Source organism: Pinus tabuliformis, chromosome J (genome assembly GCF_031772625.1).
Source record: "Pinus tabuliformis cultivar Carrire ecotype Pingquan chromosome J, CPIR1, whole genome shotgun sequence".
NCBI classification, from domain to species: Eukaryota; Viridiplantae; Streptophyta; class Pinopsida; order Pinales; family Pinaceae; genus Pinus; species Pinus tabuliformis.
The window spans coordinates 1,135,145,113-1,135,217,201 of record NC_142295.1 but is presented as its reverse complement, the minus strand read 5'-3'; the positions used below and the strand labels follow the sequence as shown (position 1 = coordinate 1,135,217,201).

Genomic DNA, 72,089 nt, shown 5'->3' with positions numbered 1-72,089 from the left:
TATCCTTTGACATCTTCAGAATATCCAACAAAAATACATTTTTCACTCTTAGGTTCTAAGGCTTTCTATTTCTCATCGGGAATATGGGCCCATGCTTCACTTCCAAAAACATGAAAGTGACTTACATCTGGTTTAATTGAGCTCCATGCTTCTTCTAGAGTGATGTTCTTTAAAACCTTAGTAGGAGTGCGATTTACTACGTAATTTTCACAGTTAATTGCTTCTACCAAAAATTTAAGACTAATTCCTTTAGATTGAAGCATGCAATTATTCATTTCCTTTAAGGTGTGATTCTTCCTTTCAGCTACACCATTTTGTTGTGGAGTATATGGAACAGTATGTTGCATTTGAATTCCATGCTCAGTGCAAAAGTTGATGAATTTTTTTTTAACATATTCTCCACCATTATCAGATCTTAGCTTAAGAATTTGATGTCCAGATTGTTTCTCAAAAAAGGCCTTAAAGGCCAAGAACATGTTAAATACTTCACTCTTGAGTTTTAAGAAGTATACCCAAGTGCGTTTGGAGAAATCATCAATGAAAGTTAAGAAATAATTGTAGCCAGAGAATGAAACAACTGGAAGTGGACCACATAAATCACTATGCACAATTTGTAAAGGGGTTGAGGCATGCCAAGAGGCACGTTTTTCAAAACTATCCCGATGATGTTGTCCGAGCACACATCTATAACAAACACCATCTCTGAAAGATACCATAGGAAGACCTGCCACCATATTTTCTTTACATAGATTTTGAAGGGAGTGATAGTTTAAGTGACCAAATCTCTCATGTCAAAGTTTGTTCACTTCATCATTATGAGCAAAAAATACTGAGGGAAGAGTTGATGACCCAAAGTTGTTAAACTTATACAACCTTGTAGAATCATCAACAATGCCAGTAGCTAAAATTTGTCTAGGATCAAGGTTACTCCACAAGCTATACAGCTAAATAGCATGTGGGTCCATGGGGCTTTCTCATCAACCCAACCCAGAAGGTTAGGGCAGAAGGCACTGGCTTTCCAAGTGATAGATGACTCCACACCTCTAATGAGGATAAGAGATGTGGGTCCATGGGGCCAGCTCATCAACCCAACCAATGACCAAGCCACTGATTGTCCCTTCGGGACTATCCCGCCCAATGGGCAGAGTAAGACTCGAATATGATTTGGATAGAAGGAAAAATCTCATTCATAGAATCTAGAATGTTCATCCAAATGGTTTCTTTGGCTTGGGCCAAGGTCTGACCAATCGAGGTATCCTTTTCTACCTTCTGAAACTTTTCCAACAATCTTTGTGATTTCTGCATTTTAGTAACATGATAAACCTCAGCTTTGCCTTTTGTACTTCTAAATCTTTGAGTTCATCCTGCAAAGTCTTGATTTATTTTGACTGGATGGACATGTTCTCCAATGTCTTGGTCACCTGTTCAGCACTTGCAGTATGAGTGGAAGAAGTAGTTTCAGAGGTTGTTTCAGTTGTTGGAAGATGAGAAATGGGTATGGCATCCAGGGGGACAATACCCATATTCTTACTCTATTCTTTCTCCTTTATCATATTCTCCATTTCGGCCTCCATCTTTCTAATTTGTATGTTCTACTCTATAATCAGCTTCATCATGTTTACTTTCTGCGCTTCATTTTCTTCAATGTCCTTGGTCAAAGGGCCCTCTGCGACTGGCAGCTTGAGCTGCTTTCTCAAGGCTGCAATGTCCAGATTCTTATTTTTGATAACCTCTTCTGCAACATTGACATATTTAGGTTCATACCCTATATTTACCACCAAATCCTCCAAATACTTGATCATGTTATCCTTTTCCAAGGATGACACCTTCTCCATTTTCAATTGAGATTGAACATTAGCAAATGAAACCTGCAACTTGGATAATGACATAGCAGTGTTAGTCAGTGTAGAATATATCATCTCACCAGTTTTCTTGTGCATTTCCATCTGATCAATGGGATGAATGCCTTTGGTGCTAAAATCAAAGGTAGTGTTCTTGTAGTCTGTTGTTAATTTTAGCTGTGGAATTTGGGCCTCAAGAAAGTCCATCTACATTTTTCCAGGCTCCATGTCAAAAACTGACAACAACCTGCTTTGTGAGCTAGAGGTCTACTTCCAAAATTGATTATAGGTACTATTTTTAGGAATCTCATTCTTAAGCTTAATCTACCTGTACCTATCAAAAATTGTCTTCTCTTTCTCTCCTTGGACACTCTGGGCTTCTAAATTTGTTTCCTTCTAGCCCTGTGAGGATGAAGGTCCAGTACGAGATGTTACAAATTTGTTGCTTGCAGGTGGTGAGTCTGTAATTATGATAGCAGCCTGCTCTTATGTCTCTTTGTCCACATCTACTATAGGATTCAATTTTTTCCTCTTCCTGTAACTGATCCTAAACTCTTTGACCTCACTTACTGCTATTTATGAAGATCCCTCCTCCCTCTGTCTTTTACTTGATTTCTCCTAAGGAGTGGGGGTCTGCAAACTGGAAGTAGAAAAGAGTTGTTCCTCAGCTTCTTGCAAGGTGTTTTCTGTCCATTTCAATTGATTAGCATACTTCTCTATTTCAGGCCTTGAAGTATGGATGTAAGGAGTACTTTTATTCTCCACTCTGAGCTTTGAAATAATGACACAAGGGTCATAAGACCATGTAAAACTTAGAATGAACGTCATTTCTTTAAGAATATTGTTAGCTTCTTCACCTGTTATCCTGGTATTACATACAAATGGGCCCACCCGTGTCTTTATTCGGAACTGTGATTTCTTCTTGGCCACTACAAAATGAATGTCATCAAAATTCAACATTTGTCTAATATACTCCAGGGAAAAAATACTCATTGGGAGATATTTGGGGAGTTTGTATGGTGCCAATTCACAACCATAAACCCTGATCTTTGTGTAGTTTTGGTATAATCACCAATCTCCAGTTTTGGCCTCATCTGTTAGGTGCAAAATTCTCTTGATTTCTTCACTAATTATGGGTTATATGGAATTGTTAAGGATGTTCATTGTTGGATGAAAAAATCCTCAATGAGCTGCTTGTAAGAGAACTCTTGTTGTTCTTTCATGCCCAATGATGTCCAAAATATCATTAGCTGTTGATTTCCTGCATCATCAAGCTTCTGCATTGAAAAATTGAATTTATCTGCCTGATAGTAAAGGAACATATAGATTAAAATGGAGGTATAATTGAACACTTATTCTGTGGGAAACTTTATAAATTGCGCATGAATGTTAACAGCCAAGAATTGACTGAAATTGAACACAATGGAAGGCTTACTGTCTATGGAAAATATGGAGAGGAAACCTAAAATGGGCTCATCTACCCACTGATTAGAACAATAATCCAAAATATAGGAAATCATGGATATAGTTTGTTTGGCCTGATCAGGGAAGATGGACGAAGGATATGGAAGATTCTTCTTGGGTAACTAGGAATTCTTGGGCATGAAGATCTCAAAAATTTTAGCTCTGGTAGTGAAATCCAACTTCTGTAAAGTTGGGTGAGGGCTTCTAGGGAGAAACGAGCAGTACTTTCCATAGGTGATGCAAGCATCATTTGGTCAATGGACTGGGCAGTTATGGCAAAAAGGATGTCCCCTGATGGGGCCATGATAGCTCTTTGGTCAGGGACATAGCATGCTTGACACTTTCTAGTAAACTCAAGAGCCTGGAATGTCAAAGGGAAGATGTAATGGGGAAGATTGGACTCCCAGAGCTCAATTTCATAAGTTTTATCTGCATGTTTGTCTTCCAACCAGCAGTATAACTCCAAAAAATCAAAATCACATTGGGTTTCACTAATCCTATAATTCTTGTCAGCTAGAGGGATGTGACCTAAATCTACAAAGGGATGGATTAAGGGATTAACAAGTTTCTCTTGGGTTTTTCTCTTGGGAGGCATGACTGTATCAATAAAAGCGAAAGTAAGAGAAATTTACAGAGAGCTTACTGGGAAAACTGTTTGGGTAACAAATTTACAGGTGAAGGAGACAGAGGAATGTCAATGTCTGTCTGGTTCTAGTCGAGAAAAATATCTGAGAAGGGTCATTGGAAAAAAATGTTAATAACAAAAAATAAATAGGGGAAGGGATGAAAATGATAGCTTCAAAAGCTTTTAAACGGTATGAAAGTTCTGTTGGAAATGGCACAGGACCATTAATTTTGAACGGTTACCGAGAAGTATGAAATTAATGTTGAACGGTTGTTTTGTCGAGAGGGCATTCAATTGGCTAACAGTCAAGAGACGTGGCAGAAGGAGAGTGGTAGAGGAGTCATGGTGTTGATATGATAAAGCGAGGGAAAGGATAGGCATTTTCATAGGGGGTAGTGAATGGTAAGTGGGATTGTGATGGGGGGGTGCTAAATCGTGAGAATATGCCAGGTAAGCGATGGGGTCTGGTGAGGAAATAGGATTTTCGGAACCCCCCCCCCCGGGCAGCGGTAAAGGCTAGATGGAGAGGGGGGGTTGTAGGAAAACATGGGCCGTGTGATGAGTAGGAACAAATCTTGATGCCTCTGACCGTGTTGTGGATTAACTGCATATGACAAAAGAGATTTGTCGTCATGTGCTTTATTCTTTGTGTTTCAGACTTAGGATAAAATTCTAGGAATAAGACATGGAAAGCTTTTTATCCCATCGCGCATATTTTCCTTTTAGCATATGATTAAAACTTTGGATAAAAATGACATAGAAAAATATTTGTCAAACCATCTAATCTACCTACTCATAACTAAACTAACATTTATTTTTTCTAAAGGGTGCACTTAGACTAGCAAACCCACCTTATTTTCTTTTATACAAAATGAAAAACTATCTAACCTATCCCTTATTTCTCCTATTGATTCAGATTAAGCAGTTGAATCAATGCCATTTTCTACCTAACTACTGATTTACCTAGATTAAACTGTTGGGCAAATCTTTATTCTCTAATCTAACTTGAAAAAGTTTAAAGAAATTTAATCATGATCACAGTGTATGATTAAACAAAAAGCTAGACATTGTGGCATTTTGAACAAGCTACACACAATCTTTATTTTACAATAATGAAGAAAATTGTATATTAGTAGTGGCATTTAGACTTGCAACACTTTTAGTGTTATTCCCTTTTTTGTATTTCTTTTGATGGGGTTCTATTTTCATTCTTTATTAATATCTTTATCTTTTTCTATTTTTGTTATTTATAACCTCTTCTCTTTTTTTATTCTATTTTTTCTTTTATTTGGAAATCATTTGCAGATTGACAAATATTTACAATATATGATTCCTGAGATACAATAATCAAATACCTTGAGATCCTATAAATTATAGGACCCTAACATTCATGACAGTGCTCTGGAGCCTCGCATCCTGGCCGGAGATTTGCTTTGCACAGTTCCAGTGCCTTGTCCCTCTCCCGGTCACCTGCACCGAAGCAGGAAACAAGGCTTCATGTTAGGCTATGATATTTTTGGATTTGATGTCATCTTGTCATGAGTGACTCAAATAGGAATAGGTACATTGATGAAACATGGTGCGACAACGAACGGGATGGAGAAGGAGTGCATGCTAGAAGAATTTATTGTGGTCGAATGAGTGCATGAAGAACATCGAGTAGCGAGTGAAAGGGACACATATACATGCACCATCAAGAAAATACCAAGACCATCGAAGACACGCACTTTTCCATGTGGAGGTGAAGACGTGTTACACTGAGATCATATCATCACTCAACAGCACAGTAGCTCAACACAACATCATAGTCAACCAGTACATGTCAATAGTGTCATGTCAAGTTGTGTCATGAGTTGTCTCGGCCACATCACTACTATGGGCCATACTTGTTGTAATCAATGTAATGTAAAGTGGAATTCCAAGAGACCCACATATGAAGTTGAAGATTCATGTAAAGTTAAAAATTCATAGGAAGTCAAACAATCATGAGGGAAGTCGAAGAGTCACAAGGGTCAGTTATACCCCCTTGGCTATATATACCCCCACATTGTATGAGTAAAGAACTTTTCACCTTGGCTTCTCCCACACATGGGGGCTTCACTAAATGAACCTCAAATATAACACGTGCGTTCATGGAATACTAAAAAATACCCTTAATTTAACTAAATATTGGAAAATACCTCTAAAAATCACATTATTTAACCCCATACCAATACAAACCCAATACACCTTCACAATTTAAAAACCCCCTAATTTCACTATATATTGTAGGAATCCATTTTTTCATTGTCATGTTTATACCCTTTTATATTTTTTCATTAATTTTGAGCTCCATTTATTATATCTACAAATATAAAAACCCTTTACCCCCTATTGTATTCTCAATATATTATGTCATTTTTCCCTCAATATATATCCCCAAATATGAATGCAAGTGGTATGGTAATGCTCCTCCGATGAAGCCCCCGTGCTCCCACGTAGCCTTGAGAGTCTGTAGTTTGTTCTTTGAGGAGCTAGGAGTGGCTCCAATGTCCCGCTATTAGGACTAGTGATGTATGGTGTACATATGTGGCTTGGATCTTTTTCTTAATTCAGAAGCATGTTTTGTATCTATTTGTAAGACTATTCTTTAAACATTTGTCATGCATGTTTTCTTAACCTATACTAAGATAGTTGAACTAGTTTGGTTATTTTAGTACTCATATTGTTGAAGATGTGTTGTATTGTTTATTGATGTTGTCCCATCCATGTGGGCTACTCTAGACAAACCATATTTGTGTTGTCTTGATTTTAACGATTGTCACCCCCGTGTGGACTACTCCGCTGGATGGTGTACGTGTTTTCCCTTGAAATTTGGTTTTCACGACTACTGCATCCACTTTGGACTATTCTGTTGGATTTGGACATACCCTTGTTGTTGTTCACATGTGTTTCTTCCTCGGTTGGGACTATTCCCTTTCATCAAGAGGCTCACTTTATTTCCCCCTTTTGATAGTAAGATAACTCGAACGCAGAATTACACTATGCACTCACCAGGCATACTCACCTCGCTTTCTTGAAGTTACAAGCATAACACTCTCATGTGTTGAACAGCAAGAGCTAAGGCAAATCTCTAAGATAATGGAAACTGGGCCATCATACTAGATGGGACTCCTACACCAAATGGTGTGAAGTCTAGTTGGAACTTCATACCAGGGAGCTCCCCTTTGTTGGCGGGTCCAGCACCGTCAACAAGACCGTAATGAGAAGAGTGTGGGTTTACGTCACATAAATTGCAGTGAACACTGAGGTTGTGGATGACGCATGGTGTCCCAACTGTTTCCATCTACCACGTAGAGCACTCATATCATGATAACTCTCTCGTATTAGCACCCAATGTGGGGACTAGTATGGTTAAATTTATATAATTTGTAAATGCAAATAGATATCAACACTAAAATTAAAACAACCATAAAAATTAATTAAATAATAACATATTTATTATTATTAATTATAAAAATAATTAATATATATAACTTAAATTTATGTACATTTAAAAAAAAACATGTAGAAATATCCCATATATTATATATTAAGATAAAAAGTTTTAAAATAATTTTAAAATAATTTTAAATTTAATATAATATTATATTATATTAGATACTGCATGAATATTAAGTTTCAAAATTATGGATATTAATATCATATTATATAATAAAGAGAGAGATAGAGAGAAAAGTGGAGAGAGAGTGAGGGGGAGAAGAGAGCCGGAGGGAAGAGAGAGAGAAGGAGAGAGAGGGAGAGAAGGGGAAGAGAGGGAGAAGGAGAGAAAGAGGGAAGGAGAGGGAGAGATAGAAATAGATAGATAGATTGGAGAGGGATTGTGTTTGGGGGGTGAGATAAGGGAGATAGAGATATATATGGAGGGCCGAAGGAGGGGAGAAGAGAGAGAAAGACAGAGGGAGGGATGGAGACACATATATATGTGGAGAGAGAGAGAGTGTGTGTGTTTAGAGGGTTGAGATAAAGAGAAAAAAAAGGAGAGATGGATATATATATATATATATATATATATATATATATATATATATATATATATATATATATATATATATATATATATATATATATATATATATATATATATATATATACATATATGATGGGGGGAAGAGAAGGAAGAAGAGAGAGATAGATAGAGGGAGGGAGACAAACTCTTTCATCTTATGAATATTTTGGTTTTTCACTAAAGTAGATGCATTAATTTTAGTGTAGATGTTGATTCCTAATCCTATTCGATTAGAGATGGAGGGAGGGAAAAAGAAAGGCATAGAGAGAGAGAGGGAGTTACAAGGGAGAGATGGAGAGAGAGTAAGGAAGAGAAGGGAGCAGGAGGGAAGAGAGAGAGAAGGGGAGAGAGATCGAGAGAAGTGGAAGAGAAAGAGAAAAGGGGAAAAGAGAGAGGGAGAGGAAGATGGAGGGAGAGAGAGTGTATATGTTTGGGGGGTGAGATAGAGTGACAAAGATGGATAGATGAAGGGAGATAATGATATAGATGGGGGGGAGATAGGGAAGAAGACATATACAAAGAGAGGGAGCAAGGGAGAGATAGACAGATAGATAGTTATGGAGAGAGAGTGTGTGTATATGTTTTGGGGGGTGAGATAGAGAGACAAATAAAGATAGATAGAGGGAGATATACATATAGATGGTGGGGTACAAGACATAGAAAGGGAGAGGGTGGGGGACATACTCTTTCATCTTATGAATATTTTGGTTTTTCACTGAAATAGATGCATTGATTGCAATGTTGATGTTGATTCCTAATCCTATTTGGTAGGTGAGGGGGGGAGGGAAGAAGAAACACATAAAGAGATAAAGGTGGAGAGAGAGAGAGAGGGAGTTACAAGTTATATATGGAGAGAGATTGAGAAAGAGAGGAGAGTGGGAGTCAAAAGAGAGAGAAAGAGAGAGAGTATGATTTGGGGATGAGATAGAGATATAAAGAAGGAGAGACGAAGGGAGATAGAGATATAGATGGAGGGGGAAGAACAGAGAGAGAGAGGTAGATAGATATGGAGAGAGAGAGAGATAGATAGATATGGAGAGAGAGCGTGTGTGTGTTTTTTGGGGGGTGATATAGAGAGACAAAGAAAGAGGGATAGAGGAAGATATCTATATAAACAGTGGGGGGAGAAAGAGATAGAGAGAGGGAGGGAGACAAACTCTTCCATCTTATGAATATTTTGGTTTTCCACTGAAATAGATGCATTGTTTTCAATATAGATGTTAATTATTAATCCTATTTGATTGATTATACATCTTAATGCATTGATTTCAATGTAGTTTTTGATTTCTAATCCTATTAGATTTCTTGCACTAGATGCATTGATTTCAGTGCAATTGTTTATTTCTAATCCTATTTGATTGCTTGCACTAGATGTATTGATTTTAGTGTAGTTGTTGATTTCTAATCCTATTTTATTGATTTCACTAGATGCATTGATTTCAGTGTAGATGTTGATTTCTAATCCTATTTGATTTCTTGCATTAGATGCATTGATTTCAATGTAGATGTTGATATCAGTTTTGATGTAACTAGATGTATGATGTACATTAATTTCAAAGAAATTAAATGGAGGGGGGGAGGGAAGAAGAGAGAGACAGAGAGAGGAAGGGAGGGAGGGATAGATAAATATGGAGAAAGATTGTGTGTATGTTTTACGGGGTGAGATAGAGAGATAAATAAGGAGATATGTTGGGAGATATAGATATATATGATAGGGGGGAGAGAGAGACGGAGAGAGGGAGGGAGACAAACTCTTTCATCTTATGAATATTTTGGTTTTCCATTGAAATAGATGCATTGATTTCAATGTAGATGTGGATTCCTACTCCTATTTGATTGATTGTACATGAGACAAAGAATGAGAGATGGAGGGATTTATAGATATAAATGGTGGGGGGAGAGAGAGACAGAGAGAGGGAGGGAGATAGACTCTTTCATTTTATGAATATTTTCGTTTTCCACTGAAACAGATGCATTGATTTCACTATATTTTTTTATTCTTAATATTATCTATAATTCATTGTACAGGATGTGTTGATTTCAGTGTATTTTTTTACTTCTAATCCTATTTGATTATTTGCACTAGATGCATTGATTTCAATGCAGTTGTTGATTTCTAATCCGATTTGATTGCTTGCACTAGATGCGTTGATTTCAGTGTTATTGTTGATTTCTAATCCTATTTGATTGCTTTCACTAGATGCATTGATTCCAGTGCAGTTATTGGTTTTTAATCCTTCTTTGTTGATTTAAATACATGCATTGATCTCAGTGTAGATGTTGATATCTAATTTGATGTAATTAGATGTATGTGTACATTAATTTCAATGTAATTAGATTAATAATGTGCATTGATTTCAATGTAAGCACCAAAAAAAATTGACAACGTGCATTGATCTATGTGTTACAATAATTCAACCATAAATAAAATACTTGAATGTTTATCTGACCTAGAATATTTACTTCTTGAAACGGTAAACTATTAGTAATTCACTATATTCTTATTATTCTCATTTTCCATCATTCAACATTGTTAGTCACTTTTCATTCAAACGAGGTAAAAGAAAACAACCACCATTGAAAATTACTTGGGGTTTACACCCATAAGTCACAATGATTAACTTTGGAGAAATCTATTATTAATACTAGAGAGAAAGAGAGGCAAGATATAACATTTACTACAATAGCTCGAGTTAAATATTTGAATGTTCTACGATTTCAACTTACCTTTTCATGATTGATATGAAAGGATGACAAAACTAATAGGTGTGACAATAATAACAACAAAAGAAAATAGTTTGGCTACATTCTTATTATTCACATTTTCTATCATTCAATGTTGTGACATTCTCACTTTGCATTCAAAATAACATTAAAGAAAGAGGTAAAATCAAAATTGTGTGTTATCGCACAAGATTGAAAGAAACATAGATTCATACTAACCCCAAATATATCAAGTGTCCAGAGGGATCAAATATTTTGAGTTGCAAACATTTCCTCAAGTTTTGCACTCAAAAAAGAGGTTTTCACCTCTAGATATTTGATCCCTTTTGGCGCTTGATAGATCTGGGGTTAAGATGGATCTATGTTGGTAACTTAAATAGATATCATGTTTTTTATTCATTAATCCTTCATAGTTTAATTAATCAACATAGATCCATCTTAACTCTTGATTAGCAAGCCTGAAGAATGATCATGCCTCTCAATATTCAAGGTTTTGTTTTAGTGCAAAACTTGAGAAAATGTTTTCACCTCGAGAGATTTGATTCCTCTTTCCACTTGGTAAATCCTTAGTTAAAATGGATCTATGCTGGTCCTTAATAATATTATTTATATTATATAAAGTTCACATCTCTATTTATAATAGTATTCTCATTTGAATTTTTATTAAAACCTTGATTTAATCTCTATGGAATATCTACAAAATATTTTTAGTAGTAGTGAGATAGAGGGTTTAAATATATCTCAAAAGTAATTATAGTCTTTCCGCATTTATATTTAATTAAAAAATGTTATAAAATTAGATTAAAATAAGATATTTATATAATATTTTGATTTTGAAATGAGTTATGGTTTTTGGGCATGTGGTATTGATAAGCCATGGTATTGGCTCATGGTATTGTAACAAAGTCTATTTACAAGATTATAATATCCAGGTAAAGTCGGGATGATTATGCATGATTAAGAATCTTGTTATATTGTAAGTATTAAGTTTTTAAGTGCTTATTATTTATATTTAAATATGGTTACAAAATCATTATTTTAATTGATGTGGTAAAAATGATATTAATTTATGACTTCTATTTATATGTTATATATTTTAATGTGATATATATTATGATTTCCTTTTATTTTAAAAAAATGTTTGTAATTTTATTAGTTAAAACAAAATTACAATATAACAAATTAAATTTTATTATTTTTATTACTTTTAACTTTTTATTATTAATTGAACCAAAATTTAAATGTTTAAACTCATTTGTGAATACTATAATATCTCACTTTTAACCTTTTATTAGTTTTTAATTAACATGTAAATGTTTACAAATATTTACATCACTAGAACATAGCCCCCCTACTGGGTTGTAGAGTGCCTATCCGCTCAACTAGTGCATCCATATAAATTAAATGGCTAGTATATGTTGACATCAATTCATAATAAACATTAAAGCACTTTTCACAACTAGTGCATCCATATAAATTAAATGACTAGTATATGTTGACATCAATTCATAATAAACATCAAAGAACTTGTCACATTGTTAAAATTTAAAAAATAATAACATTATTATTTTTATTAATTATAAAAATAATTAATATACAAGTTAAACATTAAATATGGAACAACATTCAAATATAGAACAAGATTCTTATCCATGGATATTTACCTCCACTTTAAAATGTAGATTCTTAATTTGTTAAAGAGTTTTGTTACAATCCTATGTGTCAATACCATGGTTTATCAATACTACATGCCCAAAAAACCATAAGTCATTTCATACGACATTTGTTCATATGAAATCTTTTTTAATTAATCAATTTAATCAAAAACACAAAAAAGACATAACTTTAAAATGTAGATTCTTAATTTGTTAAAAAGTTTTGTTATAATCCTATGTGTCAATACCATGGTTTATCAATACTACATGCCCAAAAAACCATATGCCATTTTATATGACATTTGTTCATATGAAATATTTTTTGATTAATCAATTTAATAAAAAACACAAAAAAGATATAACTACTTTGAAAATAAATATTAATATTTGATTTGTGTATACTACTCAAAATATTTTAAAATATTCTATAAAAATTAAATCCATACTATCCCCTTAATAATTATTAATAATTAAATTAAAATTATAAAAATCTTATTAAAAATAAAAATAACATAATTATATTTTATTTAATGCGTACATAAATATAAAATTTTAAAATAAATTTTAAATTATTTTATTGGTGACTTATCTAAACTTAAAATACTATAAATAATTTTTTAAAAATATCTTATTAAAAATTAACAAACCCATTACATTCTTCACCATTAATAAGTTTAAACAAATGAAAATTAATTATATATATATATATAGTTATTAAAATGGGAATACTATTATAGGTCACTTATTGCAGTTTAGAAGTGCAAGTAGTTTAACATATTTGTGTTGACATTAAAGGATAACATTTTTATAAACAGATTCGGTTTCCATATTAATAGATATAACTGGTATATTTTTTATTTATAAATGTGGAGAATCTTTATAATTTTTATCAATAGATGTATCTCTAAGTTAATGAATAGAATTTCTATAATTTTTGTTAAATATATATGACCCCACAGTAATGGATAAAATTTCTATAATTTTTATTAATGATTAATATACTTCATAAAGGAATATTTACACCATACACATATTAACATGGAACCTAACAAATTCCCAACAGTCTCAAGATTCAACTCGTCTCATCCCTAAGACTCTATCTATAATTTAAATGTCTATTTTTTTGTCGCATTATCTTTGAGAAATATTGTACATCTTTATTAATAAAGGACGATTGGACTTAAATAAAATAGTAAAATAATATTATCTTAATTGGTCAAACAAGCTATCAACACATTTTTATTAAATAAAAAATTAGACTTAAATAAAATAGTAAAATAATATTATCTTAATTTGTTTGAGTTATCAAAATATTTTTATTGAAAAAAAATTAACAATAATGTAGAGGTGAATGTATGTATGTATTGGGATGTACGGTTGTAAAAATAAATTAACATAAATAAAACAAAATTAACAATAATGTGGAGGTGAATGTAATGGGATGTACTACTGCAAAAACAAATTAATATAAGTCACGTTATACATTTAAATTAACATAAATAAAACAAAATTAACAATAATATGAGGTGAATGTAATGGGATGTACTACTGCAAAAACAAATTAATATAAGTCACGTTATACATTTATTAGAATATCTTTCAAATTTTATATCATATATATATATAGCGAAAACAAATTAATATAAGTCACTTATACATTTATTAGAATATCTTTCAAATTTTATATCTTATATATTGGGGTTATAAAAATGTATAGAGTTGTTTTATTTTAATTAAAATTTTATTAATAATATTATTATTATTATTATATATTACAATCAAAGGTATTAATATGCATCGTTGTTTGTTTTAGTGTGTTATTTGAGAAAACAAATCAGTAACTTAAACACAAATTTCTTGATGGTTCATATTATTTTTTCTTTAAGATTTTAATAACCAAAAAATAAATAGAATATTGTATTGAAAATCAAAAAAATTAAAAAAAACTATTAAAAATTAAAGTGTTGCTTCAAAAAAGTATTTTATTGATTTTCATTTTGTGGAGGTGTCATTTGGCTCATGTGATTATTGTTCTTTGTATTCTAAGCTTGGCTAAGAGTCCACATTTGTTGTTTGAAATAGGTTCTTATGATGAGTTGAATTTTCTCCTTTGGTATATCTGCTTAATCATGGTTTTTCTATTCTTCAACTAGGGCTAGTAAATCAATGCCTTGCAACCCCATTTCTTCTAACTCTTCTGGATCATTCTTCTTCCATTTCTTCATCTTTTTTGTTTCCCTTGTTGGTTGGTATTTCTTTTTTGATTTCCATATGATGGGGATGCTCATTTTATGTCATTTTTGACCTCTTCCCTCCATCTGTTATTTCATTGTTTGTTGTTATTGAAGCACTGTGTACCTATTTTTGTTATTGTCAACGACAGAGGTGAAATTCCAAGAGCTTTTTTTTGCTATTATCCTTCTCTAGTTATTCCGGAAAATCCATCTTGGTTCAGAGCTTGATTTTCTTGAGTAAGTTGTTGAACTTGGTTGGTAGGAAAATCCCTAGATAGATGACCATATTAATAATATTTGTGACATCTGAATGAGATTTTCTGGTAATCTATTAGTTGCTCCCAGATTTCATCTTCAATACTTAGTTGGATGTTAGCATGTATATGAAGTGTAACAACCATGATTAGTGATGTTTGAGATCATGATAAAGTGTCTAATGATATGACCAATACTCTTTATCATTTATGGATCCCAAAATTCCCGAAAAAAATATAGGCAAATCCAAACCTAAGCTATATTTAAATAAAAAACCTAAATAAAAATAAATAAATAAATAAATAAAATTAATTAAAAAATTTAAAAAATAATATATCATTAAAAAAAAAAGCAAGAATGAAAGCATTATCCATTGTAAATATTCAAGTAAGAAAGAAATAAACACACCCATGGTTGGAGTTCTAGGTGAGGATCAATATTGCATTGTATGATAAGATATCCATGGTGAGGGGATAATCTAAGAGGGCCCTTTAATGCAGAACTGACATCTTTGAAAACCATAGTATTTATGGGTAGAACCCGAAGATGTTTTGTTATCATTGAAGTGAGTTAAAGAATTGGTAAAATTATTAAGTTAACATTGAAGCAAACTAAAGAAAGGGTGTGAAGTGATCTTTTGGTGGCCTAAAGCAAACTAAAGAAAGGGTGTGAAGTGATTTTTTTGGTGCCCTAATGAAATTTGAAGATGAAAAGCTCTTGTAACAATTTATACGATTAATATAATGAAAGAACGAATTAATTCGAATGAAGGCAATCAATAGAGATAGTTGGTTGACTATCTATTTCTTTTTAATGGTTAACAACATGTGTTTCCTCTTAAGAGGCTATAGGTTCAAAACTAGAAGGGTAGAGTATGTATGCCTTGGTAGACTTAGCAGTCAAATGGTTGCCCCGAAGTGGGTCCCTTGTCCCACAGACAAGGGGGTCTGCCCTGAAGTGGGTCCCTTGTCCCACAGACAAGGGGGTCTCATACACCAATTTGATGTCTGACTTGAGTGTAACCTTAAAAATAAATAATAATAATAATAAATATTGTTAGTTGAATATCTATTTAAATGTTTGTAATAAAAAAATATGTAATTCTCATAAATTTAATTAATAATTTAATTATATAAATTAAATAATTAATAAATATATATAAATATATAAACATTCATGAAAAAATAACTATAAATAATAATTGATATATGAAATTATTGAAAACATACCAACTATTTTTAATTAAAATATGACAATATTAAAACAAATTGCTTGAATTAAAAACCATAAATAAAATATTAAATATTAAATTTATTAAGATATTATAAAAATAGGAAAAGTTGACATTTGAGTTTAATTTGATGGTAGATTTTTTAAATATTATGAGTATTTGAAAGATATTAATTTCAAGTTTATCTTTCTAAACTTCAAAATATTTTGAAATCTTAATAATCTATACTCTTTATTTATATATAAGTTAGAATATGTTTTATAAAGGAAAAGCAAAAACTACATTAAGAATTAATTATTATCTAAATAATTTGCATATGTGTGGTACCTGTGATAAGTTTTTTCCTCATCTTCCTTTACCATTTCATCTTCTCTTTTGTGAATCTAAAAAGGATTAGGTATACCAACATGATGTTGAGATTAATGTCGAATTGTTTTAATGGAGTAAGATTTTGTTTCTAATTTCTAGAAAGTGTGTCAATTGTAAATATTTCTGATGTAATCAATTGTAAGACATAGCGAGTTCTGTAGAATTGTTTTAATGGAGTAAGATTTTGTTTCTAATTTCTAAAAAGTGTGTCAATTGTAAATATTTCTGATGTAATCAATTGTAAGACAGAGCGAGTTCTGTAGTCGCGGTCTTACAGGAAATGTGGATCTGATGTAATCAATTGTAAGACAGAGCTTGTTCTGTAGTGACAGCATTATAAGTGGTGTTCCACACCTGTAAACCATAGTTACCAACTGCCAAAAAAAATTCGAAAATTCGCTGGTTGGATTTGATTTGGGAATTAATACGACAATTCAGGTTCGGTAAGGTGCACTGAATATAAAAGGTTCACGTCTTAATATATTAAGACTTGCAATTTACTGTTCAAAACCCCTCTCCTATTTAGGAAATGGAAATGGCATAATATTAGTAAATGATAATGTTGCGTGTCAATTTATGCAATAAGAAATTTATGCTAAATTTTTGAACAAGTTTTTAATTTAATATTTAAAGATTTATGATTTATGATTTATGTGATAATTATGTGTTTATAGAGTAAAGTAAAAAATATATATAATGTATTTAATTTGTAAATTTGTAATTTATAGATTTATTAAATTTAAACAAATATATTTTAAAAGTAAAAATATTACATGAATTATTTTAGTAAAGGTGGATTTTCTTGATTAGGATTTTGAATAAATATTAAATTATATATATTAACATTTTGTATTATTTTGAGTAAGTATTAAGTATTAAATTAACATTTTGTATTATACAAAATAATAGATGTTGTTATTCTACCGTATAAATTAGAGGTGAATTTGGTTTGAAAAATAAATAATAAACCATTGATAATATGAGTGTATATTTTTAAAGAATATTTGCACACACTTAAGATACCATTTTATTATGAACATAAAATATTCAATAATGTGGAATTTATGTGGTTGATCGTAATATATAATTTTTTGGAAATTCACTCTATATTAAGTATCATAATTTATGGTGCAAGTGCAAGTGAGTTAATGAATCAATATAAAAATTCTAAAAACTTATTATTGTAATTGTTGTTATTCACTAAATTAATTGGTCCAATATATAATTTTATTTGCAATATTTATAATTGAAACAATTTTAAAAGAGTTTTTGTTGTTTTCAATGTTATAATTATACATTTAAATGATTTAAAATATTGGAATAAGAGATATAGTGCTGAATTTTTTTTTAAGTAACCAAATTAAATCAAATTTGAATTCGAACTTGGTAACTATGCTATAAACTACTCAAATAATTTAGTAAAATTTTATTAGTATTTTGACACATCACAGGAAGAAATAAAGTCCTTCAACTGTAATGGAAATTGAGTTACTGAATCCTGCAGAGACTCTATTGAAAAGATTTATTGTTTATAAAACCAAGGTCACACGGGGTTAACAAATTGATCACATAATAAAAGATTGGAAAATAGAGACAAATACGTAGGTATTCACATTATGTACACCATTCCATCCTGGTGTTGTTAATTGTTGTGCGTGTGCTTATTCTGCCTTATTATTGCGCTGGTTTTGAAGTTCGAATTTAGTTGAATAATTTTAAACGCTAAGAAACATTTGTCTATAATTCTTTCGAAAGCAAGTTAGATGTTTGACTTTGTAGTAGGTAAAACCATTGATAATTATTAAACTCAATGATTTAATATTAATTATTATGGGTATATTATAAGTATAGTAATTCTATGTATTTTATAAGTATAGTAATTGTATGTTCATGCACTAGGTCCTATGTGTTAATCATAGGAGTCTTATTATCATGAGATTGACATTCATATAATACAATTATATTTTGATATCAATACAAAAAAACTCCACATGTTATTAGTTAAAAACCATAAACTGTTTAGTGCACTATTATTTTTGAAGTGAAAAATTCCTTCATGATGATTGTGTTGTGACATATTTTTCTAAGTAATGAACATGCAGAGACTATTGCTTATATTTGTGTTATATTTTTTAACTCACCAACTGTATATTTTTAATGAGTTTGTGTTATTACCTTCTTTATTTTTTCGTAGTATAAGAAATTAAGTTTCAATGCATATTTATCTTCCATTCATTTTCATTTTTCATTTTGTGCAATTTCAAATAACTGTTTACCAATTCAACATTATTAGAATTGCCAATTGTAGAATAAAGTGCAACAACTACTACAATAGTTATGATCCGAAAAGTAGGTGAAAAACCTACATATGACAGGGAAGCACCATATTTTAAAGTCATTGGTTTATTTGAACTCGAGGAATTGGAGAAGAATCTACCTTTTAGAAAAGTTATGTATGAGAAAACAAAAGAATTTGATGTAAATATTCATGATTTTGATATAGTTGTCCATAGATCTTATTTTCATATGAGGCCTATAGAATATGAATTACATAGAATACAACTGAGTTATCTAAATGCATCAATACGAAGTTTGAGCAAAATAATTTCTTTCGTTCAACATCACACGTCTTTGAGAGTGCCTGTCCAACTAGTTTCTCCTTGGGATGTGATAAGACATTTTTGGTAAAACATGCAAAAAGATTTGCAATAGCGTATAATAAGAACCTAAAGCAACATTACTCGTGATTTTGCTTTTCCAAAACATGGAAAATTAGTATATTATAATTTAACTAGATATTTTTCTTATTATTATATATGATCTTATACATTATCAAGGAATCACCAATATTTTACAATGTTTTCAAATTTTTTAGAAGATTAGCCAAGAATTTGCAATACTTTATACCCTAGTGAAAAAATTGCCAAGATTTAACAAAACTTTATAATTTAGTGAAAGATTCACCAAATAATTATATATGTATATTATATTAATAAAAAAATAGCCTATACATTTTTCTATATACCACGGGAATTCACCCATTTATTATACATATAAATTTGGGGGGTTTATTTAAATTTTTCCCTAAAGAAGACTTAGTCACTTTTTGAGGGCGCAATTCGGAACGGGTAAGGAGCTTCATGCTTTTGGAGTGTGCCCAATTCTATGAGAGGGCACAGGGCGCACTTCTAAACAACGAAGGGTCACCAATCAAGGCTTTAAAGAGCGCTCATGAGCTTTTGGCCTTGATGGGGTCATTTTGCAACCGAAATTTGTCTAATTCTAGATGATTGGTCAAGGGATGAGCAAGATGATTTCTAGACATAAAACCATGTGTGGCGCATATTAACTTGTCAATAAAATTTAGAAAATCTTGATCAACAACGAATATACATCAAAACGCCACTTTATGCACATTCCTCGAGTACAAACAGTGAAGTGCATGTGACTGCGACCCAAAAGTGTCATTTTACAACAAGAAATGTGTTGTGACCATGAAATGCATATAAGGATATTCAATTCAATGCTGCGACACTTAAGAACACTCAAAACATATGAAACAACACAAAATGACACTTGACGACCAAGACGACACTTGACACGGCAATGAAGCAGGGTCCAAAATTAGAATGTAGAGAAATATTTTATGGTGTTGTAGCGGCGGTGGCGACAACAACGATGACGACCTTAAATAACAATAAAACAATATATCTTAATTACATGAAAGAAAAAGAAATAATGAAAACATCATCCATTGTAAATATTCAAGCAAGAAAGAAATAAACACACCCATTGTTGGAGTTCTAGGTGAGATTCAATGTTGCAAGATATGAAAAGACATCCATGGTGAGGGGATAATCTAAGAGAGCTCTTCACTGCACAACATTGAAAACCGATGTTATTATGGGTAGAACCTGAAGGCGTTTTGTTATCATTGAAGTATGCTAAAGAATCGGTAAAAATATTGAGTTATCATCGAAGAAAACTAAAGAAAGGGTGTGAAGTGATCTTTTAGTGGCCTTACGAAATTTGAAGACTAGAGGCTCTTGTAACAACTTATACCGTTAATGCAATGAAAGAATGAATTAACTCACAATTAAGAGAGATGATCGGTTGATCATCTATTTAAATGTGAAAGATGTGTATTCTTCATGAATTTATATATATATATATAGATATTTATTCAAGAAAATAAATATAAAAAAAAAAAATTGAGAATGCTCAAACAATACACCAGAAAATAAATTATTTAAATTATAAATTATAAATAAAATATATCACTATGACAAAATGACCACTTTTTATTACTAATTATAAAGCAAAGCTTACTGAAGTCCTTATATTGTTTATTATATCTTTCATTATTAAATTTATTAAGATATCATAAAAACAGAAAAAAAAAAAAAAAAAAAAGATTATGTTTGAGTTTAATTTGATTGTAAATTTTAAATATATTATAAAAATTTAAAAGATATTGATTTCAATTATTTTTCCAAATCTTCAAAATATTTACAAATCTACCATAAAAAATTAAAAAATATAAAAATTTATACTTAATAAAAATCAATTATTATCTAAACAATTTGCATTTGTGTGGCAGCTCTCATCTTCCTCTACCATCAATTTGCATTTGTGTGGCAGCTCTCATCTTCCTCTACCATTTCATCTTCTCCTTTGTGAATCTAAAAAGAGAGATTGTATACCATCATGACACGAACAAATAAATTCCTTCAACTGTAATGGAAATTGAATTACTAATCCTGCAGAGACTCTATTATAAACAAATTGACATAATAAAAAATTGGAACATAGAGATAAATACCTAGGTATTCAGATTAGGTACACCACTCCATCCTTAGTGTTGTTAACTATTATGCCTTAGAATTGTGCGTGAAATAATTGGATGATTTCGTTGAATGATTTTAAACGCTAAGAAACATTTGCCTATAAATTATTATGGATACTTTATCAGTAAAGTAGATTTTGATAATATTTCGGAATTTGATAAATTATAGTAATATCAATTATTTTTGGAATTAAACAAACAATAACAAAATCAACTATTCTAAAATACAATAGTAAAATCGATTATTTAACCTGGTTACTGTCATTCAAACTCAAATATATTTAAGAAATTCAGCACAATAAGATTAAAACTTGTAATCAATAATAAAAATTGAGTTTAGCATGAAAATCAAGCTCCAGAATTACAACATACTTCATGGATCATTATTTATACATTAGTGGGGAGTTTAAGGTATGGAATTCAATTCAATTAGATTCAGGGAAGCCTAGTCATTTAGACAAAAAAAAAAATCAAAAATCTTGTAGAGACAATATTTGAATCATGTTTTTGATAATGGAAATAAATTCAATACTATCAAAAATTTCTGAAGCACCTAAACTTATGAAATTTGACAGTTTTTATTTGGATTTATAAAAATCTCTAATAAATTTTTTCAGAATATAACTAAAATTTCCAAATCTTTCCCCAAAAAAAATAATCAGTAGAATTCAATTTACGTGCCCAGCTGATGCCCACCTGTGCCAAGAATAAATGCACAAGGAAAGTTAATGCATCGTAATTTAAGAAAAGAAATATCTTACACGATTAAGGGGTTGGGTTCATTCGCGGGGAAGTCCATCATTTTATTTTTAATTATTAAATATTTTATTGAAAAATTAAATAATCATTAATATTGATTTATGAAAAATTGATTTAAAAAAATTAATTGTTATTAATATTATAATTATTATGGATAATGATTTTAGAAATTTTATTTAAATGATTTTATATTTTTAAAATTTATCAATTTAAAATGGTAATATTATTTTTAATAAAATTTATAGTTTTTTCTTTTATTTTTATAAGTTAGTGTTATTTCTTATATTCTTTTAAATTAAATTAGTGTTGTTTAGCATTTTACATCAGAAATGTGTAATGTTTTTTCTTTTCAAAATAAAAATAAAATATTTTTTAAATAAAAAATAATATCAATCATAATTAAAAACAAAATGAATATATCTAGTTAGTTTTAATTAAAAACATTATAAAATATCAATTCTCACTCACATTGTGTTTGTTGGGTTTGTTGTTGATTTTAAACTCAGAAAATATGGTAAGAATATTTCACTTTCACTCTCAACCATAAACAAAATATTTGGATGTTCATGTGAAATAACATAATTTTATGTCACTTGTTAAAAAAAAAAGATAAAAGTAATTAAAAGTATAAAAAAAATATCGTTGTGCCGAGCTATAGTCCAATATGAGGGAGATGTGTATCAAGATGATAGGTGTTCCTTTTAAAATAAAAACAAAATATTTTTTAAATTAAAAAGTAATATATGTTACAATTAAAAAAAATATGAATATATCTTTTTTGGTTCTAAGAAATTAGATAAAATATAAAATTTTCACTAGTGAATCTCCAATGCTTCAATTCTTTAACAACTTGATTAGAGTTAAGAAGGTGGTTGCATTTTGGGAAAAGTTAGAAGCAAAAGAATACCAAGAAGACTTGAAGGTTGTGGATGCAATGACATAGGAACTTTTTGACCAAAATAACAATGGTATTTTCATTGACAATGAGGATGAATGGTTAAAATAACTTTAAGGTAAAAGAAAGTCTTTCCGAAGCTGGAAGAAACTAAGTGGACATTTAAAATCCATCTAAATTGGTTTTTTGAGGAGATAATAATATGAAGTTTTTTCAAAAATATGTTTCTATAGAAGGAAATTTAACTACATTATGGAGTTGATAGGTCTATATGGTTCATAGGTCTCATCCTTTAAGGATATTTCCCATGTAAGTAAACAACCCTCTTTAAGGAGAATGTAGCTAATATAGGGGAGATTGTGAAAATAGTTATATTGTTTCCTATATTCTTTAATGATGAGATGAATGAATTTATGGAGTTACAACAATAGAAGAATTAAAAGATATTTTCAGTACTTTTCATGGCGAAAATTCCACACCTTATGCTTGGATTGTGGAATTCTTCTTGGGATTCTACAACTTCTTACATGATAAGTTTCTTAAGGTGATTTAGAAAGGAGGAAGATATAGAAAGATGTTAGGGGATTTTATAACGCTTAATTCAAAAAATAATGACCTTTCACCTTCAATTATTTCATAACAATATTCCCTTTGCAACCTTATCTACAATATTTTTTCGAAAACCATTGGAAGCAAAATGAAACAAACACTATCTAATTCCATTTTAGAAGAACAATTTGGATTTATTTTTAATAAGCAAATTCATGATGTTGTTGGGATTCAATAAAAACTATAAAACAACCCATAATAGTTATGAAAATTGATTGTTCAAAGGAACATCACAAAGTTAAAAGGCTCCTTCTCATATTAGTTTTTCCTTAGATAGGTTTATCACTTCAATCTATTAATTTGATTATGGGGTGTGTGGAATCTGCAAAATTTGAAGTGTCAATAAATGGCTCTCCTTTGCAGTTCTTCATGAAATTTAGGGGTCACAAGAGAGGATGCCCCTTGTCACCATTTTTTCCCCTTAGTAGCATAAATGCTTAGTAGATTGATTATCGAAACAAAGATAAATGGATTATTCAAAAATTTACAAGTTAAGGAATCCATTGAGGTAAGCCACTTGTCATTTATAGATGCCATTTTACTTTTTGGTAAAAGGATTTTGAGGGAAAACAAGTTACTTAAAAACTATCATAGACTTATTACGCAAAGCAATAAGAATGAAAATGAACATATCTTGTATTTTAGCAAATGGTCTAAGTGATGCTTTCATAAGGAGATGAGAGAAACATATTATGTATATATATACTAGGTAAATATGTCCATGTATATATATATAGATATATTGATATTATGTTGGTATATTTGTCAACATATATTAATACTGACATATATAACATATTATGTCAGTATACTAATGGTGATCCTCATTGGGCAAACTTGAAAAATGAGGACCACCACACAAGCAATGAAATATTTATCCTACAAGTATAATAGGGATTTGTATTAGGGCCCTAACCATGGTGTAAGGACAACCACTAGCATATTAGGGACAACCACATAACATAGATGAATTAATATAATGATTAAAGAATTAATATATACCAAGTTAGGATCCTTTTAAAACCCTGAACTAAAGTATTAATCTCTTAATCTATCTATATATTGTGCTTACCCAATGACGACAACCACTAGTATACAAACACATTATGTATTCAATATATGTACTATTACTACATGTATGTTGCTACATAGTATAAATATTAACATTATATATATATATAATATATATATATATATATATATATATCTATATATATATATATATATCTATATATATATATATATATATATATATATATATATATATATATATATATAGATATATATATATATATATATATATATATATATATATATATATATATATATATATATATATATATATATATACACCAACACACATATGTTGAATATATATTATCTATGTATATTAGTGGTGGTCCTCATTGGCCAAGTTTGAAAAATGAAGATATCTAGCCTTTAAGTGGAATATGGTTGCTCCTAAAATGCCTTGTATTGTAAAAATGGGTCTCAAGGCCTTGCCAATGGGCATGGGAGAAAATAAGTCCCTTAGGCTCTAAATGAAGTCTCTAGGGACCAAGGGACATGAATAATTCCTCAAACCATAAAATGTATCTTGTATAGGATATCATCATTCTTAATGTGGGATATGGGAATTGATATGGGGTTTGTGCACTAGGGATAATCTGAAGCTTTGTGAACTAGGGTTGAGTTTGAGACCATGGTCGAGGAATAAATTAAGAGACATTAACTTGAGTTTCATGAGCTAAGGGGCCATGATCAGAACCATGAACACAACATGGATTCTTTAAAATGTATCATTATCATACAAGATTGATATGGACATGATAAGGAGTTTTTTCAAAATAGGTACATGGGTATTGGAGCATTAAGAAGATAAAGGCCTTATCATCCTTGGGTTCCCACTATACAATGATTTTGTTTTATTATGAATTGGTTAGTTTTTTTACTTACTATGTGTAGTGTTTTATAGCCCATAGATCTAAAATTTAAATTAAAGGTTTAAAAATATTATAAATGTAATAAACTAGATTAAAGAGATAAGTAAGATGATATATGTGAAATATACCGTTGTATTATGATAATTAGGGGAGGTGTTGGGAACATAATTTTCATCTGTTTTGAGGGACCTTTTTGGATCTAGCTTTGACTATTCACCCAAGGTTTCATAAGGACTTGCAAAATTTCAAATGTGGGGGATAAATTGGACCTTTATTTTGAGGCCATTACTACTATTAGAAGTGTTATTTTTTCCCTTTCTACTCCCTTATATAGCCTATTATCATTCCCTTTTGTCAAAATCATTTGCATTATGTTCATCACATGCTAATAAGTTGTGATATTGTTAAATTCAATGATTTTCCCTTATTTTTAATGATTTATTTGAGCTAAAGCTTGCCTTTTCTAAAGTGAGTATCAGATCTTGTAACACTAGTCAAAATATGGTAACCCAAATCATTAGTTGTCATATCTATGCACCCCCACGGTGAAATATGCCACATGCTTTTCATTTCTAGGTGGATTTATATGGATTAGTGTTGGTTGGATTGCTCCCAATTAGAAAAGGAAGGTACCAACTCACATTTAATTCTCAATAATCTTTGTGATCAAGGGTTGGTTCATCAAGACTTCGACCCTATCCATAATACATCAAGTTTAAGCACTAGTTTCACCTCGTCGTTTCTATATATAATACATTTTTTTCCTTTTCTAAGTATTATTGTATTGAATTTGTATCTAGGATGCACACTTCGTGATTTGACCTTAGCTCCATCCCTAATAACACCTCTCTCACTCTTTCTGCAACCTGACTAGAGTTAAGGACTTTAAACTTCACAATAAGATATATATACTCAAAATTATAGATATTAAAGGCTCTAGAAATTGTAGTAATCAATCCTTGTTTCATTTACTTTATGGTTGGAGTGAGATGACCTTATCTCATGATCTCTATCATTGATCAAGAATGTCTAGCTTGATCATTGGCTTGTCATCTATCACTATATGTCTAGGAATTCAAGGCATAATCTAATAGACTAGGTCCTCCTTAAAAGCTTTTGTGTTTCTCTAGATTTTAACCAACTAATTATGCATATAAAAGATGAATAAAAAATTCCATGAGTCATCCTTCCCATTGGCTATCGTGTCTAGATTGTGAGACATGGCTTTAATGATAGAGTAGGCCAAAACTCTAGAGTTTAAATACCTAGAAAATAAATGATGCAAAAACCCTAGGATGACCCATTACCTTCATTAGAAGCCTCCAAACATATCCCCCAAGCCTTTCATTCTTAAAATGGCCACCACGATCTAATATGATATACCCATAAAATATAACACAATAAATGACATAATAATACATTTACTAACATATTAAAGGATATAACATAATATTTACTATTAATGCAACATATAGTATGTCATTTAATACATTAATAATTTTTAATTATCTTTACTAAAGTATCATAACTTTAGTTTTAATGATAATTTTAACATTGTCATTTTATTATAACTAGACAACTCTTTTTAGTATTTTACAATTGCTTGGTTTACTTAGTAAATGTAAGTATCTTCTATCCCAATGATACATTTTCCTTATTTATTTATCAAATCCATTATCTTATTCTTTTACTCTCTTAATGATGAAGCTTGATATGGATTTGAAATGTCAAGGCTATGGCTACCAATGTGGATAATTTAGAAGCCTTGCATTCTAAAACAACTCACCTTGAACATAAGAAAATACACCATTAAACAATAAATATTTTCAAAACTTGTGAAATTTTGGAAAAACAACATTTGATACATTATGGCTAAGAAGATTCTAAATGTCAAAATAATACCTTGAAAAATTGATGATTTTATAGTATCACTTGTTAAACAAAGACAAAGGTAAAAACAACCAATAAATATGATATTTCATCTCAAAAATCAAGAATTCTAAAAACTTCTCATCAAATAGGCATCTATATTATTCTCAACTTTTATATCTAAATAATATATGGTTTTGCTGATAATTTTTCATATATTCTTTTTTATATCAATTTTCATTTTTCAATTTAAATTTTATTCAATGAGCTCAATTTTATTTTTCTTTCTAATTTAGCAAGAAATATTTTGACAAGATCCTTGGATTTTAAAACAAAAATTATGATGACTTAAAAGTTCACTTTAATCTTGTCTGTGTTTATATAATTTTATTATTAGTTTCTAATTTAGCAAGAAATAGTTTGACAAGATTCTTGTATTTGAAAAAAAAATAGGTACTAAAAGTTCACTTTAATCTTGTTTGTGTTTATGAATTTTGACAATGCTCGTTATTGGCAAAACGAATTTGTTTGAAAAAGGTTCACAAACACAAAAACTTGAAGCCATTTTTTATAACAAGGGGTTGTGGTAAGGTTATATGGATTAGTGTAGTGTACATGCACATAATATAAATCAATATAAATCAGCATATCTATAATAAAAAGTTACAAATTTTTTTATATCATCTTTTATTCAAAAACATTCTAAAAAGTTAACTACATAATCTTAAAAAAAAAAAAAACTTATAAGAGAAAACCATTATCATAATTATTGTAAATATTTTTCCTATAATATTAAAATTTCAATTAACTAAAAATATTTTTGAAAAAATATTTGAATTATAATACACACTTCATACTTTATAAGCATAAATTACATTTATACACATGTTTATTTTAGAATAAGGCTTTCAGGATTTTAATTTAATTATCAATAATCATTAGGTATGAATGGTAGAGATTTAATCTTCATAGAATATTCATGAATATTTATAGTAGTATACACGAATTAATTTTTGAAATTTATCTCCAAAGTAGTTATGTTCTTTTCACTCTTTTAATTAAATTGATTAATTAAAACAAAATTTCATATGCACAAGTGTCATGTGGAGTGAGTTATGGTTTTTTAGGCATGTGATATTGAGCCATGATATTGTAACAAAGTTTATTTACAAATTAAAAATAACCATGGTAAAGTGGAGGTAAATCTCCATGATAAAGAATCTTGTTCTATGTTTTTTAAAATATATGTTTAACTTACCTATTAATTCATTTTATAATTATTAATAATAATAATAATAGTAATAAAGTTATAATTTAGTTAGGTTTTATGATTTTTTTTTTACTTTAACAACGTGAGATGTATCATGAAGTAAGTGTTATGATGCAAGATTATTGATTTTTATTATGGATTAATGTCTATCTGCACGATTTAATTTATATGGTTGAGATAGTAATATATCCAAATTCATATGTCAACTTTTATCCTATTAATTTTGATCTTAATATATAGAAGTTATACTTAATAGTATCAATGTCAATCACAAAGTTAAATTTTTTGTAAAATCAATGAGGTTAAAGATATGGTAACAAAAAAAATTAAAAATGATAAAAAAATGTTATATGCTTTTTCAAATGTAGTACTTTAATTTTAAATATATTTATTCATCACTTTTTTTTGCACAAGTATCAACTAGCACAACCACATTAATAAAGTGGTTGATATACTTTCACAAATGTCATTTTTCATATGTAAATTGTCATATGAAAAGTAGAAAATGACATTGATGGGTGTACATCAACCACTTTATTAATGTGATTGTGCTAATTAACGACCAACATGTCTGGGTAAGATTAGTAAACCATAATTGATTATGATTAAATATGATCAAGCTATACTTAATGACCATTGACCATAATTAACTACAACTAATAAAAACTAAACTATAACAAGTTACGGTTGATTACCATTGACTATAATTAACTATAATTAATGAACACTTTTATCTAAATTGATATGCAACCTTTTTCTATTAATTTTGAACTTAATATATAAAATATATAAAACTAGTTAAAAAAGTATACCTAATAATACTAGCTCCATATTTTTATATAATATATAAAACTAGTTAAAAAAGTATACCTAATAATGCTAGCTCCATATTTTTATATAATATATAAAACTAGTGTAAAAAGTATACCTAATAATACTAGCTCCAAATATACCTCGTAGTACCAACTCCATCCACAAAGTTAATCTTTTTATACAAAAGAAAATCAATAAAATTAAAAGCATGATAGCTAAAAAGAAATGAATTTTTAAATAAGTACACATTAATTTTTAAATATACATTCATAATATATTTTCTTTCTTAATATTAACCTTTCAACACAAATATCAGCAAGGTTAAAAGGCACAATATTGAAGGAAAGAAAATTACTTAAACGGTGTAAATTTGGACATGTTTTCAGGTTGCAAACTACCTTACACTCAAAACATACTTTCCCTTTAGAAATGATGATTCAAGTTTTGACATGTTTTAAATGGGTGAAAAATATTTTCATTTTATAAAATTTATGTATCTTATACACCAATTTCTCCAAGGGACAAAAAATCCCTTCATGAAACCTTGTGTGAGCGGACGTATGTCATTTTGGTTAAGGTCGTCAGCATCAATGAAAATCTGGTCTATTGTGGCTATATTTCCTGTAAAATGATCTGACTGTTGTTTCTCTTTTGTTTCAAAAAAAAATTAGCATCCGTCATACCCAAGTTGATGTGCTAAAAGTCATTTTCAGGAATGGAATAGTTCACAAATAGGTCACACCATGAATTGAATCATTTGCAATTCCTTGAATATTACATGTTTTGAGGCGGTGACAATCTAGTCGAATAATGGCAAGGGCTAACCAGCCATATATTGAGTCATAAATGCCCTTGCCAGCTATGTATGTGGTGCACGTCAGGCAGGATGGCATAGGATGGCATAAATAACTCCGGCGGGCGACCTCGCGTTTCCGGTGACATACGCGGGACCCACCAACGAGGGCCCGCCCGCCCCGTCTCGTTTTTGACTAGGCGACCCTCCCCGCGCGCCAAAACAACATTCACAACCGTTCGAAATCGGTCTGCGCGGGAGCTCTGCCCTGTTTCATTCCAGCTACATTAGGCTGTTTATCGATGATTGCCATTTTGTGAAATAAGCTTAACCAGCAGTCCCTTAGTCCGAGAATATTTTTCCTTGGCTGAAGCGACGGGTTTCATGATTATTTTTGCTCTGATAGCCTCCGTAGTAGAAGCTGCTTCATGCCTTTCAGGGCTTCATCATCTCCGAGTTTGGACTGCACAGAGCTTGGCTTCCAGTAACGGATCCTCCATGACAGCTTGGGCGCTCACATTACTTGCTATGGGGTATGTATGTATTTATATATAACTAGTATAAGTTCTTTAAGTATTATAGGGATTTCTACTTACTAGCTGCAAAATGACATACTGTATACTAACACCATATATATCAGGGATTAATTGAATTATGGCATCTGGTTTATCTACAAATTGAGAATGAACTAATGATTTTTAACTCACAAAAACTGTAGATTGGGATGCAAGGAGATCCATATCGGCGGCCGAAACACAAAGTTGGTATTTAGTACTACTCTTTTATTTCTTTCAGACACTCATATTCGTCACCAATGTCCTATTCTCTGCCTGAGTTTTCCTACTGTCATGGCGTTTTTTTATCAGTAACGTTTGGTGAGTTTGCATGTGTGTTCAGATAACGCTGGAATCGTTTCTTATTATTGTGTCTGGAACAAAGCTGTTCTACATCTTACTCATCCACGCTGGTTTTTTCGGAGGAAATTATTGTTCTTATGAGAACACTTATGTTGCCACAACTACAGCGGAGCCTCAGAAGGGACGAACTCCTGCGGCCTCTTCAGTTTAGTGTTAGATTGTCCATAGAGTGTTGATAATAGCTTGTAGTCTACCAGTAGATGGGCTGTTTAGTGTGACTAGTAAATTAATGCATGCGAGAGATAAAGAGCAGAGTAGCTTTGAATTTGAGCAAAATTATGTTAAGTTTTGTTTGGCAATATCGTAGGTTCATTGTTTACTGAGTGAAGTTGGGTTTCTATACACTGCTTGCAAGTCATTGTCATAGCAGAATACAGGAATCAAAGTTATTGTATGATGGTCATCAAGTTGCGGCTCTGTTATATGTAAATCTTGTACCATTATCATGGAAACTTGTTAATGTTGGAATAAAAAAGCATGTTCTACCTTCAAAGTTTCTCGCTACCGACCTTTTCATGATTGAATAATGGGCAAATAATGTTTTATGAATCGTTACTTAGTCATAAAGGAACGCAAAAGGAAGGAAAAGCAGCCCAGGCGAAAGAATATAATGTTCCATTTATCAAACACTCTGATTTCCTTGGAACTTTCTGCAGGGCATCAGATTTTTTATCACAAATTTATGACAAGTCTGTTCAGTGCTTTCTGTTAATTGCACTCATCACCAAATACTTTCCTTTGTGGATCTGTTGGTCTAGGGACTTTACAGCACAGTTGATTTGAGGAATCATTCTGTACTGTACTCTTATTTAATAATGGACAACAAAGCTTATTGCTTTAAATTGGATGTCCCACCACATAATGACATGTTTGAATCAAATGGTTATTATATCTGATGAACAGTAGGCCCCTTCCGTCGGATATTACAGGACAATATCTGCGCCTTTTTCTAATCAAACCACAATTTGCTTATGATTGACACACAACACTTTGTGCTTCAGTTTAGCTTTACGGGTTAACTTGGAAATGGATTCAGAGTCCAGCATTAGTACTAATAGTTTTTGGGTGGAAATAACAAAATTTCAATTTTGATAACCTATGAATAGAGTTATACATTATACTAGCCGGAGACTCTAAGCTCAAATATATTTTTAAATGGACTTCTTATTTATATTAAAAAATAAAAAGCATATATTTATAAGATAGATATATTTTAAATGCACTTATTCTTTATATTAAAAAGTAAAAAGCAATATTTATGAGATAGATTTATGTATTGTTTTTATTATTAATAATATTAAAATTTTATATATCAATTGTATATCTAATATAGAAGGAATTACAATTACAAATTCCCTTAATACCTTACCTTAAAAGTTCTCTGTATATCATGTTATTGATATTAAGAATGGAATAACTTATACTATCTTTTTATTAAAAGTGGAAAAAAATTTCACATTATCTTTTTTTACATAACACAAATAAAAAAATATACTATTTAATATAAACATTGAAATTTTATTTATAGCTAACCTAATTTTTTTTACTAATGCATATATTTTAAAATACTTCATCTTAATTGAACATAAAATGAATTAAACTAGTATAGCAACATGAGAAAGGAATGCCATAGTGAATCTGGGTGATACATTATTTGAAAATAATAAACGTGTTGAATGCTTCTTAGGAAACCAATAAAGGATCCATTAAATATGGTTTATAAATAATGTATTCGGATGATCTTAGAAATGGTTAATTAATAATGGAAAGCCTTAATGTCCAGTAGCATCTAGTCAACACTTGCTCATAAGGAAATGAGGTAATTATATGGTTTATAGACAAAACCACATTCTTAAATAGATGCATATTAAGAAGACAATTTGAAATTGCAAATTGAGAAAAATTTGAAAAAAAAAACCTTGTTTGACGAAGAAGATGTTAAGACAAATGTGGATATTATCACCACAACTAATGATGCGAAATTAAGACGTAGGATTCAATTTCTAGAAATGGATTATGTTAATAGGTTAATGTCACATCATGATAAATTAAATCTTCTATGGAGTGCAAAACATGGATAGGAAAAACAAAGAGTTTGAGTTAGATTTTGATTGAGATTCAAAACTTGAAACTTGGTTTAGGGCTAGTAAGGGTTTTGCTAGATCCAAGTATGTTATATTAAGGAGCAATGATGATCTTGTCATTAAAATAAAGTAAAATTTGTTACGCAATTAGTGTGAATGTGATGTGGGGATTTCAACAAAATGGACAACTAATACTCATTCTTTCTCTTAATAAGACGTTGAATTTTTTCCACTTTGATAGGAAAATCCATTTCACTTTTTCTAATTCTCTTTGAATTCCAAATATAACATTTTTGTCAAAAAAAACGGTTTGAATTGTGGCACCATTCATATCCTAGGCTAAGTAAAACAATGGATTCTAGAGTTTCATAATTCTTCCACAAAGCCCCCAATATATGTTTGTGATAGTGATAACTCTTCTATCCCTGGCAAGATTATGACATTTTGTTTTGAATTGTTGTGTTATCCATAGCCTAAGAAAATTGAAATGATGGATTCTATAGTTTCATGCATGTTTGATAAGGCCCCTTGATTTATATTTGTGATGGATATAGCTAGGATGATGACTTTGGCGTCTTCAACAAGGGTATGACACCATTTTCTATTATGTACCTCCTCCAATCGGTTAGAAAACTCTTGCACTGGATCCTAATTTGAATCCCGATCAGATTATCTACATTGCAATTGAAATGACAATACATGCCAAATCTTCATTGCATCACAACCAATATGACAATTTTTTTCTCTAGACTAAATTTCCACTAAAGTATCTTGTTTTATACTATAACCAAACCTCATTGTCATAATATGCTTTAAATCACATTGCTTTAGGAAAAAATACAAGTAACATAAATTATAAAATAAATAAATTGTAGGAAGTGATTGACATTTGATATGAAAGATATTGATATAGTATAAATTAAGCTAATCAATTTATCTTAAAGTTTTAAAAAATAAGGAAACCAAAGTGACATTTAACCGCAAAAGCAAAAGTAGAATAATTTTTTCCATTAAGACAAAGTATTCGAGTAGGCTTTGACTTGCTCATATTTTAACAAATAAAACATTTTGAACTAATAATATCAATGGTCAATCATACATAGCTAGCATTTTGGTGAGAATAGATTGTATCCATTCAATTCAGTTTTTTTAGCTGATCCCACTTGAGGGTTGAGTAATAGCATGCACTATTTTTGTATTTTTCATTATGAGAATAAGGAAGTGTTGTACAAATTGAAGAGCTAGGGGAGACCAACTGCTCATTTAAACATGTTCACTAGGGGATAAGAAAAACAAAACTCAACAACTAAATACAACAACATACAAAGCGAAAAACAAGATAGGAGAACAATGGATTTAACATATCGAGAATTCATTAATAATGATATATCTAGAGACCTTTACTGTGTATATGGTATGAGGATTATGTCCAACATTTCAGATCAGACATCACAAAACCATCATTAGATTGGTCTCTATCCCAGCAATCAAGGGCTCCAGAGCATTTGTTCCAACCAAGGAGACCCTCACATGTGTCATTGGAAAATTAGTATAAAGGGGCACGAAAAAAGATTGTTCTTGTCACTTTTTCCATTTGAATTGTTTGTGCCAACTTGCATGCTCTGAAACTCTCTCATCTTGCCATATTTGGGGGGTATGTACCTTGAATGCACCCAAAAAAAGTTGGAAATGTTGTTGTCCTTCTGAACACCATAGCAATGTCCCTAGTGGGAAGGTATATGTAGAAGTATTAGATTAGAAATGTTAAGATATTGGTTTTCCATAAGTTACTCCTCTCGCTTTGAAGAATTTGCATGGCATCCCAAAGGTTCTTATAGATTGGTGGGATTATCAATGTAATAACGTGATTAAGGAAATGTAACACCCTCTATCTGATGGATCTTCCAACCCATCTGAGCTGATAGTGCCAACATCAATCTGATAGATGAGTATCTTGCTACAAGAGAAAAGGTCTCATCATAGTCAATCCCCTCGACCTGTGAGAAACAACGGGAAACAAACCTTGCCTTATGTTTCTCAACACTTCCATCAGCTGCCTGCTTTACCTTGTAAAGCCATCTGGAACTCACCACTGACTTGTCCTGAGGTCTTGGGACAACATCCCACACACTGTTCCGAATTATAGAGTCATACTCCACTACCATTGCATCAACCCACGCTGGTTGCTGCATTGCCTCCTCGAATGAAGAAGGTTCGGTATCTACGCACTCCCCAACCAGGTCCATGTACCCAGTGTACCGCTCAGGTGACCTCCTTTGTCTGCGCTGAGAAGATGGTTGTCCCACACTCTCCCACGCATCCAACATCAACCTGTCAGCTTCCCTTACGTTTCCGCCCATCTCTGGAAGTCTCAGCGTGAGTGGATGTATCCACTCCCGGATCCTCTGCATGTCGCTGCTCCGCATCAATCTGAGGCTCCTCCTCCTCAGGAACTGAAAGTTCCTCCTCTGCATGCAACTTGAGCTCCCTCTCAAGTGATACTTGCATGGATTTCTGCTCGTCGAACTTCAGATCCCTGCGCACCACTATCCTCTGATTGGTAGGCAAGTACACCCGATAGTTGTGGGGTGTATCAGTGTACCCCACAAGTATTCCCAACTCAGTTGTTGGATCTAGATTCTTCTGGGCATCTTTGGTCACATGATAGTAAACTGATGATCCAAAGATTCAGAAGTGACTCACATTTGGTCGCTTCCTGGAAAAGGCCTCCATAGGTGTCTTCATTCCCAGTATACGGTGCGGGCTTCTATTCTGCAAGTATACTGCTGTATTACATGCCTCAGCCCACAAATGCAGTGGTAGGCTTTGGTCATGCAACATCGCTCGAGCTACTCCCACAATCGATCTGTTCTTCCTTTCGACCACCCCATTCTACTGTGGGTTATGGGGTGCCATCAATTCCCGTTTAATTCCTTCTGCAGCGCAGAAGTCTTTAAACTATTGGAAGACATACTCTCCACCATTGTCGCTACGCAAGGCTTTTATTTTCTTTCCAGATTCTTTCTTTGCCAACACTTTAAACTCACAAAACCTCAAGAAGTTCTGATCCTTCTTTTGCATAAAGTAGATCCAGCATTTACGAGAAAAATCATCAATAAAAATAACATAGTACCTTTGTTTAGCGGTGGAGGCTATAGAGAAGGGTCCACAAACATCTGAGTGAACTCGCTCCAAGATTGCTCCAGCTCTACTGTCTCGATCAGGAAAGGAAGATTTCACATGCTTACCCAAGGTACAACCTTTGCATGTATTCGTCTACTCCAATTTTCCCTTGGGAAGTCTGGTAGAAATCTACTGCATGATCTTCAGGGCTCCATGGTGCAAGTGGCCCATTCTTTATGCCATAGCTCGCCAACATCTTGGCTTTTCACCATCTCAGCTTTGGAACTCAATGCAGCACAGTGGTCTACCTCCAGCTTGTAGAGATTCTTTACTCGAATCCCAATTCGTTTTGTCTGTCCAGTGCTGATATGCCTCAGGAATACCTTTTCTTTACTAAAGACTACATCATAACCTTTATCTTCTAGCATAGCGACAGACACAAGATTCTTCTTCAGACCTGGTACATACTTTACATCAGTCAGGGTGAGAGGAGCTCCATGCTCCCTCTGAAACACAACCGTACCTTCACCCATCTCGATCCGCATCTGGAGATCATTCTCCTCCAAGGTACTGAAAAGATTCTTGTCACCTAACATGTGGAATGAAGCTCCACTGTCCAGGTACCACAAACATCCCACCATGGATGAAACCATGCATGCAATAAGAGAGAAATCCAACTTAAACTGTGAGGTCAGTGCCTCACCATCAGATCCCTTCGAGGATCCCTTCTTGGATTTCTTCTGTGGACAATTCGTAGCATAATGGCCCACTTCATGACAATGAAAACATCGCACTTTCGATTTGTCAAACTTCTTCCCACCATGGGAAGAACCGGATTTGGGATGGGACGCCTTCCCTTTCCCTTTCCTCACCTTACTCGCTAAGGCTATATTTTCCTCATCATCTTGCTTTGATGAGGATCCATCTCTGGTGCTTCTTCTTATTTCCTCCTGCATCAAATCCGACCAAAGTCGTTCCTAATCTGGCAGTTTTTCTCTTCCATTAACTGAGTCTTGGTAGCTATGCCAACTCTCAGGAAGACCGAGGAGTGCAAGACTCACCATGTCATCATCGGCTGTCGTGATCCCAATTCCAAGCTCATCCCTGCAGGTGGTGAGCTTGTTCAAATATGTAGAGATCGTGTTGCCCTTTTCACACTTGATTTTCTGAAGCTTGTCTTTCAGCGCTAGCTTCCTCTGATCGCTATTGTTCTAATATATATCTTTCAATGTTTTCCACATCAAAAACGGTGTCTCCTTCCCATGGAGACTCGAGACTATGTGGTCTCGAACTCCCTCCAGAAGGATTCTCCTTGCTCTATCCACACATTTCTTCCATTCCGCCAATTCTGTAGCATTAGTCGACTTGGGGACTTCTTGATCAATGAAGTCCTTTAGACCATTATCCTTTAACATTGCTTCCATGTGATCCTTCCAGGCTATATAATTCGCGCTGCCATCAAAGGCATACTCGAGTCTTAAACCGTTGAACGCCATTGGTGAAATTGAGATGTGATAAGAACTCAATTTCTATATTCAGGAACCTCAAACTTCAAACTTCTCCCTTCTTGTATACAGTTCTCTCCTTTGATCACTTTTGCTCTGATACCATGTAGAAATTCCCACTGTAGATCAACAGAGTATGCAATATACTAAAGCAAAATACAAGATCTACTTCTACAACAAACTTTGCGGAAGCTTAATCAAATATGAGCAAGATCAATTAGAACACATATAACTGAGAATGAGAAATCAATCACACATTAACACAGAAGTATAACCCAGGGAAAGCCTCAGCCTAAAACCCCAATCTCTGTATTATCATACAAGTGGAAATATGTTCAGATTACAAAAAGAATTAGCTCATAAGACTTCATGTTTGATTTTCTACAACTAATTAACTCAAGATGAATTAATTAATTGTTTTACAAATAGCTGCTAAGATCAAATTCGAATTTTTACTTCTCTATTTTAGTTCAAGGACTAACTAAAATAGGAAGGTATCCCAAAATGCTATTTATGGCAGTGCTATTTTTAGCACTTATATATTTAGCATTTCTTGTTGCTATTTTAAACAAATAAAAGTTAATAAAGGAAAAATAGAAACCACGATTGATGGGACACTTATTCCAAGATAAATGTTGGGCAAGACATCCTAGTGTGGTTGTTCATTTGGTTATTAATGGCCAAGGAAATTGAAAAAGGCAATGGCTAAGGCTTTAGAAAGACAAAATGACATTTTTGGTACATTTATTTATGAAAATAATGGAAATTAGGAGAAAAGGGAAGTGAAAGGTAGCAGGTTGTATGTGAAGAGAAAATTGAAGGAAAATAATGGAAAATGGAGAAAATAGAGGCCGCATTTATAAAAATGCTTCTAAGGATTAGTTGGTAACCTTTTTTTAGTTCATTGTTGAGGCTCTCTCATTATTCTCTCTCTCCCTCATATTCTTTGATACTTAGAGTTTTCTTGAGCACTCTTGGAGGGTGTGGCATACTTGGATTTTTGGAGCGAGAAGGCAAAGGAAGAGCAAGAAAGCGCAACAAGATATCGGGATCAGCGACTACATCGGGAGTTTCTTGAAGGTACCGAGTTGCATGTATGTTTTCCTCACTATTTTTGGCATGCATGGCATATGCATGTGGATTATTTGTCATGCTCTGTCACTAGCATGGAGGATTTCCTAGATTGACAGTGGATTTCCTAGCCTTGCCATTTTCAGGATAGCCATGGAGATTGTGGGTTTATTTCCTTATTTTATTTTGGTTGGTTCTTATGTTTCCTTACCTTGGGTTGAGTTACTACTTCTTGGAACCTTGGTTGGACAAACGCTCGGAGCCCTATAACATCTTGGGTTGAGTTACTAGTCCCATAGCCTTGGTTGGACAAATGCTCTAGAGCCCTTAGTGGGTTGAGTTACTAGTCCTGGTGCCTTGGTTGGACAAACGCTTTGGAGCCCAGCAACAGATGTGGGTTGAGTTACTAGTCTTGGAGCCTTGGTTGGAACAAATGCTCTGGAGCCCTTGATTGCTGGGATAGAGACCAATCTAATGATGGTTTTGTGATGTCTGATCTGAAATGTTGGACATAATCCTCATACCATATACACAGTAAAGGTCTCTAGATATATCCTTATTAATGAATTCTCGATATGTTAAACCCATTGTTCTCCTATCTTGTTTTTCGCTTTGTATGTTGTTGTATTTAGTTGTTGAGTTTTGTTTTTCTTATCCCCTAGTGAACATGTTTAAATGAGCAGTTGGTCTCCCCTAGCTCTTCAATTTGTACAACACTTCCTTATTCTCATAATGAAAAATACAAAAATAGTGCATGCTATTACTCAACCCTCAAGTGGGATCAGCTAAAAAAACTGAATTGAATGGATACAATCTATTCTCACCAAAATGCTAGCTATGTATGATTGACCATTGATATTATTAGTTCAAAATGTTTTATTTGTTAAAATATGAGCAAGTCAAAGCCTACTCGAATACTTTGTCTTAATGGAAAAAATTATTCTACTTTTGCTTTTGCGGTTAAATGTCACTTTGGTTTCCTTATTTTTTAAAACTTTAAGATAAATTGATTAGCTTAATTTATACTATATCAATATCTTTCATATCAAATGTCAATCACTTCCTACAATTTATTTATTTTATAATTTATGTTACTTGTATTTTTTCCTAAAGCAATGTGATTTAAAGCATATTATGACAATGAGGTTTGGTTATAGTATAAAACAAGATACTTTAGTGGAAATTTAGTCTAGAGAAAAAAATTGTCATATTGGTTGTGATGCAATGAAGATTTGGCATGTATTGTCATTTCAATTGCAATGTAGATAATCTGATCGGGATTCAAATTAGGATCCAGTGCAAGAGTTTTCTAACCGATTGGAGGAGGTACATAATAGAAAATGGTGTCATACCCTTGTTGAAGACGCCAAAGTCATCATCCTAGCTATATCCATCACAAATATAAATCAAGGGGCCTTATCAAACATGCATGAAACTATAGAATCCATCATTTCAATTTTCTTAGGCTATGGATAACACAACAATTCAAAACAAAATGTCATAATCTTGCCAGGGATAGAAGAGTTATCACTATCACAAACATATATTGGGGGCTTTGTGGAAGAATTATGAAACTCTAGAATCCATTGTTTTACTTAGCCTAGGATATGAATGGTGCCACAATTCAAACCGTTTTTTTTGACAAAAATGTTATATTTGGAATTCAAAGAGAATTAGAAAAAGTGAAATGGATTTTCCTATCAAAGTGGAAAAAATTCAACGTCTTATTAAGAGAAAGAATGAGTATTAGTTGTCCATTTTGTTGAAATCCCCACATCACATTCACACTAATTGCGTAACAAATTTTACTTTATTTTAATGACAAGATCATCATTGCTCCTTAATATAACATACTTGGATCTAGCAAAACCCTTACTAGCCCTAAACCAAGTTTCAAGTTTTGAATCTCAATCAAAATCTAACTCAAACTCTTTGTTTTTCCTATCCATGTTTTGCACTCCATAGAAGATTTAATTTATCATGATGTGACATTAACCTATTAACATAATCCATTTCTAGAAATTGAATCCTACGTCTTAATTTCGCATCATTAGTTGTGGTGATAATATCCACATTTGTCTTAACATCTTCTTCGTCAAACAAGGTTTTTTTTTTCAAATTTTTCTCAATTTGCAATTTCAAATTGTCTTCTTAATATGCATCTATTTAAGAATGTGGTTTTGTCTATAAACCATATAATTACCTCATTTCCTTATGAGCAAGTGTTGACTAGATGCTACTGGACATTAAGGCTTTCCATTATTAATTAACCATTTCTAAGATCATCCGAATACATTATTTATAAACCATATTTAATGGATCCTTTATTGGTTTCCTAAGAAGCATTCAACACGTTTATTATTTTCAAATAATGTATCACCCAGATTCACTATGGCATTCCTTTCTCATGTTGCTATACTAGTTTAATTCATTTTATGTTCAATTAAGATGAAGTATTTTAAAATATATGCATTAGTAAAAAAAATTAGGTTAGCTATAAATAAAATTTCAATGTTTATATTAAATAGTATATTTTTTTATTTGTGTTATGTAAAAAAAGATAATGTGAAATTTTTTTCCACTTTTAATAAAAAGATAGTATAAGTTATTCCATTCTTAATATCAATAACATGATATACAGAGAACTTTTAAGGTAAGGTATTAAGGGAATTTGTAATTGTAATTCCTTCTATATTAGATATACAATTGATATATAAAATTTTAATATTATTAATAATAAAAACAATACATAAATCTATCTCATAAATATATGCTTTTTACTTTTTAATATAAAGAATAAGTGCATTTAAAATATATCTATCTTATAAATATATGCTTTTTATTTTTTAATATAAATAAGAAGTCTATTTAAAAATATATTTGAGCTTAGAGTCTCCGGCTAGTATAATGTATAACTCTATTCATAGGTTATCAAAATTGAAATTTTGTTATTTCCACCCAAAAACTATTAGTACTAATGCTGGACTCTGAATCCATTTCCAAGTTAACCCGTAAAGCTAAACTGAAGCACAAAGTGTTGCGTGTCAATCATAAGCAAATTGTGGTTTGATTAGAAAAAGGCGCAGATATTCTCCTGTAATATCCGACGGAAGGGGCCTACTGTTCATCAGATATAATAACCATTTGATTCAAACATGTCATTATGTGGTGGGACATCCAATTTAAAGCAATAAGCTTTGTTGTCCATTATTAAATAAGAGTACAGTACAGAATGATTCCTCAAATCAACTGTGCTGTAAAGTCCCTAGACCAACAGATCCACAAAGGAAAGTATTTGGTGATGAGTGCAATTAACAGAAAGCACTGAACAGACTTGTCATAAATTTGTGATAAAAAATCTGATGCCCTGCAGAAAGTTCCAAGGAAATCAGAGTGTTTGATAAATGGAACATTATATTCTTTCGCCTGGGCTGCTTTTCCTTCCTTTTGCGTTCCTTTATGACTAAGTAACGATTCATAAAACATTATTTGCCCATTATTCAATCATGAAAAGGTCGGTAGCGAGAAACTTTGAAGGTAGAACATGCTTTTTTATTCCAACATTAACAAGTTTCCATGATAATGGTACAAGATTTACATATAACAGAGCCGCAACTTGATGACCATCATACAATAACTTTGATTCCTGTATTCTGCTATGACAATGACTTGCAAGCAGTGTATAGAAACCCAACTTCACTCAGTAAACAATGAACCTACGATATTGCCAAACAAAACTTAACATAATTTTGCTCAAATTCAAAGCTACTCTGCTCTTTATCTCTCGCATGCATTAATTTACTAGTCACACTAAACAGCCCATCTACTGGTAGACTACAAGCTATTATCAACACTCTATGGACAATCTAACACTAAACTGAAGAGGCCGCAGGAGTTCGTCCCTTCTGAGGCTCCGCTGTAGTTGTGGCAACATAAGTGTTCTCATAAGAACAATAATTTCCTCCGAAAAAACCAGCGTGGATGAGTAAGATGTAGAACAGCTTTGTTCTAGACACAATAATAAGAAACGATTCCAGCGTTATCTGAACACACATGCAAACTCACCAAACGTTACTGATAAAAAAACGCCATGACAGTAGGAAAACTCAGGCAGAGAATAGGACATTGGTGACGAATATGAGTGTCTGAAAGAAATACAAGAGTAGTACTAAATACCAACTTTGTGTTTCGGCCGCCGATATGGATCTCCTTGCATCCCAATCTACAGTTTTTGTGAGTTAAAAATCATTAGTTCATTCTCAATTTGTAGATAAACCAGATGCCATAATTCAATTAATCCCTGATATATATGGTGTTAGTATACAGTATGTCATTTTGCAGCTAGTAAGTAGAAATCCCTATAATACTTAAAGAACTTATACTAGTTATATATAAATACATACATACCCCATAGCAAGTAATGTGAGCGCCCAAGCTGTCATGGAGGATCCGTTACTGGAAGCCAAGCTCTGTGCAGTCCAAACTCGGAGATGATGAAGCCCTGAAAGGCATGAAGCAGCTTCTACTACGGAGGCTATCAGAGCAAAAATAATCATGAAACCCGTCGCTTCAGCCAAGGAAAAATATTCTCGGACTAAGGGACTGCTGGTTAAGCTTATTTCACAAAATGGCAATCATCGATAAACAGCCTAATGTAGCCGGAATGAAACAGGGCAGAGCTCCCGCGCAGACCGATTTCGAACGGTTGTGAATGGCGTTTTGGCGCGCGGGGAGGGTCGCCGTAGTCAAAAACGAGACGGGGCGGGCGGGCCCTCGTTGGTGGGTCCAGCGTATGTCACCGGAAACGCGAGGTCGCCCGCCGGAGTTATGTATGCCATCCTATGCCATCCTGCCTGACGTGCACCACATACATAGCTGGCAAGGGCATTTATGACTCAATATATGGCTGGTTAGCCCGCACTCCTCCCCAAAGTATTCTGCAACTTTATTCACACTGATTGAAACCTGCAAAACATATTCTCGCCGCATTGTTAGTCTATTAATAAATATTTATGTTGGCATTAATACAGATCTGTTGAGATTCACCTATTTTTATTGGAAATTTCTCCATGCAACATCGTCGTGAAATGTATTCAGGCCCTTCTTGGTAGTCCAGGCCCCGCAGGCATCGTCAATGGTCTTTCGCAAGGCCTTTGAGTACACTTACAGAAGCAGGAGAAGCTGGAAGGCGGTGGTGGACCGGGCGCATTGTAGACCAAAATCCAGGCCACACTTGTATTGCAATTGTTTGCAATAATGAAAAAACTTGCCCAAGCTTCTGTAATAAAACTCAAAACATCAAATATATTCCCCCTCTAGTTATGGGCCAGCTCAAAAAGAAGAAACATAGGGCTAAAAGCCTGCCAGGTGTTCATGTGGTGTTAATGTGATAGATTGAGTAAATTTGAATTTGTTTAAATTTAGAATGGATTTGTTAAAATCACAAGTTTAAATTATAAATTGTTATGCTTCATTCTAACTAAAAATTCAAATACATAATAGTCTAATTTTTTTCATTACTCTACATGTGAACACAAAATATATCTAATAATACAATATAATTATATATTAATAAAATATATATATATAGAATACAAAGAAAATGAGCAAGAACATATTTCAATGAATACAAAGAAATGAGGAAGAACATATTTCAACCATTATAAGGTGAAACCCATGAAAAAAATTGTGACAACATTACTAAATACCACATAAAATATTGTTTTTTCACCAAATTGGTGGAAGTTCTATGCTCCTTACGGAGAACACCTTGAATGTTGCAAATCGCTTTGTCATTTGATATATATGATCTAACTTGCAAACTTTATAATGAGGGTTGCTAAAAATGTAATGAGAATGGCTAAAAATGAAATAAGAAGTAACCAAGTTAATTTGGAAATTTATATTTTATTATATTAAAAAATATAGTAAATCGCTTTGTCATTTGATATATATGATCTAATTTGCAAACTTTATAATGAGAGTTGCTAAAAATGTAATGAGAATCGCTAAAAATGAAATAAGAAGTAACCAAGTTAATTTGGAAATTTATATTTTATTATATTAAAAAATATAGTAATGAAAATAATTGATTTTGTAGTTTATTTCTAATAACTAATTAGGTATGAGAAAATATTTTTATTAATTTTGTAGATGGTTTTATAGGAATGAAGCAAAAATTATGCTTTTTTTCAATTCATGTACATTCATTTTTGTAAGGCATTATAATTAAGAGATATTCTATTCTTTCACCATGTTGATAGTGTTGGACATACCAGCATTCAAGGGGGTCTCCCTGATATGCAATCACAATTAGACCTCACACCATTTGGGATGGAAGCCCTATCTGCAATACGGCCCGGTTGTCGTCTACTTAAAGATATGCGTTAGCTTTAGCTTTCCGCAAGAGAGATAATCGCATATGTGTCTTCGAAAAGCAAGCTAGTGTGCCATGTGAATGTTCAGTTGTAGGTGCATCAAGGTGCTTCTACTTCATATGGGAAAGATGACGAGTCTCTAAGAAAGAGGTCATAATACCACCCTAATAAACACGCACGAAAACAAGAGTGTTTTGTCTAACATCCAAGGGAATATAGTCCATAGAGATGTGACAATTGTTATAACCATTACAACACATTCTCACAAGATAAGCACTAAATAACTCAAATAGTTCAACTACCTTAGTATTGGTGAAAGGAAACATGAACCATAAACATTCATAGAATATTCTTTCAAACATTCATAATCCATGTATGAAAATGTGTTGGCCATCATGCTTCAAATATTAATTAAAAGTCCCAAGATGCATGAATACAATGAACATAACTTGCTCTAATAGTCGATCGTTGGAGCCACTACTTGCTCCCAAAAAGTACTAACTTATCTCTCTTATGCCTTGTGGGAGAAGCCAAGGCTAAAATTCCTTTACATGACAAATGAGGACTTATTTATAACTTGAGGAGTGACCTTCCATATCCTCATGACTCTTGACTTTCTAACTTCTAGTGACATTTGGACTTCTACATCCTTTGAAGTTCCAAATGAATTTTGGAATTACATGTGACTTTTGGTATTACATGTCCTTTTGACTTATGTGACTCTTGAGTTCACTTATGAGGCTTGGGAATTTACTTGTTTGTCTTATACAATGATTACAATGATACATTTTATCTTTCACATCATCATATGATGAAACTTGACACGCCACTATCTTGGATGATTGGGACTGATATTGAATGATGACATGGACTTGATTTAGTAGTGACATAGTTTTCATTATGTATGTTCTTTGTCTTCATCTGCTCCTGGTGTTTCCACCCTCTGAAGGGTCTTCAATCTTGGAGTCTTCATGGTGCTTTGATCATCAAGTTCCATGTGTGTTCTTGGTTCTTCTTATGTTCATCCTCTTTGACTGGTCTTACTTGCTTGTGTTTACCATGCAGTACATGGAATACATGTTTCTGCAACCACTCATGATGAGCAACTATCAATTTAAAAATCTCGTACTCTACCATGTTTTAAGCATATTTTCTTATTTGTGCCCTTTCGATGTGCTTAAAATAGTGAATAGAACTTTAAATTAAAATTGTTAAAACCCTATTCGAAAATAAATATAGCATAATTATTTTATTAAATACATACATCAATATAAATAAATTTTGAATTTTAAATTATTTTGTTATTAACATACTTAAATTTAAAATGTTATAAATAATTTTTAAAAATTACTTTATTAAAAATTAACAAAACCATTACATTATAATTAATATGTTTAAGTAAATAAAAAAAAAAATTATATATATAATATAATATGTTATGTTTAAACAAATAAAAATAAAATATATATATAAACAAATAAAAATTATATATATATATATATATATATATATATATATATATATATATTTATATATAAAACTTGGGTGGTGAATTCAACAATTGCACGTAGTTTAACAGATTTGTCTCACAATAAAAGATAGCATTTTTATAAATAGATTCGGTCTCCATAATAGAATTTCTATAATTTTTATCAATGAATCTAGAAAAAATTTCTAATTTTTATCAACAGATGTATCTCTACGTAGAGAATTTTTTCAACAGACGTATCTCTACGTTAATGAATAAAATTTCTATCATTTTTATCAAATATATGTGACCCCACAGTAATGGATTAATGTACTTTATAAAGGAATATTTACACTAAACAAGAATTAACATGGAACCAAACAAATTCCCAACATTCTCATGATTCCACTGGTCTCATCCCTAAGGCTCTATCTTTCGAAAAAGAGATTCAACACAAATAATTCACTCGTTAAAACATTTTAAAACATTTTCTATTCTTATTGCATTTTGGTACATTTTATGACCCAATATGCATAAGCCAATCTAGTGTAATTGAAATTCTAAACTTCTGTTCATGCTGGTAGGTGTTAAATATATATAGAGTAAAAATGCATATACATCTAATTTAAATGTCTATTTTTTGTTGCACTATCTTTGAGAATTCATATTGTACATCATTCTTAATAAAGGACCATTTAATTGGTGAAAGTAAAATAATATTATCTTAATTTGTCAAACAAGCTATCAACACATTTTTATTAAAATATGATTAACAATAAGGTAGAGTGAATTTATGTAGGGGATGTACAAACTTCTTCGAAACAAATTAATATATAAGTGAGGGTATATATTTATTAGAAAAAAAAAAAAAACTAGATAACATTAAAAAAAAAACTACTACAAATTAAAGTGTTGTTTCATATAAGTATTTTATTGATTTTTGTTTTGTAGGGGTGTCCCTGGCCCAGGTAGTTGTGGCTCTCTGTATTCTGAGCTTAGCAAAGAGTCCACTCTTGTTGCTTGAAATAGGCTCTTTCGATGAGTTGAATTTTCTCCTCTAGTATATCTACTCAATCTTTGTTTTTCCATTCTTCAACTAGGGCTTGTAGATCGATGCCCTACAACCCCATTTCTTCTAACTCTTATGGAACGTAGGGTTCCAGTGTATCTTCTTTCATTTCCTCATCTTTTTGGTTGCCCTTTTTGGTTGGTATTTCCTTCTTGTTTTCTATTTTTTGGGGTTCTTGTTGAGTTGCTTGCTCATTTTGTGTCAATTTTTGACCTCCTCTCCACCTGTTATTTCAGTGTTTGTCAGTTGTTGAAGCATTGTGTACTTATTTTTGTAATTTTCAACTGCAAAGGTGAAATTCCAAGAACCTTTTTTGGCTATTTTCCTTCTATTAGTTATTCGGGAAAATCCATCTTGGTTCGGAACTTGATTTTCTTGAGTTAGTTGTTGAACTTGGTTGGTAAAAAAATCCCTAGATAGATGACCATATTCATGATATTTGCAACATCTGAATGGGATTTTCTCGTAATCTATTGGTTTCTCCTAGATGTCATCTTCACTACTTAGTTTGATGATGGCACGCATAGGAAGTGTAGTGGTCATGCTTAGTGATGTCTGAGATCATGACGAAGTGCCCGATGGTATGACCAATACTCTTTAGGATTTATGGATCCAAAACTTCCTGGGGAAGGGAATGAAAGTGAATCCAAACATGAGCTGAAGAGAAATCTTATTTGTCTGGATTAAATCTTGGAACCCAATGCTTCATGAAGAGGCCAGCAAAATTCATGAAATAAGGGCCCCCTTGGATATTTTGTTCTATGTCTTCAATGTTGTTGAATATGGTTGTGAAAAACCTTTGGAGCCAAGTTTGAGAACTAGGTCTCCTTTTAGAGTACAATACTTTTGAATCCAACTGAGTAGGGTTTTTTCCAAATGTCATACACTCATAAATTTGCAAATTACGATATGTTCTCGCATGTATTCAAATTTTGCGCCTATTTTTATGTTGGGATTTCCAACAAAGGTGTTTCTAATTCCTATGGAAGACAAGATCCATTGCCATTTGGATTATTTTTTGTTGCAGCCACGGTTGTTGTGGTTGCTTAGTGTTTCCTGAATGGATCAAAGCATTTTCCCTCGAAATCAAATGGACTTTAGGAATATTGATCCCTCCTAGTACCAAACACCAAAGGTGTTCAAGGTTTTTTCTTTTTTCCCTTTTCTCTTATGGACATCTACCCATCCTACAGTGTTATTAGTTACAATTGAGGATAATGTCATATCCTCGTTTTTTAGAGAAAACCCCATCGCTACCACCTCCTCAAAGTGTAGTACATCCCTATCACTATCTAAATAATCATATTCGTGTTGTCATTTTTTTCCACCAATTTTAGCCATGATTGATGCTAATGAACTTTCCTTCTCCATAGCTAGAGGATTCTTTTCCACGTAGGGTGGACGCATGTCCACCGTTGGTTGTATAGGATCTTGTGAGACTAAAGTATCAGGAAATGTCTTTTCCTGCTGAATGGTGTCCTTCTTATTACTTTTCATGTTCTTAACATTTGAAGGTGGCTTCTGATCACACCATCCTTGGTTGGGTTTTCGTGGCTCTAGGGATCCTAACACCCCTTTAGGGAATGCACTTTGTAGATGCTTGGACTACTGATAATATTTGCATCTAAAAGTTGCATTTTCATAGTCCAGAGGCTAATGAAGTTCCTTGCCATCCCATTTTAGGATGATTTTATCTGAGAAACCTACACTTAAATCCAGTTCAACGCAAACACAAACAAACGAGATGAACCCATTATTTATTTTGTCATTATCTGTTTAGATAAAGTGTCCAAGAGCATTTCCAATAGCTTGTAGAAAATCTGGTTGAATCCACTAGAGGGGTAAGTTTGGGAGTCTTACCCAAACTGGAGTGTCCAGAGTCTTTATGGTTAGCGGGTTGAACTCTGGTAACCCTGGTTGAATAGAGAGTCCTAAACAAGCCCAAAACTAGGGACCCTAGTCAAAAAACCCCTACTGATCTGCAAGATCTTTGAAGACGACTATAAAATAACTTTTGAAGCAAAATAGTAGATCTAAGTTCTACATCTAATTCTGGAAAACAAAATCCATGAGGGCGGAATCTAAGGGCCATAATCCATTAAAACGATAGATGACCGCATGTTGAACATAAAAATGAATCTTTATCATGGTGAAGAGCCCATCCTTTTGGAGCTTCCAATGAATGTTCAACCACAAATACCTGGCCAGCAAGAGTCTTCGAGGGTTGGGAACTAGAGTCTAAATTGAGAGCTTCTTTAAATAAGAGGGGTTTTGAGGTAGAGGATGTCGCTTTTCCTTTGGCACCTCTTAGAAGTCCAACAATGATGAAGATAGAGGCATCCTTCTTGATACCATAATCCCTCAAAGTATTTTCAAAATTTAATTGCCTCCCCTCATAAAGGATTTTCAAACTCCCCTCTTGAATACCTGTTAGCTTATAAATTTTGTTTGTAAGTGAAGATACAACCTCCCATTCACAAACCCTGAGGTGCAGAGATTTGTGAGAGAGGGTTTTGACAAATATTGGAAATTTCTAGAGCTCAAAATCACTAGAACCATCTAATTATTGCACCGCAATTCAAGGAACACTCTAAAGCAGCCCACTGTCAGGTTCTGGTTGTGCTTAGTGAGCATAATGAAAAATATCGGCGAGTCTTGCATCGCCTTGAGAAGTGATGGGGGCTTTGAGGCTTTGGGATCGAGATCAACATTGATGGTTGGGAAATCATCCCCCTCTGCCTCCTCTTGACAGGGTCTCACTTGGTTACCTGATGTGGTCCATCACTTATGGTCATTTTGTCCTTGACAAACATTTTTTGCAAAAACCCTAAACCGCTCTTGGCCACTCATTTTGAAGTTTCTTTTATTTTGTGGTGCCATCTAGATTCCATATACTTCCATTGAAAAAAAAAATGCATTAAGTTACACAAAGGCAATCAATAAAAATTGTCAATCATCTATTTAAATATTTATAGTAAAAAATATATAATTCTCACAAATTTATTTACTAATATAATTTTATAAATTATATATGATACTTAATATATAAAAATGATTGAAACAATACCAACTATTTTTAATTAAAATATTAAAATATTAAAAAATTAAAATATGAGAATATTAAAACAAATGGTTTAAATAAAAATCATAAATAAAATTTAAAACATACTAATATGATAAAAACTAATTTTCATTACTGATTGTAAAAAAGAAGCTCACCTAACCACTTCATGGTTTCCTTACATTATTCATTCTATCTTTTAGTATTACAATTATTAAAATATCATAAAAGTAAAAAGTTTTAATATTTAAGTTTAATTCGATAATAAATTTTAAAATATTATAAAAAATTGAAAGATATTAATTTCAAATTTATTTGTATCTTAATAATCTATAAGATAAAAAACATACATAATATTCTGTTAGAATATGTTTTATAAAAGAAAAAACAATTTGCATCTGTGCGGCAGCTGTGATAAGTTTTGTCCTCATCTTCCTCTGACATTTCATCTTCTCCTTTGTGAATCTAAAAAATCATGACACGAACCAATAAAGTCCTTCAACTGTAATGGAAATTGAGTTACTGAATCTGCAGAGACTGTATTGAAAAAGATCCATTAGTTTATCAAACCAATGTCACACGGGATTAACAAATTGAGATAATAAAAAATTGGAAAATAGAGACAAATACATAGGTATTCACATTATGTACACCATTCTCGGTGTGTGTGAAATAACTGGGCCACCAACTTATTATTGTGCTGGTTTTGTATCTGGAATTTAGTTGAATGATTTTAAAAGGCTAAGAAATATTTGTTTATAATTATCCTTTTCAGTAAGAAAAAAAGTTGAGATTTTTATTATAAAATAAAATCAGTACATTCTATAAAATGTGATGCTATTTGTATTCAGCAAATTTTTATCATGATAAACAGATACAAAGTAGTATAATATAGGTTTAAAAATGAGAAAACATCTATAATTTTTTCCAAAACAAACACTTTGGAATAAGTAAAACAATTATTTATTGCTAAATTTAATGATTTAATATTAGTTATTATAAGTATTTTATTAGAATAATAAAGTTTGAAAATATTTTAAAATTTGATAAATAAACTATAACAAAATCAACTATTCCAAAAAGTAAAATCATTTATTTAACCTAATTATTTTCTGGTTAATTATTTCTAGAATTAAACAGACAAGAACAAAATCAACTATTCTACACACAAAAGTAAAATCATTTATTTAACCTAGTTACTGTCATTCAAATTCAGACAACAACAAAATCAACTATTCCAAAATACAAAAGTAAAATCATTTATTTAACCTAATTATTGTCTAATTAATTATTTCTGGAATTAAACAGACAACAAGAAAATCAACTATTCTAACACACACAAAAGTAAAATCATTTATTTAACCTAGTTACTGTCAAATTCAGACAACAACAAAATCAACTATTTAAAATACAGTAAAATCATTTATTTAACCTAGTTACTCTCATTCAAATTCAAAGATATTCAATAAAGAGTAAAACTTGTGATCAATAATAAAAATTGCGTTTAGTATGAAAATCAAGCTCCACAACTACACCATACTTCATTTATTCCCGTGACAGGAAAAATTGGAAGTAAGAATATCCCACATCAAAATATTAGAATGTATTCTTATTATAAGTTGAGAGAAAAGATTATTAGCAGTGAGCAAAGTTAGCATAAGTGAAGATGAGGATTTGAAATAAAAATACTAACCCTGCATAGATGTAGAGGCGCCTATATATATATATATAGGAACTGAAGGTTTAATGCGCAAAGAAATGGCACTGCCGTCTCACATCTCTTAGTGATTCATATCAAAGAAGAGAAATAAAATACTAACCCTGCATAGATATAGAGGCGCCGATAGATATATATATATATATATATATATATGAACTGAAGGTTTAATGCGCAGAGAAATGGCACTGCCGTCTCACATCTCTTAGTGATTCATATCAAAGTGAGTGAGTAAAGAAGAGAAATAAGAACAGTGTCATCTCGTCTGCGCGTGAAACACAGCACACCCTCATCTTCTTCCTGATGATCTCATCTCTCCCCACTGCATCCATACAAATAGTTATGTAAGCAACTAAATTCACATGGAAACACAACGATACATTGTCATATTTATAAGCGTGTTCTCAACGTTATTGTGCATATTATAAACTAGTTTTTTTTGTTGCTTTTATTTTAAAGTCATTTTTTTTTATGTGATGGTAGATTTAGAATATTATGAAAATTTGTTTAGAATATTTGAAAATGAGTAAAATCAAGCTTCGAGATCTATTAAGCTAGAGGGGATTAAATTTCTTTTTTTCTCTTTTTTCACCTTTCAACCCATCCATATCTTTTTGTGTGTCTATATTACAGGGAGTTGCCCCTCCCTTTATACTGTGCAATTGTGTTCTTGTTATAATTGTTGTTGATAATGAATGAGTATGGGTGTCCATTGGTATAAAAGATAAACATAATAATACTTGGTTGTGAAACACAAACTAAGTAGGAAAAAGTGAATGTAGGCGTAATCCACGAACATAAGTATTGGTGAAAAGAAAGTGTTCGGTGGTGCTACACCTCGCTGTAAGCGGTTGGAAGACTACCACAGGTGTAGGGACGTGACAGTGTGACTCGTGTGGAGGCGCCTGTGTGTGGCAACTTGGTTACGACGAGGCGCGCCCAAGTTGGGCAAACAACACGATCGTGTGATGAGGTGAACGAAGGGTTGGTGAGTTGTGCGGCGACTGTGCGGAGGCGCTGACGAGCTGGGCAACTAAGTTTGCCGAAGTTGAAAATTGGCTAAGTGTAAATTTGGGGTTTCCCAAGATTTAACTTGTACTTGTAAAAGAAGATTATATATATTGATTCGGGCAGACTCATATTGTAGGGAGTTGCCCCTCCCTTTATACTGTTGTGCATTTCTCTTGTATAATGCTATTTATGTGAATGTTATGGGCTTCACTTGTATAAAGGAACACATTAATAAAACTTGGTAACGAAAATAAAACTAAGTATGGAATGTTAGGCATAGTCTACAATCGTAAGTATTGGTGAAAGGAAAACGATTGGTAGTGCCGCACCTCGCTATAAGCGGTTGAAAGACTATCGCAGGTGTAGGAGCGTGACAGGTGGTAACAAAGCTAGTGCGAGGGAGCTAGTGCTGGTGTTGAAGCTTTGAAGCTGATACACACCTGCACTTCATGGCAAGTGGTATCAAAGCTGGTGAACTGAATCAAGGAGCTGATTCTACGAAGATCGAAGACTTGAAAGGAAGTTCAAGCTTTGCAGGTAATAGGTGGAATATCAAGGTGATTTAGGTGAATGGTGAAACAGGTTTAGCAGAGGTGAAGCTCAGTGCTTGGACCAAGCTGAACGATAAGACATGGCAGGTTTGGAAGAATTCGAAGGGAAGCTCTTGCTTACCTTATACAGGTTCAAGCGGATGAAAGAAGAGAACCCCCGGATTCGAAAGGAACTTGAAGTCATGGAAAAGAATGTTGAAGACGAACTTCTTCAACTTGGTTGGACAATGGAGCAAGATGAAGTTGCAGATTGTGCCGACAAGGGAGAAGAAGCTGTGATGATTGAGGATGTTGCAGATGTGACAACGATGGAGGATGAACTTGAGGTTGATCAAGTTGGATCAGGATCGTGCAGTTTGAAGACATGGATGGATGAGGATACTCACATGGAGGAACCTCATGATGATGAAGTAAGTATTGATGCTTGTGTTTCACTTGAGCATTTGGTAGATGGATCATATGCAGGGAAGGGAAAAAGTAGTTTGTCGATGCTGGGGAGGATCTTAGCATGGATATCTATGATGAGACCCTGTATGGAGAAGCAAGGAATGTTGACTGTTGCAGGACTTGTTGGGGTTGTTTGTGACCTTGTGGTAGAAGGTACTAAGGCCCGTGACAAGGGAGGAACATGATGATCATTGCGAAGGAATGCATCATGCTTTAGCCATATGGAGAATTAGCTAAGTTCCAGGCATGACTCATGGACAGATTGAAGAGGGCACACGCTTAAGGTATGATGATACTTGGGTGGACTTCTCATGGCCGAGACCAAGAGCAAGTCTTGGTGGAACCTTTAGTGGGGGAGCTATGATGGAAGGGACTCGTGATGATGATGATGATATGGTTGGGTGACCGAGTTCACTAGACCGAATATTGCAGACTTGGATGAGGATGACTGATTGTTGTGATGGGTCTACTTGGTTGACTACATGGGCAACTTAGTCATGGACATCAGGCTGGAAACATGGAGCATGGCAGTCTATGCAGGGACATTGTGCAGGAGCACTTGTAGAGGTGTCACTTATGGGCATCCAATGAGGGGTGCCAAGGCAGGGATGTTGTGTAGGTGGATTTGTTGTTGTGACATGGAGATGTTTTACTTATGAGCCGATGGAGAGGTTGTGCACTCTTGTATAACAAGGCCATGGACTTTGATGGAATTGTGAGCAGACTATGGAGCATTCCTACTACATGGAGGGTTGAGGCATCTTGCAGAGACCTTTGGGCCGAGACTTGTATGCTTGCTAAAATGTTGGTTGGAGATGACTCATGGAGCTCATGATGACACGAGGTTGTGACTTTTAGGGACTTCATATATGGTGGACTTAGAGGATCTGATGCATTGAGAAGCTGAGGTCAGAGACTTTGATGCAGGATGGGGTGCATACATTCAAGTACATGTATGGGAATGGCTTGAAAGAGTGACTTTATGTGGATGATCGATATGAGATACTTTGGAGTGATGGAGTTACAATGATGATGATGCCTTGGTGGCAACACTTGGGCATGGGCTTAACCACTTTTGGCACATGGGAGCTGATTGATCTATGATCATGGGCAGCACATGGATAGATGAGACAGGTGTATACTTGTTTCTATGGCAGACTTGAGGTATGGCACATTGCAGATATGATGGAGGTTGCTTCATGGACCTGGATGTGGCACATCAAGAATCAGAGTTTGATGAGATGATCTCTTCACTTTGAGGAGATGGATGTTTTATGGATGATGATGTTGGATAGAAAACATCATGGATAGCATGTTGTAGATGAGATGAGAGCTACTTCATGGACCTGAGCATGGCTTACACTTATATGGAGATGGATTCTTGATCGAATTGAGGATGTGATGGGATGTTCTGTGAAACAGCTGATGATGGCATGAGGATGTTCACTCTCATGGTTTAAGCGTGACAGTTGGACTGATCACCCGACTAGTTCAAACATGGTGTCCGGAAGTGTACAGAGATGTGTTAGCATTTGCTGCAGTATCATGGCAGCAGTTCACACGAGGACGACACATGATGGGGTCAACACGAGATTTTGCAAGTGCGCATGTGGCTTGAGATGGAGGGACCAGCCTTCCACGACAGGGTAGTCGATGGTCATGGATTGAGATGATTTCCGATGTATGACTTACCGATGGGGTGTATACCTTGGTATGGTGATCTTGGTGACAGATGGTTGCCGGGATGGGATATTGTCAAGGACAACAATGACTTCCAGTGGGGGAGGATGTTAGGACCTGTGGTCCGTGCGACAGGCAGGGTGACTCCACCGTGCGAAGGACGTGCGAAATATGAAACGAAACGAGCCAAGAAACGAGTTTATAAGGTGTTCGACGAGTTGGGCGGGCCGACCCTCCTCTTGGGCGAGACAACACATGTTGAATGAGTCAGCTTGGGCGTTTGGTGTGGGTCGGTCGGGTGATATAACCCGCCACCCACCCGTATATATTGGAGAGTGTTTGGAGGCAAACAACCATCATTCGATCACACGAGTTCGAACAAGAAGTTCTGCAGTGCGTGGATGAGCCCGCACGACGGGTGGAACTCGGGTGTAAAACTTGTTCAAGAAAGTCGTTCAAGAATTCATTCGAGAAGTCGTTCGGGGAAGTCGTTCGAGAATTCATTTGAGAAAGTCGTTCGAGGAAGTCATTCGAGAATTTGTTCAAAAGGTCGTTCGAGAAAGTCATTTGAGAATTCGTTCGAGAATTCGTTCGAGAAATTCGATCGAGGAAGTCGTTTGAGAATTCGTTCGAAAGGTCGTTCGAGAAAATCGTTCGAGAAGTCATTCAGAAAAGTCGTTCGGGTAGGACTCGGGTGAGGTCGTTCGGGCGACCTAGGAGAGGTCATGTGGCGACTCAGTCGACCCGGGTGAAGTCATGTGGAGACCTGGGTGAGGTCGTTCGGAGAACCGGGTGAAGTCGTGTGGCGACTTGGGTGAATGAGCTCGGGTGAACGAGTTGTGTGAACGGGTGGACGTGCGGACGGGCGGCCGGGCGAGGGCGCGCCATGCACGCCGAAACAAAGAATCGTGTTGACGGGCGACCGGGTGCGAGCGAGCCATGCACAACAAAACGGTTGAAACGGTGAAGTGTTGAGGTTGTGAACGAAGGTGTGACTCGTGCAGAGGCGCCCATGTCTGGCGACTTGGTTATGACAAGGCGCACCCAAGTTGGGAAAACAACACGATTGTGCGACAAGGTGAACGAAGGGTTGGTGAGTCATGTGGCAACCGTGCAGAGGCGCTGACGAGCTGGGCAACCAAGTTTGCTGAAGTTGAAAATTGGCTGTGTGTAAATTTTGGGTTTCCAAAGATTTAACTTGTACTTGTAAAAGAATATTATATATATTGATTCAGGCAGACTCATATTGCAGGGAGTTGCCCCTCCCTTTATACTGTTGTGCATTTCTCTTGTATAATGTTGATTATTTGAATGTTATGGGCTTCACTTGTATAAAGGAACACATTAATAATACTTGGTAACGAAAATAAAACTAAGTATGGAATGTTAGGTGTAGTATACAATCGTAAGTATTGGTGAAAAGAAAATGATTGGTAGTGCCGCACCTCGCTATAAGCGGTTGAAAGACTACCGCAGGTGTAGGGGCATGACACCACACATGCCAACCTGTGCAAAGGGTAAACGCACAAGGAAAGTTAACACATTGTAATTTAAGAAAAGAAACATCTTACACGATTAAAGGGTTGGTTCAATCATGGTAAGTCAATTATTTTATTTTTAATTATTAGAATTTTTATTGAAAAATTAAATAATCATTAATATTGATTTATGAAAAATCAATTTAAAAAATTAATTATTATTAATATTTTAATTATTATGAATAATTATTTTAAAAATTTTACTTAAATAATTTTTTATTTATAAAATTTATAAAAAATTATTCATTTATAATGGTAATCTTGTTTTGAATATTACTTTTAATAAAAATTGTAGTTTTTTTCTTCTATTCCTTATAACTTAGTGTTATTTTTTATATTTTTCTAAATTAGTGGTATTTGGTATTTTACATCTAGAGATATGTGTAATGTTTTTTCTTTTTAAAATTCTCTAAATAAGAAATAATGTCAATCATAATTAAAAACAAAAATGAATATATTTAGTTAATTTTAATTAAAAGCATTATAAAATATCAATAATCTCATTGTCATCGTCTTTGCTTGCTTTGTTGTTAATTTTACAACTCACATAATGTAGTAAGAATATTTCACTATTCTCAACTATAAACAAAATATTTGAATGTTCATGTGAAATAACATAATTTTATGTCAATTACAAAAAATAATAATAATAATTAAAAATAAAAATAAAATATTATTGCACTGACCTATAATTCAATGTAAGTCAGAATTTTTTCAAAATATAACTGAAATTTTCCTAACTTTCAGAAAAAAGGCATAATCCATAGATTAAGCCAACTCAATTGAGCTAAGGCTATAGCGCCCCACTGACCCCGATGCCAGACTGTGCAAAGAATAAATGCACAAGGAAAGTTAATGCATTGTAATTTAAGAAAAGAAATATCTTAGACGATTAAAGGGTTGGTTCACTCACGGCGAGGTCAATTATTTTACTTTTAATTATTAAAAATTCCACACCCTGATGCTTGTATTGTGGAATTGTTCTTAGGATTCTACAACTTCTTACATGATAAGTTTCTTAAGGTGATTTAGAAAGGAAGAAGGTATGGAAAGATATTAGGGGATTTTATAACACTTAATTCAAGAAAGAATGACCTTTCACCTTCGATTATTTCATAACAATATCCATTTGCAACCTTATCTACAATATTTTTTTGAAGACCATTGGAAACAAAATGAAACAAACACTATCTAATTATATTTTAGAAGAACAATTTGGATTTATTTTTAATAAGAAAATTCATGATGTTGTTGGGAAACATAGGAGGGGTTTCATTCAATAAAAACTATAAAACAACCCATAATAGTTATGTAAAATGATCGTTCAAAGGAACATCATAAAGTGAAAAGGCTCCTTCTCATATTATTTTTTCCTTAAATAGGTTTGTCACTTCAGTCTATTGATTCGATTATGGGGTTTGTGGAATCTACAAAATTTGAAGTGTCAATAAATGGCTCTCCTTTGCGGTTATTCATGTAATTTAGGGGTCACAAGAGAGGATGCACCTTGTCACCATTTTTGTTCCACTTGGTAGTTGAATGCTTAGTAGACTGATTATTGAAACATAGATAAATGGATTATTCAAAGATATACAAGTTAAGGATTCCATTGAGGTAACCCACTTGTCATTTATAGATGGCATTTTACTTTTTGGTAAAAGGATTTTGAGGGAAAACGAGTTACTTAAAAACTATCGTAGACTTATTGCGTAAAGCAATAAGAATGAAAATCAATATGAACATATCTTGTATTTTATAAAATGGTCTAAGTGATGCATTCATAAGGAGATGAGAGAAACATACTATGTATATATATACTGGGTAACTATGTCCATGTATATACCTATAGATATATTGATATTATGTTGGTAGATTTGTCAACATATATTAATGCTGACATATATAACATATTATGTTAGTATACTAATGGTGATCCTCATTGGGTAAAACTGCAAAATGAGGACCACCACACAAGCAATGAAATATTTATCGTGCAAATATAATAGGGATTTGTATTAGGGCCCTAAACAAGGTGTAAGGACAACCACTAGCATACTAGGGACAACCACATAACAAATATGAATTAATATAATGATTAGAGAATTAAAATATACCAAATTAGGATGCTTTTACAACCCTAAACTAAAGTATTAATCTCTTTATATATCTATATATTGTGCTTACCCAATGACAACAACCACTAGTATACCAACACATTATGTATTCCATATATACATTATTACTACATGTATGTTGGTACACACACACGGATGGATATATATATATATATATATATATATATATATACACCAACACACACATATAAGTATTTATACTGACATATTATTCTTATATATTATAGCATATATTGATACTTATACTTAGTATATATACCAACACACATATATTGAATACATATTATCTATGTATACTAGTGGTGGTCCTCATTGGCCAAGTTTGGAAAATGAGGACATCTAGCCTTTAAGTGGAATATGGTTGATATGGGGTTTTTTGCACTAGGGATAATCTGAAGCTTTGTGAACTAGGGTTGAGTTTGAGACCATGGTCGAGGAAGAAATTGAGAGACACTAACTTGAGTTTCTTGAGCTAAAGAGCCATGATTAGAGCCATGAACACAACATTGATTCTTTAAAATGTATCATTCTTATACAATATCTATATGGACATGATAAGGAGTTTTTGCACAATAGGGACATGGGTATTGGGGCATTAAGAAGATAAGGGACTAATCATCCTTGGGTTCCCACTATACAATGGTTTTTCTTTATTATGAATTGGTTAGTTTTTTTACTTATTATGTGTAGTGTTTTATAACCCATAGATCTAAATTTTAAATTAAAGGTTTAAAAATATTATAAATGTAATAAACTAGATTAAATAGATAAGTAAGATGAGATATGTGAAATATACCCTTGTATTATGATAATTAGGGGAAGTGTTGGAAACATAGTTTTCATTCGTTTTGAGGGACCTTTTTGGATCTAGATTTGACTATTCACCCAAGATTGCATAAGGACTTGCAAAATCTAAGGTGTGGGGGATAAATTGGGCCTTCATTTTGAGGCCATTACTACTATTAGAAGTGTGAGTTTTTCCCTTTGTACTCCCTCATATAGCTTATTATCATTCCCTTTTGTCACAATATTTTGCATTATGGTAATCACATGCTAATAAGTTGTGATGTTGTTAAATTCAATACTTTTCCCTTATTTTTAATGAGTTATTTGAGCTAAAGCTTGTCTTTTCTAATGTGAGTATCAGACCTTGTAACACTAGTCAAAATATGGTAACCCAAACCATTAGTTGTCATATCTATGCACCCCCAAGGTGAAATATGCCACATGGTTTTCATTTCTAGGTGGATTGAGATGGATTAGTGTTGGTTGGATTGCTCCCAATTAGAAAAGTAAGGCACCAACTCACATTTAATGCTCAATAATATTTGTGATCAAGGGTTGGTTCATCAAGACTTCAACCCTATCCATAATATATCAAGTTTAAGCACTAGTTTCACCTCGTCCTTTCTATATATAATACATTTTTTTTCCTTTTATAAGTATTCATGCATATTGGATTGAATTTGTCTCTAAGATGCACACTTCATGATTTGACCTTAGCTCCATCCCTAATAACACCTCTCTCACTCTTTCTGCAACCTAACTAGATTTAAGGACTTTAAACTTCACAATATGATATATACTCAAAATTATAGATATTAAAGGCTCGAGCACTTGTATTAAATAAATCCTTGTTTCATTTCCTTTATGGTTGGAGTGAGATGACCTTATCTCATGATCTTTGTCATTGATCAAGAATGTCTAGCTTGATCATTGGCTTGCCATCTGTCACTATATGTCTCGGAATTCAAGGCATCACCTAATATACTAGTTCCTCCTTAAAAGCTTGTGTGTTTCTCTAGATTTTAACCAACTAATTATGCATATAAAAGATGAATAACAAATTCCATGAGTTATCCTTCCCATTTACTACTGTGTCTAGATTATTGATCCGGATTTAAACAGGAACGCAACAAATTACAGATATAACCATAAATACATAGATGCAGTAGAAATAATACTTCATTTCATTAATGTAAAATAATGAAATATGTGTAGTAACATAAATGGAAATGAGTGTATTTTATTTGAGGGATACAGGAAAGGAAGACGAAACCCTATGGATGCCTGCGCACCTGCAGCCATTTCAGAACCCTGCACCCTGCTCGTACCTGACGGATCACGCTAAGCCGCAAGTTCACTGCTGAAGGTCCTCCATGGCGCAGCCAGCAGGAGGGGCGGGCTCTGACCCCCCTCCTTCGAATACCCCTTCAGCCGGCGAGAAGACGAATAAAACCCCACTGACTACTCCTGATACAAACCGCGAAACAGAGCACGAAGGCCAGAGGACCAACGACAAGGAGATCCATGCAGATCAGCCTGCAGCCACAGACTCAGAAACTGAAAAGTGCCAAAACGCCTCTTCGTCACAGCCAAAGGCGACCTCGGCTACATGCATTCCAAAGTCGACAGAACGCATCAGGATAGAACTGCCCAGTCATCGAATCAATGGAGAAATACAGTACATGCAGGACCATGCCCTGATCGGAAAATTCCTGGGCTTCTGGCCGACAGAAAGAGCCCTGAATGGCTGGATCGAATCAAAGTGGAAACCTAAGGGACAAGTTACACTGCAACTAGGTCCAAAAGGCTTCTTCACAGCCATATTTAACTGCCTGGAGGACAAAACTAAGGTATTCGAGGGTGGCCCATACTTCTTCAACTCATCCAGACTGTACCTCACAGAATGGAAGCCACGATTTAACCCTGATAAAGAGGACTTCAGTTGGGCTCCCGTATGGATAAGAATGTACGGGCTCCCTGTGGAATACTGGAAGGAAGAAACGCTTGCAGACATTGGCAACAGACTGGGGACCTTCATCAAAGTCGCCGAGGAAACAAAGAAGCGCAAATACACATCCTATGCTCGGATCTGTGTTAAGATGCACCTCACCAAGACTCTGGCAGACACGGTAAGTCTCTTTCACGAAGATTTTGAATGGGAGCAAACTCTTGATTATGAACACATCCCTTTCCGTTGCCGTAAATGCCATGCACATGGGCATCTGTTTAGGGATTGCCCTCTTAATCAACAATCCAAAGCCTATCCCTCTGAGACCCGGACAGATTCAGAAGGCTTTACCATAATCCCCAACCGCCGCAGGCACACCAAGAAAAATCAGGCAGCCCCAGAAATCTCTTCCAGATTAGACTCACGGAACAAGTTTTCCCCTCTAGCCAACCAAGATCCTCCCAGTGAAGAACCTATGGACTCTGTCTTTCAGCCCTCTTCATCCTTCAATCCCCAGACCCTCAAGCATTCAGGCAATCTTAGCTCTTTCCAATCTCCCCTCCCACCTTTTGAAGACATCCCAAAGGTAGCCTCAGATCCCAGTAACCCATCCGCCGGCAAAGGGAAATCAATATTAAACTCCAAGCAACCAGACTCTGACATGGATATGGATGCAGCTTTAGCGCTAAGCTTACAGAACACCACAGAGGAAGATGAACAAAATACCCCTAGCAACATGGAACAAGATCCGGAGAACATTATCATAGAAGGAATTGATATCCTAAAACTTGAAACAGCCTGTAAGCAAAAAGAATACAATACCATTCCTCCCTGGCAAATAGATCGGCTAGAAGGAGTCCTAGCCAAGGTACAGCACAACAAAAATCTCGGCATACAGGGAGGAAGTCCATGGGATATAAAAAAAAATCTCAAAGAAACCAAGAAGAGGGGACGCAAAACGGATCTGCAGAGAACCATTGCAGTGGGAGAATTGCTTATGGAATCAGGGAGATTCCCTAAGCTGACCAAGTACTACAAACCTACAACTCAATTACTATGAAGCTGATCTCCTGGAATGTGAGAGGACTCAACAACCCCTCAAAAATCAGAATGATCAAGAACTTGATTCAACAAGAAAAACCTTCTATAGTTTTTCTTCAAGAAACCAAAAGCAGCACAATGGCCATGGATAAAGCACGCAACAAGAATTGGGCCGGTAGCAGCTCAATGTCAGTAGACGCCTCAGGGGTTTCCGGTGGATTAGCCATTCTATGGAATCCACAGATCCTTACTCTTTACGACTTTCACGCCACCCATTTCCTCATTCAAGCATCTTTTCATCTTATAGGAACAAATATCCATGGGCACCTTTCAAATGTTTATTTTCCGCAAAGCATTCAACAGAAATTAGATCTGTTGAACACGATCTCCAGTTTAAATGAGCACAGACAGTTCCCGCTCTGGATTAGTGGAGGAGATTACAACATCATACAATCGCTGGAGGAAAAGACAGGGGGACGAACAAGATTAGAAAATGACAGCAAAGGACTCAGAGATTTTATACAGGACAATCACTTAATGGACATTCCAACCACCAATGGGATCTTTACATGGACTAACAAGCGCAGCGGTACCAATCATATTGCCTCCAGGCTTGACAGGTTCCTCCTCTCAGACAATGCAATCCATCTAGGAGGAGACTTCAATGCATCAATTTTGCCCCACGGAGGTTCGGACCACTGGCCCATAATGCTTCAATGGTCTCGGCCTGGTACACGATGCAATAGGCCTTTCCGCTTTGAAGCCTTTTGGCTTACAAACCCAAAATTCAGGCAAATAGTAGAAGAGGCATGGAAGTCCTACAGGCCACCAGAAGGAGCCAAAATGTATCAATTCCAGCAAAAGTTAAAAAACTTAAAGCAAGTCCTCAAGAACTAGAATAGAACACAATTTGGTAACATACAGGAGAATCGACAAAGGTTGGAAAAGCAAATGGAAGCACTGCAGCAAGACATCATCAAATAAGTCCGAACGGAGGAACAATCCCAACAAGAGCAAATCCTCTGGCATCAATTAGAAGAACGGAGGAAACAAGAAGAAATACTTTGGCGACAAAAATCACGAATCAGCTGGCTAAAAGAGGGAGAAAAGAACACAAAATTTTTTCACAGAACAGCTATCCAAAGGCGCATGCACAATAACATAACCTTCATCAACAACCAACAAGGAGAGCGAGTCGAAGCCCACGAAGACATGGAAAAGGAATTAACCAACTACTTTCAAGACATTCTCAAAGAACCAGAAGGAAACAGGGACGCAGAAATTCGAGCCATCACTCAGCATATTCCTCGAATAATAACTGATGAGCACAACAACAAACTGCTTCAGCCCACATCTCTAAAAGAAATTGAAGAAGCGATGAACCAGCTCAAGGATGGCAAAGCCCCTGGGCCAGACGGTTTCACCGCCAATTTTTACCATGAATTCTGGGAGTTAATCAAAGAAGAGGTCTGGGAGCTGGTGGAAGAATCAAGAAGCATGCATTGGATTCTTCCAGCTCTCAATACTACTTTCATAGCATTAGTCCCCAAATGTGCTGAACCAAGTAAACCGGAAAGCTACAGACCCATTGCTTTATGCAATGTCATATACAAGCTCATCACCAAGGTCATAGCAAATCGGCTCAAACCTCTCCTACCCTTACTCATTTCGCCGGAACAAACAGGTTATGTTGAAGGGCGGCAGATCATGGATGGCATCATCTTATCAAATGAGGTGATTCACTCTCTCAAGATTCTAAAAAAGCCAGGTATGCTTCTAAAACTAGATTTATCCAAAGCATTTGACAAGCTCAGTTGGAACTATATACAAAAAATGCTTATAGCTTTTGGCTTCAGTCACACTTGGACAAGATGGATCATCAATTTAATCTCCTCTCCAAACTTTTCGGTTCTGTTAAATGGTTCTCCTTCTCATCCCTTTCGGCCATCTAGAGGCATAAGACAAGGGGACCCTCTGTCGCCTTTCCTCTTTGTCCTTATGGCAGAAGGGCTGGGTAGACTGCTAAAGGCCGCTGTCTCATCTCAAATGCTCAAAGGCATCTCTGTGCATGGCCTTCCACCTCAATCCCACCAGCAATTTGTTGACGATACCATGCTATTTGGACACCCATCTTCACAAGAAGCCTCTGTCTTTAAATCCTTGCTCTCCATCTTCTCCAAAGCTTCAGGTACCTCCATCAATGCATCGAAATCCCAGCTCTATTTCTTCAACACCCCCCCCCTCCACTCAAAGGAACATAGCCCGAATATTGCAATTCACTATTTCCAAGCTTCCGTCGTCCTACTTAGGGGCTCCCCTAGCCGCTGCAGCTATCAAGCATTCCTCCTGGCAGACTCTTCTAGATAAGCTAGAATCCAAACTCTCCCTGTGGACTTACCGGGCTCTCAACATTGCCAGCAGGCTTGTCCTAATCAAATCGGTCCTTCAGGCCATGCCATTGTACCTCTTTTCTCTTTTGGCCGCCCCAAAATGGATTCTAAAATCTATTCGCAATCTTCAGCGTAACTTCCTCTGGGGGTCTTCGGGCCTTAACAGAAAATGGGCGCTTGTAAATTGGCAGGACGTCTGCAAACCCAAGTCAGAAGGAGGCCTGGGCTTACGAGACCCTATCCAGAGCAACAACACTATGGGAGCTCGATTGTGGTGGAATTGGATCACCAAGCCCAACTCACCTTGGGCCAAAATATGGCAGGCCAAATATGCACCAAGCAGTCAATGGTCTGATTTAATCCGAATCAATTCCACTACTCAAGGATCACCCATTTGGAACGCAGCCAAACCACACAGTAAGTTCATTCAAGAACATAGCTTCTGGGAAATTCACTCCGGCGCTACGGCAAGATTTTGGGAGGACTCGTGGCAGCAGCTCCCCAGGCTCGCCACCGTTTTTCATAAGCCCCTCTGGCAAGAGAAAATGTAGCAAGCACACCTTACTCATGTTAATCAATTTTGGCAACATTCCGCAAGCACCGACTTCAGAACCTGGAAGAAAGCTAGCCTCTGGCAGAGAGCTTGGCTAGGAGAATCTTATGAGGACATAGATCAAGAATTATCATTCAGAAGAATTCGATACTCTACTCTACAGGATCGCCTCAGATGGGGACATAAGCCTAAAGGTACATTCACCACCAAAGAGGCCCACCAGCTCAGATATTCCGAAAATCAGCTCAATAAGGACCCCATCTGGGAAAAGATTTGGCAACCAGGAATATGGCCCAAAATCTCTACCTTCCTATGGCTGCTCAGCAAAAGAAGAATACTCACATGGGACAACCTGGTAAAGCGCGGATTTGTAGGGCCATCAAGATGCCCGAATTGCAACATTCACTCTGAGACAATCGGTCACCTCATGGAAACTTGTCCGTTAGCAGCGCAAATATGGAGGAAAGTTGAAAGTTGCAACATGAGATCAGAAGCCAGGACAGAAGATATAACCGAGAATCTAAGGAATTGGGTCAAATCCCCCTTCAAGAGTCAGCTTCTCAACTCTCTGTGGAGCCTCTTACCAGGATTCATATATTGGACTCTTTGGAAGGAAAGAAACCATAGAATTTTCAACAATTCTTCCAGGTCCATTGAGGCCTTATGGCTAATCTTAAACAAACATCTGCAAGAAACACTTGCCATCAAATCTTGGTCAGATACAGATATGCCAGACTCCCCATTGGAATGTAGGATTCTGAAGGCATGGAACATAAACCTCTCAGCAATACCGAAGGAAAATACCCGAACCTCTAACAGCAGCGCCTCTCCTTCCAGCTGGTCCCCTCCAGCTTATGCTACCTATAAGTTAAACTTTGATGGTGCAGCCAAAGGCAATCCAGGGCTCGCGGGTTATGGAGGACTCTTCCGAAATCACTCAGGAGAAATACTGCAGATTTTCTATGGCTCGCTGGGCAAAGACACCAACAATGTAGCTGAATTAGAAGGATTATGGAGGGGCTTATGCCTTGCAGAACAGAACAGATACTTCCCTTTGGAAGTGGAGGGAGACTCCTTAATCCTTATCAATGCTGCCCAAAGAATACAGGAAGGTACGTCAGCTGTCAAGGTAGCCACGAGCTGGAGGCTACTAAGCAGGTTGGAATCTTTGGAGGAAAAGCTACAAACTCCCCAAAGTTTAACCTTCAAGCACATAAGAAGAACAGCGAACAACGTGGCTGATAGACTCGCCAACCAAGGTGCTTCTCAGGGTATTGTATACTTTGCAGGATCCCTGGATACCTCCGAAGATGACAAGCTTAACAATGACTGCATCTCTCTGGCACAGAAGGACCTCATCCTCCCGGATGCGGGTGCAATGGCAACGTGGTAATGGCGTGAGCCATCACGTGGGCAAGTGGCAGGCCCGCGGCGTCAAAGGGTACCACGATAAGCGGATTATTAATACGCATGAACTCAGACAGAGGAAGGCATTAATGCCTGTCTTCTCGGCTCGAGGGAGGGGGATGGAGATCGATGCAGTGGAGCGTTTTAAGGAAGGAATGTGCAGTGTACAGGGGAATATGGGTAAGCAATGTGCAGAGGCCTTGCTCCGCTCAGAAGGCAATGAGCATAAGGATTTGAGATGCGTCACGCTGGTTTCTAAGCCAGGAAAGAACACACCCTGCAACTGTGCTGAGATTGTGTTGGTTTTCATAGCGGGAGGAGCTCGGGGTGCTTGGGTAAGGCCGCATTCAGAAATGCCGAGGGAGAGGCCGCGGATGGGCAGCAGACGAGGGGGAACCAGAGGCAGGGCCCTCTCGCAGCAGCAAAATTACAATTCGCCCTCCTCCTCCATCGAAGTAACATCAATGCCGCAGAGGTACCAAGGCAGCAATGAGGAGGATGGTGGTTTTGATGGCAGAAACCCAAGTTCAGAGGAGGGTCAGCAGGAGCTCCCAATGCTCAGGTATCGGCTCCCCTGCCCTCAAGCTAATTCCACTCTGATCGTTTCTATTTCGGTTGAGCCGGGCATCTCTCAGAACATAGAGGCAGAGCCTTTACCGGAATGGCCTCGCTCTAGCAGAGAGGAATCTCCTGTCGCTTGCCTTCCGGTTGGGGTAGGAACCAGTTGGTTGGCCCCTGGACGTGTGCTCGGTTCTGAACTTGTGCGCCCAGCTTCTAACTGTGAACATGCTGTCGGCCCTTCAACGCTTTCTGGTCCAAGCAATCCAGCACTAGAAGGGAGCCCGGACGCGGTCATCCAGCTCTCCGACTCCGAAGATACGCTCCGTTTCGGTTGCCGAATTAAAGAGGCGCCCCAGACCACCGATGACGAATAAACTCGCCCCGGTAACCTCTGTTGTTTTTCTTGGGTTCTCAATGTATGACTCTGCCAAGCGATATCTACACCTTTGTCATTGTGTAAACTTTAATTGTTCAAGTGTCGAATGTAATTGTTCAAGTGTCGGTTGTAATAGTCCAGGTGTCTGTCGGTCTTTGTACGGGTCGGTCCATGGCCCTGGTGTCTGTTCTGTTACTATGTGTTCTGTTAATATGTCTTCAGTGGTCAAGCAACAAATTCCAATTTTGAATCTGCTCAATTTTGGAAATGGAAGCAGGGCAAGGAAAGGGCTGATAGGCAAAACTTCATAGCCTACCCATTGTAATATTTATGTATCTCTGTTTTGTATAATAATAGATTTAGTCACATTCAGAAAAAAAAAAAAAAAAAAAAAAAAAAAAAAACATAAATGGAAATAAACCAGCTCGGCCGACGGTAGCTTATCCCTGAGAAGAGATGTGACGGCTACATGCCTCTGAACTGCCTTAAAATGAGGCTCAAGAGCCTTTTTATTATTGAACAATAAGAGCAAACCCTAAACAACCAAAAACCTAACCCGAGGAGATGTAACGCCAAGAATTTATGGGCCCCATTGGGGTTAGTTGGACAGCCAACTTCCCGGGGTCGTGACTTGGTCATATTATCTCTGTTTGATGCGCATGATACCCCATTGGAAAGATCTCTCCGAGGACTATGATGAAAAAGACAATTTTATTAAAAAATCACTCATGGTAGATTTCCAAAAAAAAACGTCGTTTAGGGCCTCAAAATGGCTCCGGAAGTTTAGGACCTGAAAAACTGCTAAAAGTAATAAATTGTGCTACAATTAAGGAAATTGAAAAACTGAAAGAAACAATGGTGTGGGTCCAAGTGGAATTGGTGGGTGGCCACCAATATCCACCTGGATCATTCCTCCCCCCTTAAGAAGCAATGGTCCCCATTACATTGAGTTCCTCCATTGAGATCATTTTATATTTTTTAAATTTATAAAAATTTATCAATTTAAAATGGTAATATTATTTTGAATATTGCTTCTAATAAAATCTGTAGTTTTTTTCTCTATTTGTTATAACTTAATGTTATTTCTTATATTTCTCTAAGTTAGTGTTGTTTGGCATTCTACATCCAGAGAAATGTGTAATGTTTTTTCCTTTTAAAATAATTAAAAGCAAAAATGAATATATCTAGTTAGTTTTAATTAAAAACATTATAAAATATCAATAATCTCACTGTCATTGTGTTTGTTGGGTTTGTTGTTGATTTTACAACTCAACAAATGTGGTAAGAATATTTCACTCTCACTCTCAACCATAAACAAAATATTTGGATGTTCATGTGAAATAACATAATTTTATGTCAATTATAAAAATAAAAAAAATAAAAAATAAAAATATTGTTGTGCCGAGCTATAGTCCAATATGAGGGAGATGTGTATCAAGTTGATGAGTGTCCCTTTTAAAATAAAAATAAAATATTTTCTAAATAAAAAAACAATGTCTACTACCGTTAAAAACAAAAACGAATATATCTTTTTTGGTTCTAAGCAATTGGATAAAATATAAAATTTTCACTAGTGAATCTCTAATGCTTCAATTCTTTAACAACTTGATTAGAGTTAAGAAGGTGGCTTCAGTTTGGGAAAAGGTAGAAGCAAAACAATACCAAGAAGACTTGAAGGTTGTGGATGCAATGACATAGGAACTTTTTGACCAAAATAACAATGGTATTTTCATTGACAATGAGGATGAATGGTTAAAATACCTTTAAGGTAAAAGGAAGTCCTTTCGAAGCTGGAAGAAACTATAGAAATTTACAAGGTAAGTTCATCAGACAAAACACCAAAGTACACCATTCACAAACAGATCACAAATCAATACACCGGTATTCTTGACATGGTTAAAACCCTCAAAGAGGGAAACAGTCCACGACCTAATCCAACACGGCCACTTCAGGCAATTTATTAATTTAAAAGAAAGAAAATTTACGTAAGCTTCTCTGATGAACAGTCACCTTACAAATGACCCTCTATTCTCTTTAAATAGATATAATCAACCAATCGGATGTTAAGCCACGAATCAAGTGTCGGTAACACTGAGGAGAGAATGAACCGTCGGATCACTTCATGTCTAGAACATATCATGACCGTCAGCTTGTTAGTTACAAAAGTACATAGTAAAGAAACACACTTTACCTAAATCTACACTAAACCAAGTTATACTTAACTATTTCCTATGTGTCGGAATATCCTAACATCCTCCCTTAAGAACAACTTGGGATAGGATTGAAAGATGTACAAATATGACACAATAGGAGAAGGAAGGAGGCATTAGAGCCTATCCCCCCTTAGTGACAACTTCCTAAACTCCAACCATAAATCAAATTTTAGTAAACTCCGTGAAGTAGGAGCATCCAACTAAAGAGTCATAGCTGGATGGGTTGGCTATTTGTTGTTTGACAGAAATGAGTTTTTTTAAAGTTTTTATTTGAAAAGTTAAATTAATTTCCCAATCAAATTAGTTAAAGTAGGTAAAATTAAAAAAAATGGTTTTTACCAGTCAGTTGTTAATTGAATGGCAGTTTCTCAACCACCTAGGAACTATCTGGGAAGGTATAAACCAACCCAAATCCACCCAAGAGCGGGGGATTTCTGTCATTCCTGGAAAGAGATAGAAATCTCTTTGTGTGTGTGTGAAGAAATTAGACATTGGAGTTTTTTTTTAATAAATGAGTTCTGAGATGTCGTATTAGGTTTTTGTTCAAAATGTGATGTAAGTTGTTGTAACCATTTTCAGGAAAAAGAAAGCAGTAATTTAAATTTCTAGAACCCCAGGTTCATACAGGAAGCAGTCGAAGTGAAGAAATTTCAAGACAGTGCAACAAGTCATAAATTGCAAATAATCATATGTGTAACTTAAATAAGCATTTGCATGCAATATTATGAAAATCCATTTTTCATTTTACAAGGTTTTGTTTACAAAACGAGTATCCACAGTCCACATATAAATTACAAATGAGCATAGAAGTATTTGA

At 34.2% G+C, this 72,089-nt stretch overlaps 3 protein-coding genes across 3 annotated transcripts; 2 read left to right on the top strand and 1 right to left on the bottom strand.

Annotated features, from left to right (window-relative positions):
- Positions 1 to 30,296: 30,296 nt before the first annotated feature.
- On the top strand, positions 30,297 to 31,656 carry LOC149231080 (membrane protein PM19L-like). Its single transcript, XM_089381535.1, has 4 exons — positions 30,297 to 30,313; positions 30,570 to 30,776; positions 30,962 to 31,007; positions 31,141 to 31,656. The coding sequence occupies exons 1-4, from the start codon at positions 30,297 to 30,299 to the stop codon at positions 31,309 to 31,311; spliced, it is 441 nt and encodes a 146-aa protein (XP_089237661.1). The 3' UTR covers positions 31,312 to 31,656.
- Positions 31,657 to 42,470: 10,814 nt separating this feature from the next.
- On the bottom strand, positions 42,471 to 43,507 carry LOC149231079 (membrane protein PM19L-like). Its single transcript, XM_089376193.1, has 3 exons — positions 43,351 to 43,507; positions 43,120 to 43,165; positions 42,471 to 42,986 (listed from the first exon to the last, which is right to left on the bottom strand). The coding sequence occupies exons 1-3, from the start codon at positions 43,497 to 43,499 to the stop codon at positions 42,816 to 42,818; spliced, it is 366 nt and encodes a 121-aa protein (XP_089232319.1). The 5' UTR covers positions 43,500 to 43,507; the 3' UTR covers positions 42,471 to 42,815.
- A 20,403-nt stretch (positions 43,508 to 63,910) lies between these two features.
- LOC149231078 (uncharacterized) lies at positions 63,911 to 64,669 on the top strand. The gene has a single exon (XM_089381534.1). The coding sequence runs from the start codon at positions 63,911 to 63,913 to the stop codon at positions 64,667 to 64,669; it is 759 nt and encodes a 252-aa protein (XP_089237660.1).
- The last annotated feature ends 7,420 nt before the right edge of the window (positions 64,670 to 72,089 follow it).

Excerpts from the sequence above, each read along its gene's own strand:
- LOC149231079 (XM_089376193.1), bottom strand. The coding sequence starts at position 43,499 with ATGATTATTTTTGCTCTGATAGCCTCCGTAGTAGAAGCTGCTTCATGC. Across the intron at positions 43,166-43,350 it reads CTCACATTACTTGCTATGGG|ATTGGGATGCAAGGAGATCC; the intron begins GTATGTATGTAT and ends CAAAAACTGTAG. Across the intron at positions 42,987-43,119 it reads GCGGCCGAAACACAAAGTTG|ATAACGCTGGAATCGTTTCT; the intron begins GTATTTAGTACT and ends ATGTGTGTTCAG.
- LOC149231078 (XM_089381534.1), top strand. The coding sequence starts at position 63,911 with ATGGCCATGGATAAAGCACGCAACAAGAATTGGGCCGGTAGCAGCTCA.
- LOC149231080 (XM_089381535.1), top strand. Across the intron at positions 30,777-30,961 it reads CTCACATTACTTGCTATGGG|ATTGGGATGCAAGGAGATCC; the intron begins GTATGTATGTAT and ends CAAAAACTGTAG. Across the intron at positions 31,008-31,140 it reads GCGGCCGAAACACAAAGTTG|ATAACGCTGGAATCGTTTCT; the intron begins GTATTTAGTACT and ends ATGTGTGTTCAG.